Source organism: Erythrolamprus reginae, chromosome 2 (genome assembly GCF_031021105.1).
Source record: "Erythrolamprus reginae isolate rEryReg1 chromosome 2, rEryReg1.hap1, whole genome shotgun sequence".
NCBI classification, from domain to species: domain Eukaryota; kingdom Metazoa; phylum Chordata; class Lepidosauria; order Squamata; family Dipsadidae; genus Erythrolamprus; species Erythrolamprus reginae.
Window position 1 is genome coordinate 138,451,209 of NC_091951.1, and position 70,300 is coordinate 138,521,508.

The 70,300-nt window shown below is 43.1% G+C and overlaps 1 protein-coding gene across 2 annotated transcripts; it reads right to left on the reverse strand.

The window, feature by feature from the left end:
- Positions 1 to 3,792: 3,792 nt before the first annotated feature.
- Positions 3,793 to 59,332, reverse strand: GIPC1 (GIPC PDZ domain containing family member 1). 2 transcript variants are annotated; one of them, XM_070739604.1, is made up of 8 exons: positions 59,082 to 59,332; positions 46,933 to 47,255; positions 46,234 to 46,419; positions 35,658 to 35,838; positions 8,032 to 8,144; positions 6,492 to 6,573; positions 5,032 to 5,911; positions 3,793 to 4,898 (listed from the first exon to the last, which is right to left on the reverse strand). In XM_070739604.1, the coding sequence occupies exons 2-7, from the start codon at positions 47,203 to 47,205 to the stop codon at positions 5,760 to 5,762; spliced, it is 987 nt and encodes a 328-aa protein (XP_070595705.1). In that variant the 5' UTR covers positions 47,206 to 47,255; positions 59,082 to 59,332; the 3' UTR covers positions 3,793 to 4,898; positions 5,032 to 5,759. The 2 variants fall into 2 exon arrangements, with proteins under 2 accessions (XP_070595705.1, XP_070595706.1); XM_070739605.1 differs by lacking the exon at positions 59,082 to 59,332 and adding an exon at positions 58,812 to 59,050.
- Between the last annotated feature and the right edge of the window lie 10,968 nt (positions 59,333 to 70,300).

Genomic DNA, 70,300 nt, shown 5'->3' on the forward strand with positions numbered 1-70,300 from the left:
AGCTGCTAGACGGGGTGGGGAAGGCCTGGTTTTTGCTTTCCGCAAGCTCCAGAGCCTTTCTAGGAGCCTGGGGTGGGCAAAAGCAGGCCCTCTGGAGGCCAGAAATGGCCCGTTTCCTAACTTGAAACAATCCATTTCTGGCCTCCAGGGGGCCTCTGGGGAGGAGGAGAAGGCTATTTTCGCCCTCCCCAGGCTCCTAGAAAGGCTCTGGAGCCTGGGGAGAGGGAAAAGCAGCTATGCCATTGTGTGCTGGGAGGGGTCACACATGCATGTCTATGTGGGTGCATGGAATTGTGGGTGTGGGTATGCATGCACATGACCCCTCTGTGCTCCCTTCTTTTTGGCATGCAAACCAAAAAAGGTTCGCCATCACTAGTCTAAACCATCAGGCTACCTATTTCACATGATAGGTGCATATCGCTCAGCTCTGCAAGAACAGATGATATTCATAGAAGTGCTGACAAGAGGGAATGGCGATAATAAAAATCGGAAGTGAGCTAGGATCCAAAAAGATTTACTGCACATGATAATCAGTGATGGTGAACCTAGGGCACGTGGAGCCATATTTGTTGGCACGTGATCTGTTGCCTTAGCTCAGCTCCAATGTGCATGTGTGCCGGCCAGCTGATTTTTGGTTCACACAGAGGCTCTGGGAGGGCATTTTTGGCTTCCAGAGAGCCTGCAGGGGGATCGGGAAGGGTGTTTTTACCCTCCCCCAGCTCCAGGGAAGCCTTTGGAGCCTGGGAAAAACAAACCCACTGGGCCCACCAGAAGTTGGGAAACAGGCCATCTCCGGCCTCTGGGAGGGCAGGGAAAGCTGTTTTCACCCTCCCCAGGCATTGAATTATGGATGTGGGCGCTCACACATGCACAATAGCATGAGCACACGCTCTTCCAGCATCCGAAGGGAAAAAAGATCTATAAAAAGATAAAAAATCATCACTGATCTATAACATATTAAAGTGGCACTAAACTTTTTTTCACATAACAGACTAAAACGGTTGCTCTTCCTGAAAAGATTGTGGCCATTGAAGAATCTCACACCATTAGATCTTTTCCACTACCAATTTTGTAATTCTCGCCTGGCATACTGAAGGTAACAGGAATTGTACTACAATCAAATTCCTACGGAGAGGCTGTTCAGCAGTGGTTCTAGACTAAAAGCTGCTCTCAAACACTTGTCTGCTCTGGGCTCCTGCAAATGGATGGTTTTCATTTCTGTGAAATCCACTGGAACGACTGGTACCCACATACCACCTGGCTACGTATCAACCAAGAGAATGGTGTGAAGTGTGACAAGGAGTGTTCATGAGGATTACGTCCATCTCAAGAGTGAGCTACATAGCTGGAGCAAGACTATTTTTACAGCCATGCAGCTACGCAAGGACCTTGTGGTGTTGGAGTGAAGAAAGTAGGTTGATTTTAACGCAACAGTTGGCAATCCCACCACTTTCTATTAGTCTTCCAATTTGGTCTTTGTAGATAAATTTAAATGGATCCAAATACAGTGTTCCCTCACTTTTCGTGGGGGATGCATTCTGAGACCGCCTGCGAAAGTCGAATTTCCGCGAAGTAGAGATGCGGAAGTAAATACACTATTTTTGGCTATGGACAGTATCACAAACTTTCCCTTAACACTTTAAACCCCTAAATTGCAATTTTCCATTCCCTTAGCAACCATTTAGATTATTACTCACCATGTTTATTTATTAAAGTTTATTAAAAAAATATTTATTAAAGGCAGATGAAAGTTTGGCGATGACATATGACGTCATCGGGTGGGAAAAACCATGGTATAGGGGAAAAACCCGCAAAGTATTTTTTAATTAATATTTTTGAAAAACCGTGGTATAGACTTTTCGCGAAGTTCGAACCCGCGAAAATCGAGGGGACACTGTAAATGGCAAATAAAGCAAAATCAGGATGTTTCAGAGAAGTTGGGTAAACACCATCTCAAATGCTTGGGACATGTTTTGGAGGCTGGTGACCTTAAATGAAAGGCAGGGGTTCCCCCACCCCAGTGCTTTCAGAAGCAGACCAGGAGCTACGGTGTTCCCAGCCTTTCTCTCCTGTGTTAACCTCTTGACAGATGGAAAAATATTCCGTCCGGCACACGAACCTAATGAATCTCAGATTAGAGCTGAATGCCATCTCATCTTGTGCATCCTGAAACAAATGAACAGACTCTTCCTACCTCATTGTTTGCTCTTGGTCTCCCATGGGGGGAAGTATCCCATTTCCCAGCCCAGACTTAATTAGCAGCGTAGTGTGTTTATTCCTGCTCTGGGCTTCTCAAAGATATAGCTGATAGTCCCACACAAATGCTGGCAGAAGCTTAACATCCATCTGCTCTATAGCCTCTGCAGGACAGTGACTAGCTATAATAGATAAGCTGCAAAATAAAAAATACCCTCTAACAGAAGCCACTTTAAAAGGATGCAGAAAAGAGGGAGAAGCAGTATTATTTTTTCCTTTAGATTGGTGTGTGTGTGCACGCGCGCATACCTGCCTGCCTGCCTGCCTGCCTGCCTGTGTTTCTGTCGATTTGGGCCATCCCCATTAACATTTTCACCACTCTCCTTCACGTTGGTAGACGCAGGGGAGCCAACATCTGCTGTTTGCCTCTTACCTATCCTTTTTACGCAAGTGTCATGATTTTCATGACAAAGCCTGTGGTCAAAGATCGTGATGCTATTGATCGTTGCAAAGCAGTTTTGGAAATGAATGCTTTGATGCTTTTAGCATGTCTATTTAAAGACAAACGACGTTCTAAAAGATAAGATCTTTAAAAGATTGTTCAGAACATCTTCAATAACTCTAATGTTTGACTCATATTATGTAGAATTACTATGAAAGGAAGGCTGTAAAAAAATAGCTTTAGACACCCCAGGCCCATTGCATAGGTCTAGACCAGTGATGGTGAACCTATGGCATGGGTGCCACAGGTGGCACGCGGAGCCATATCTGCTGGCAAGCAAGCTGTTGCCCTACCTCAGCTCCAGCGTACATGTGTGTGCTGATCAGCTGATTTTTGGCTCACATAGAGGCTCTGGGAGGGCATTTTTGGCTTCCAAAGAACCTTTGGGGGGATGGGGAGGGCGAAACATGAGCCTACTGGGCCCACCAGAAGTTGGGGAATAGGCCGTTTCTGGCCTCCAGAGGGCCTCCAGAGGGCGGGGGAAGAGGTTTTCGCCCACCCCAGACATTGAATTATGGGTATGGGCACTCGCACATGCATGGTAGCGCATGCCCACACTTTTCTGGTACCCAAGGAAAAAAAGGTTCGCCATGACTGGTCTAGACATCCAGTTTAGCAGTCACTGCAGAATCCCAGAGGGCCTATTATTAAAATGCAACTGTTGGCTGCGTGCAACAGATCCTCTAGTTCTGCTTTACCTGTAGAAGAATCCTTTTCGGTGATCTACAGACTGGAAAAGACTGGACCATATGAGGAGGATACATGCAAACTCAAAGAGACGGACAACTGCTGCCCATCACGTGCACATCCTTTTCAAACTGCAGCTGACGGGGCAAGAGGGGGATTTCCAAAGCTTGAGTAAATAACAGTCGGTAAATTTCTCAAGGGAAGAGTGCAAAGAAAGCTAAAATAAAATAAGACAAAATTCTGTGGGCTGCAGCGGGTTTCTTCTTCTGCATGGCTCTGGAGACGTTTCTTTTCCAAATATGTAAGGCAGATTCTCCAACCCCTTCCATGGGTTCAGTGTCTTCTTTCCAGTCGTACCGGTTCCTTAATTGTAATTAACCCTTCTAAACACACCACCATGCACACAGTTTAATAGTATTGGTATATTTTATCTTAAAGACAATTTACTGGCAGAATACAAAAAAAATAGGCCCAAGGAGGACATGGTGCCTGTTTTCCCTAAGAGGTTTCCAGTGCCAGGACACAAGAAACAGCAAGGCTTAGCAGAAGCCTCACCTGCTCTGCGCTTGAGGTATGATCCAGAGGCCTGAAAGCTCCCAATCTCACCTGGAATTAGTGTTTGAGAGGAACAGTAGGTGGGCTGAGGCTGTAAGGTGTATGTGAAGAAGGTGTTATTAATTATAGGATAATTACAATAATGGGTTGTGGCACAGGGGAGTGGCCCAGGATTTGAGAATGAACACATGGGTGAAAGAATATAAATAACAAGAAACGAACTGGGCCAACCCTAGGAGGTAGGTCAGCAGGACAAAATTAGTTCAGACAGACATGAAAGGTATGCCCATACCTAGACAACAAGGGACTTCTGCTGCTGCCCTTCCTCCTGAAAAAAAGTCCCCCAAATTTTGAAAAAAACAAACCAAACCAACCCCCAAACCCTTACTTCAAAAAGAGGAGTTTCCTATAGCCAGCTTAGAAAAGGAATGTTCTAGAATCAGCAGAGTGGAAGGGAAAACGCCACTGAATTAATTATTCAATGCAGTTCCATCCCCTGAAAGAGAGAACACGCACAATAGCCTTTGTATTATCCACATATCATGAGCTGGCAGGGATTAAAAGCCCAAACGTAGGGGGAAGGTTGATGAGGCTGGAACCTGCACGTGGTTCTGAGAGAGCAACGTTCAAACCTCAGAATGGCCAGACCCATCCGTAAGGACCAGGACTTGGGGGTTAGATGGATGCTGTATGTGCTTTCTGCAGCAACTGACTGCGTGAGAGTTCTCTTCCAGCCACAATATTTGAGGCCTCTGCTCAAAAACAGATCAAGTTCAGCAACGAACGCCTAGCAGAAATCAGCAGTTATGCTTCATCTCTTTTAACAACTGACTGCTACTTGTACACATCCAATACCTGTCGGTAATGGGATGGGACGAAAGTTACTTCTTAACCTAGTTTGTGCTAACCTGGGAGCAGAAGCATCACCGTTGCATCTTCTAGGCCAGTGTTTCCCAACCTTGGTAACTTGAAGATATTTGGACTTCAACTCCCAGAATTCCCCAGCCAGCGAATGCTGGCTGGGGAATTCTGGGAGTTGAAGTCCAGATATCTTCAAGTTGCCAAGGTTGGGAAACACTGTTCTAGCCAACGTCTAAGTAATTCACCAGGATCAAGGGGACAGTGAGGTGAGATGTTGCCAAATTGGGGAGGGGGCGGGGGGGGTTGATTTTTATGTGCCTCGTACCAACACAGATGACAAGTGAACTGGGGAAGGGTGATCAATCTTTCAGAAGAACTAGGAGTTGTGTGTCTCCTTAGGCACCACCTGCTCAGAGCCAATATGCAGAGCAAGGAGCTAGGACCTCTCCTCCAGTTTTATTAGAGCTGAAAAATCCAACTCCGTCCATCCCTCCTTTCATTCAGCTCCCATGGAAAATGTCCAATTCTCAAAACAAAAACAGCTCGGCCACCCATCTAAATCTGAATGGCTACTTCAGTTACACTCGCTCCCAAACCAGAATAAGCTTAGAAATCCAACATGCAGCAGCCATTCCTCTCTAAGAAACAGCAAACGGTATGAAGCAACTGGCAGCACCTAGCTCAGACTAGAACACAGAGCAAACAGAATGGCTTGGTTGTACCCAGGGCCGAGGGAATTTCCATCAAGAGGGGAGGGGTCTGGAGGCAAGCAGCAGCAATTCTGCCCCCAGTTCACATTACACTCCAGTCAATAATGCAAGATTACTTATTGCTCTAGGATTCCTTCCAATCAGTGCGCCCAGCATCAAAGCGAAGGGCGCTGTAGTGTTCCAGAATCACCACTGGTCTGTTCAGAGTTTCTGTGGGAGGAGAGGGGGGGAATAGTGTGTTTACAGTCCTAGTAGCGCCCAACCTTGGCATCTCCAATGCTTCCCCAGACATCAAAGACGAACTCATCCGGGAAGGCAAAATCACCCAGCTGCTCATCCAACGCTTCTGCAAATTCATCAGGATTCTGTTTGTCCTTGCCCAACTCCACCATGGTAGCAGCTGTGGAGGAAGAGGGGGGGGGGAGAAACCCCAGAAATAAGTATTAATTCTATCCCCAAACACTTTTATAGGACTATATGCATATAATTTATAGCAGTGATTTTCAACTTTTTTTGAGCCGCGGCACATTTTTTACATTTACAAAATCCTGGGGCACACCACCAACCAAAATGACACAAAATGACACTCTAACACAGTACATATTATACATATAGTTAATAATATAGTTTCCAAATGTATTTATACTCACTTAGTGTGAATCCTGTACCTGTTTTGATGAACACAAAAGGGATATCCTAGCAGAAATGGTAGTTTGTGGACCCATGTTTAATTTCCCCATGGCACACCTGACCATGTCTCACGGCACACTAGTGTGCCGTGGCACACTGGTTGAAAAACACTGATTTATAGAACTAAACATAAATCGAAGGAAGGACACAAGGAAGCCTTTACAAGTTACATTTATTTTTGTTCCTAAGCACAGGAGTAAAAACAGGCAGGAGTAGGCTGCAGATCAGCCACAACTCACTGCCTGCCATCTCTTAGCAGCTCAGCATCCAGATTTTAAAAACAAGCTTACCTAGTTCTGTGTCACGGATACCCATGTAGCTCTCCAAAAGATCATCAACCTTCTCAATGGCCTTTTCCTCAAATGCAGAGGGCTATGGGAGCAAAACAAACAAACCACACTCACCAAAATAACAACAATATTCCCCTTCTGCTAATTGAAAAAAACAATCTACACAACTCTACCCAGTAAGACAAAACTGATGGGGATTACAGTGCAGCAAAATACCTTGGTAGAGATAGGGAAAAATAAATTAAAAGAAACAATATGAAAGGAGTTCGGGGGAAGGGGGGGAGAAGCTACTGATCCAACATCTCAAATGTAAGCTTGGTAGAGCAGCTGATAGAAACATAGAAGACTGATGGCAGAAAAAGACCTCATGGTCCATCTAGTCTGCCCTTATACTATTTCCTGTATTTCATCTTACAATGGATATATGTTTATCCCAGGCATGTTTAAATTCAGTTACTGTGGATTTACCAACCATGTCTGCTGGAAGTTTGTTCCAAGGATCTACTACTCTTTCAGTGAAATAATATTTTCTCACGTTGCTTTTGATCATTCCCCCAACTAACTTCAGATTGTGTCCCCTTGTTCTTGTGTTCACTTTCCTACTAAAAACATTTCCCTCCTGAACCTTATTTAACCCTTTAACATATTTAAATGTTTCGATCATGTCCCCCCCTTTCCCTTCTGTCCTCCAGACTATACAGATTAAGTTCATTAAGTCTTTCCTGATACGTTTTATGTTTAAGACCTTCCACCATTCTTGTGGCCCGTCTTTGGACCCGTTCAATTTTGTCAATATCTTTTTGTAGGTGAGGTCTCCAGAACTGAACACAGTATTCCAAATGTGGTCTCACCAGCGCTCTATATAAGGGGATCACAATCTCCCTCTTCCTGCTTGTTATACCTCTAGCTATGCAGCCAAGCATCCTACTTGCTTTTCCTACTGCCCGACCACACTGCTCACCCATTTTGAGACTGTCAGAAATCACTACCCCTAAATCCTTCTCTTCTGAAGTTTTTGTTAACACAGAACTGCCAATGCAATACTCAGATTGAGGATTCCTTTTCCCCAAGTGCATTATTTTACATTTGGAAACATTAAACTGCAGTTTCCATTGCTTTGACCATTTATCTAGTAAAGCTAAATCATTTACCATATTACAGACCCCTCCAGGAATATCAACCCTATTGCACACTTTAGAGTCATCGGCAAATAGGCTTCCCTACCAGACCTTCCCCTATGTCACTCACAAACATATTAAAAAGAATAGGACCCAGAACAGACCCTTGTGGTGATCTTTATAATTGCTTACTGCTGCTTACTGCTGCTGATTCAGTCATTCCTTCCTCTCACTTTTCTTTTTTTTTTGGCCACACAGAATGAGGAAGGAAGGTGAGGCATAGAAAGATGAGGCAGCAGAAATGATGCATGGTGTGTTGTAGGACATCCTTTTCAACAGGGCTATCTGCTCTGCTTTTATCCTTGGCTGGAAGAAAGGGTTCCACTTTCTGACCAATGGAGTTGGGACCATAGAATACACACCTGTTCTTCCACGGTGGCTGGTCCCTTGGCCCGTAGACGCAGTGTGCCCTTTCCTGTGCCAAGCTGGGCAGATCCACTGTTTTTGCCTCCTTTGGACCTTTGACTGATCATGTCTATAAGAGAATGAGACAATGTTTGATGAGGCTTTGCTTGATTTGCACAGCAGAAACCCCAGTTTAAACACCAACATAGGAAAGAGCTTAGTTTCATCTCCCCAAGCAAGAAATTCACGAAAAATGCTTAGTTATCATTAGTCAGTATTATGTGTTCATAATCAAGTGTTATTTTTAAGTTTTGGGGTGTGCCACTGCTGACCCACATTTATTAGGCTTTCAGTAACTTGTAAAAATCATACAAATACCATGATGTACATACTCTGATCCAAACAGATAAGTTTTTACATTATTGGCATTATGAAATGTTTATGAATTTAAACTCAAATGAAGAATATCAGGAATTCAAATCCTCAGCAAAAAACATTGAATCCTTTGATATCAGTGACTTCTAGTAAAAATGCATCTTCAAAAATGTTAATTATAATTGTCTGGAAAGAGCATTATAAAATCGTATTTCAAAAATGTAAGTGCACACGTAGGAAATAGATTATCGGAATTGGGAAGGCTACTTGGGGTAAAATATATGAGACAACAAAAACGCATCAAAAGAGAAAAGAAGATCTGCAAAACATAAAAAAGAATCTGAATTGCAATAGCAATCATGGAACAATATACCCACAATTGGAAGAGTGGAATGTCAGAGAACTGAATTTTTAAGTGATACTTCTAACAAATGATTATCTAATGCAGATTTTTCACATTCGTTCCTCACTCACTCCAAATTAGGAAATGATAATAATAATCAAGTTTACTTACTCCAATAGTAACTTTCATACATGTAGTTATACAATTCTTTCTGACATGGCCTATTATATACAGTGATAACTTGTCTTACAAACTTAATTGGTTCTGGGACGTGGTTCTTAAGGTGAAAAGTTTGTAAGAGCGATTAATGCGTGCAAGCCCAAAATTCACCCCTTTTGCCAGCCGAAGCACCCATTTTTGCGCTGCTGTGATTGCCCTGAGGCTCCCCTCCATGGGAAACCCCACCTCCTGACTTCTGTGCTTTTGTGATGCTGCAGGGGAATCCCAGCACCGCAAAAACGAGCGCTTCACTAGCAACGGAAGTCTGGAGGTGGGGTTTTCCAGCGAAGGGAGCAACAGTGAAATCGCAGCATCGCAAAAACACCGAAGTCGTCAAAACCTCACCTTCAGACCTCTGTGTTTTTGCGATGTTGCGATTTCACTGAGGTTCCCCTTGCTGGGAAACCCCACCTCCGGACTTCCGTTGCCAGCGAAGCGCCCGTTTTTGTGCTGCTGGGATTCCCCTGCTGGGATCCCCCTGCAGCATCACAAAAACACTGAAGTCCGGAGGTGGGGTTTCCCATGGAGGGGAGCCTCAGGAGAATCCCAGCAGTGCAAAAACAGGTGTTTCGCTGGCAATGGAAGTCCGGAGGCGGGGTATCCCAGCGGCGGTGGTGGGTTTGTAAGGTGAAAATAGTTTGTAAGAAGAGGCAAAAAATTCTTAAACCCCGGGTTTGTATCTCGAAAAGTTTGTATGATGAGGCGTTTGTAAGACGAGGTATCACTGTATTTGAATGTACTTAAGAATGGAACTTCACCTTGAGGACAAATTGGAGGGATGATGATTTGGCAACCCGGCTAAAAAGTGACTTTTGTGATCCCATGGTTCCTTTGCCTTTATGTACCCCTCCTTCCATTAAAAATTGTATTAAAATTATATTTTATATGATTTCAATGTTTTCTTCATATATGTCAAAAAATAAGGAATCTAATAATCTAAATATTATTTTGTAATAATAATAATCGCGAATTGCAAATTAATAATCTCTATCGCACATCATCATTGCTAAATTTTAGAATTCCCATTTTTGTGGGCTTTAGGCACTGGGCCTCTTGTACCTAACAGGTAAGTTATTTCTAGGAGTACCCATGGTAAATTAGAACAGAGTTGTTGCATCTTTCAGCAGAACAAAAAGGAAATCTGTAATTTGCCAACGGAGCCGCATCTCTTCAGAAAGGAAAAAGCCCAAAATCCAGCTCTATGATTAACCAAAGGAAGCATGACCAAAAAAGTTAAGTAGATGCAATACATGGAAATGTTTGCATATTTAAAGAAAGCCGTCACAAAGACTTTGCACAAGTTACTTGTCATGGTTCCAGGTATCATTGCGTATCTTCTATGAAAAGAATGTGTATTCTTTGACAAATTGCAGTCCCCATTTCCTTTGGATAGCTTTAGCAAACTTTCCAACTTTAGGGCACATTTAGAAGGATCCTTCAGTTAAGTATAACTTTACCACTGCCAAGCTTTGCTGGAGAGGAATAAAACTGGCACTAAAATGTGTCCTCGCTCATTTCCTATAAACAAGATTTGAAGTGGTGAAAACTATGAGCCATAAAAGTCCTAATCTCTTTGCTATTTCCCTTGTTCTGCAATCTTTTGTATCTCCACTGCCATTGCTATTTTGCACTCAATCTAGTAGCAATTAAGGGCCTTCCCTTTGCATGTAGCTGTCTAAAAATGGTCCTGTTGACTGAACATTAAAAAAAATAAAAATAAAACTGAAACAACTTGTTTCAAAGCGATTCCTGTTGGGGTACTTGTAGAATTTATTTTCTGGCTTCCAAATATATTATAATAGATTTTTTTTTTTTTAAAGGAAAAGGATTGACCCCAAAACATTTTGTATTTTAAAGAGAACATCTCATTTCAAGGGGTATAATAATACCCTTTGACCTTGGAATCCTTGGAGAGGGGTGGCATATAAATCCAATCAATCAATCATATCAGATATTGTCCTGCAATTCTATTTAGCATGCTTGATGAGAATATTCCATTTACAGTCATTCCGATTTAACTTGTATTTCAATGTTTTTGCTTTCCCCTCTCTCCATTCATCAGCTGTTTTGAAACCAACAAAAGGACTGTTCTTCCTTAATTGTACATGTAATATTTAGTCACTTGTTTTCAAAAACTTAAACTAGTCTCTGGCAAATTGCTGCTATTTGTAACTGCCTTATGGAGAATGCCTTCACAACTTAATACAAATGATAAAGGCAAAACATGTCTGTATATTCTTAAGGCTGAGGTATGTTCTACTTCTGGCATTTTTCATTTCTATCCTAATTAAATTACTGTAAAAGTTATCTAGATACAAGATTTAAACAAAGTAAAAACATCTTTCTTCTGAGTCAGATTTTAAAAATCAGCCAGACAAGGTGGCTTCTGAATATAAACCTTGAGCATGCTGGAATTTTTCATATTCCTGAGGGGAAGAATGTCAGCTCCCCAAAGAGAATTTTTTTACCATTACTTGCAGTTTTTGCTTACTGTCTGCCTCCCTAAAATGGGTTGTTCTGTCCTTTCCTTAATTTCTCTCGGGTTAGCAGAAAGTATAACTTTTGATAGGTCAACACCTCCCACCCCCCAGTTACCCTTAAAAGAAAATACCTGGACAGACTGAAAAACTGAAATTAAAATTAGATGTAATGCAGATTATGTTAGTTTATTATAAGAGATAATATAAACGTATGGACCGATATTGAAGATACAGTAATACCTCAACTTACGAATTTAATTGGTGACGGGAGGAGGCTCGTAAGTCGAAAAGCTCGTAAGACGAAACATTGTTTCCCATAGGAATCAATGGAAAAGCGATTAATGCGTGCAAGGCCAAAAATCAAAAACCGACCGCCACCACCGAAGGAGGCTTGAGCCTCCCGATCCTCTCCCCCCCCCAGCCAAAAACACAAAGGCGGTCTGCCAGGCGGCTCCCCCCGCTCCGTGCCTCCTTTCTGTTTGTTTTGTCTCTGGGTCTGCGGAGGGAGGGAAGCAGAGCGGCAGGCGAAGCGACCACCTCTCCGTTCACCAAGCACCACGGGGAAGGAGGGAGAGAGAAGCAGGCGGGCAGCAGCCGCGGCAGAGGCCAAGTCTCGCTCCGGGGTGTGCCCCCTCCGAGCGCTTACCGCCTGTCCCTGTCAGCGGCCCAGCCACCTTCACCCGCTCGGACAACTGCCTCTTTCTCCCTTCCCCGTGGGAGCACCGCATCTCTTGTCTGCCCGGCCCGAGAGGCACGAAACCGCCGCTCATGCCGGGCGGCCCGCCTAGAACGCCAGCATTGCCGCCAGGCCGATTGTCGAGCGGGGGCAGGGCGCGGGAGGAGGCAGCGCCGCACCGGCCCCCTCAGGCCGCTCCGTCCGGGATGGGGCTCCCGTGCCCTGCCCCCGCTCGGCAATCGGCCCGGCGGCAATGCTGGCGTTCCAGGCGGGCCGCCCGGCATGAGCGGTGGTTTCGTGCCTCTCGGGCCGGGCAGACAAGAGATGCGGTGCTCCCACGGGGAAGGGAGAAGACGGCGGCTCAAGCCCTTCCCCGTGCGCCACTCCGGAGGAGCCCCATCCCGGGCGGAGCGGCCTGAGGGGGCCGGTGCGGCGCTGCCTCCTCCCGCGCCCCGCCCCCACTCGGCAATCGGCCCGGCGGCAATGCTGGCGTTCCAGGCGGGCCGCCCAGCATGAGCGGCGGTTTCGTGCCTCTCGGGCCGGGCAGACAAGAGGTGCGGTGCTCCCACGGGGAAGGGAGGAGGCGGTTGTCCGGGCGGGTGAAGGTGGCTGGGCCGCTGACAGGGACAGGCGGTGAGCGCTCGGAGGGGGCACAGCCCGGAGCGAAGACTTGGCCTCGGCTCGTATCTCGAATTTGAGCTCGGGAGTCAAACAGAAATATCTCTCCCCTCCTAGCTCGTATCTCGAAATGCTCGTATATAGAGCAGCTCGTATGTCGAGGTTCTACTGTATATGTATTGCTATGTATGTTTTTTAATGTGGAGGAGGAAAAAAATTAATTTTTTAAAAAAAGGAAATATTGTGAAGCCAGGCTCCAAGTTTAACAAAAAATGGGCAAGAGAAGGACAGATACAGAAGGGATTTCAAACCTATCAAGTAAAACATTTTCCCCCGGCAACCACTGATGTAAACTAAAAATGGAGAACAAATTAAGAAATATATTGTAGCATTAGTAGTTCTCAAATCTAGTGCTTGATATCAGTTATCCAGTGAAACAATAAAGTGCTCACAAAAAAAGGAGAAAAAGTTGGACAATTATTTCTATTATATCTGTGGGGTACTCATTTAGTTGCATCAAACTTTTACATAAATACTTTTCCCTGAAAAGCTAAATAATCTTCATATGAATTCAAACCACCACTTTAAAAGAAACTGGTTTGCAGGTACAGTAGTTTAGCCCTGTTCTTGCCACAGCTGCTAAATGAACTACTGTAGTTGTTGAATCACAAGGTTGTTAAAGTGAATCTGGTTTCCCCACTGACTTTGCTTGTCAGGTGGTTACAAAAAAATTATCACATGACCTCCATGGATACAGAAACAATAATAAATATGAATCAATCGCCAAGTGACCATATTTTGAACATGTGACTACGGCAATGCTGCAACAGTCATAAGTATGAAAAATGGTCACTAGTCACTTTTTCAGCGCCATTGTATTTTTATTTATTTTATTTTTATTTATTCATTTGTCCAATACACAAATATATAGGGGGGGGGAAATAGACATGTAGTATATATAAGGGTAAAGTGAACTTAGAGGAGAGGATATATGAAAGAAAGAAAATATATATGATAAGTGAGAGAAAGGAAAGACAATTGGACAGGGGACGAAAGGCACACCAGTGCACTTATGTACGCCCCTTACTGGCCTCTTAGGAACCTGGAGAGGTCAATCGTGGAGAGTCTAAGGGGGAAATGTTGGGGGTTAGGGGTTGACACTATTGAGTTCCACACTTCGATAACTCGATTGTTGAAATCATATTTTTTTACAGTCAAGTTTGGAGCGGTTCGTATTAAGTTTGAATCTGTTGCATGCTCTTGTGTTGTTGCGGTTGAAGCTGAAGTAGTCATTGACCGGTAGGACGTTGCAGCATATGATCTTGTGGGCAATACTCAAATCGTGTTTTAGGCGCCGTAGTTCTAGGCTTTCTAGGCCCAGGATTGTTAGTCTATTTTCGTAGGATATTCTGTTTTGAGTGGAGGAGTAACTTCGAACGGTCACTGAACAAACGGTTGTAAGTTGAATACTACCTGTGCTGTAATGACTCTAAAAGCAGCTTTAGGAAGCGAGTGAAAGGAATGCTGAAGCTTTCAAATTATTATTATTATTATTATTATTATTATTATTATTATTATTATTATTATTATTATTTATTAGATTTGTATGCTGCCCCTCTCCGTAGACTCGTATCTAAAGAAAGCATTAAAGCTCATTTTAAATTTGGGAGGTAGCACCATGTGTGGTCTTGGAAGAAGAACAGGCAGGTTAAAGTTCCAATTCGGATTGGAAGGAAACGCTACTCTAGGAATGGAGCTGGATGAGACATAAATTCTTTGCCACGATGTTTCAAGAATAGTTCACGGTTGTTGGATTGCAAAATAAACACCATAAACTAGATGTGAGGATTACAGCAATCTCTGGGTAAGTATGTTTATCAAGGGCCAAACAGATTTAAAAATCATATCCGGAGCCACATCTGGAACAAGCAATTTATTTTATTTAAATTGTTTTGTTTTATTCAATTTATATGCTGCCCAACGTCCGAAGGACTCATGGGTTGGGCTGGGGAGTAGTTTTTCATGTCCCCCCACCGCAGAACTGGTAGACTAGAGAAATGCTAGTCAAAGATGGAGTAAATGTTGAAGAAACTGCTGAGAGATATACCTGAAGTCCTCAACTTACAACCACAAGGTGAGCCAAACATTTCCGTTAAGCGAGACATTTGCTAAGTGAGTTTTACCCCCTTTTGTGACCTATCTTGCCACAGTTGTTAAGTGAATCACTGAAGTCGACAAGTTGGTAACCAAGTTGTTAAATGAACCTATGGGCTTCCCCATAGATTTTGCTTGCCAGAAGGTCGCAATATAAAGCCCTTCATGGCACCGGACCAGATTATCTCAGGGACCGTCTTCTGCTGCACGAATCCCAGCGACCAGTTAGGTCCCACAGAGTGGGCCTTCTCCGGGTCCCATCAACTAAACAATGTTGTTTGGCGGGACCCAGGGGAAGAGCCTTCTCTGTGTCGGCCCCGGCCCTTTGAAACCAACTCCTCCCAGAGATTAGAATAGGCGTTGATTGCTTACCTGAACGCCTCTTCTCGTACGGTGAGCGGGTACAGCAGTCACATGGGTTGCTCATGTCCAATCCGGTGGAACTGAGCCTAGTGTTAAAAAAGCTTGCTGGATCCGCCCCTTCCCCAGAATTCGCGAATCCATAGACTAGGCTCAGCTGTGAAGCTCTGTAGTGTTCAACTCTCATTGTTAGAGGAAGAAAGGTTATAGGAAGGTAAAGAAGACACATACAAGGGTGGGAAGTGACTGCTGTACCCGCTCACCGTACGAGAAGAGGCGTTCAGGTAAGCAATCAACGCCTATTCTCCGTACTGAAGGAGCGGGTCCAGCAGTCACATGGGACATACCCAATAGATGGTCCCTAGGGTGGGATTAGATTGCTATCGTGTGAGATAACGGATTGGAGTACCCTTCTGCCGAAGGCAGCGTCCGCTGAAGCGTAAGAGTCAATCTTGTAGTGCCTGATGAAGGAATTTGGCGAGGCCCAAGTGGCTGCTTTGCAGACCTCCTCCAACGGGGCTTGAGTCGCCCAAGCGGCCGAGGTGGCTGCGCTCCTGGTGGAATGCGCTGTGATGTTCCTTGGAACTGAGAGGGAGGCCGACTCGTAGGCCTTAGATATAGTCCCTCTGATCCAACGGCCTATTACTGTTGAAGACACTTTGGCACCCATGACTCTGGGGTGATAGGCTATAAAAAGTGCTTCTGACCTCCGAAAGGGTCCTGTGCGTTGGATATAGATTCTCAGCGCTCTAATGAGATCCAGGGTGTGCCATCTAATTGCCAAGGGATGGTCTCGTTGGAGGCAGAAGGAAGGTAGGACAATATCCTGAGTTCTGTGGAACATGGAACTGACCTTGGGTAAGAAGGTGGGGTCCAATCGCAAGACTACCTTGTCCTGATGAAATTGACAAAGGTCCTGCCTGATTGAGAGGGCAGCCAGCTCCGAAATGCGTCGGGCAGAGGTAATAGCCACCAGGAATGCTACTTTAAAGGATAGGTACCTGAGGGACGCCGATTTTAGGGGTTCGTATGGTGCCTGCGTGAGGGAATGGAGAACCCGTGGCAAATCCCAGGATGGATACCTGTGGACCTTGGAAGGTCTGAGGTTGGCTATGCCCTTGAGGAATTCCTGAACTTCTGGAAAGGAGCGGAGAGGCTGTCTGCGGGGCCCCGCTAGGACAGAGGAAATGGCCGCCAGATGACGCCGGAGGGTGCTGGTGGAAAGTCCCTGATGGAAACCTTGCATAAGGAAGGAAATGATTCTGTGTATGGGGATGCACAGGGGAGAGAGGCCTTCCTGTAGACACCACTGGTGAAACTTGGACCACGTGTGGTCGTAGATTCGATTGGTCGAACCCCTTCTGGCCTTTAAAATGACCTCCACTGTATCGGGGTCGTGGCCACGCAGTTCTAAGTCTCTCCTGATAACAGCCAGGCGGTGAGGTGGAACCACTCCGGGTCTGGATGGAATGAGGCCCCCTGCCGCAGCATATCCCCCGAAACGGGGAGTCGCCAAGGGTCCTGGACGGACAACTGTTGGAGATCCGCGAACCAGGGCCGGCGGGGCCAATGAGGGGCGATTAGGATTACTCGGGCCCTCTCGGTGAGGACCTTGTGAATCACGTCCGGGAGAATTGGAATTGGAGGGAATGCGTAAAGTAGGCCTGGAGGCCATGGGCTCCGGAGGGCATTGATTGCTTCCGCTCCCGGGGATGGAAATCTGGAAAAAAAGCGAGGGAGTTGGGCGTTCGCATTGGTCGCGAAGAGATCCAGAACTGGTAGGCCGAATCTGAGGCTGATTTGATGGAACAGGTCTTGATGGAGGTTCCACTCTCCTGGGTCTATCGTTGCTCGAGATAGCCAATCCGCCTGGACGTTGAGGCTCCCCGAGATGTGGTCGGCTAGGAGCGACCGAAGATGTTTTTCCGCCCAAAGGCCTAACTTGAGGGCCTCCCTCATGAGGGCCTTGGATCTCGTGCCCCCCTGTCTGCAGATATGGCTTTTTGTGGCAATGTTGTCGGTGAGAATGAGAACGTGCCGGTTGGGAATGCGAGGAGAGAACTGCTTCAGAGCCAGGGAAACGGCTCTTAACTCTAGCCAATTGATTGGCTTGGAAGCTTCCTCCGGGGACCACGTGCCCTGGGCTATCATCCCCTGGGCGTGGGCGCCCCATCCCGATAGACTGGCATCTGTGGTGATGACAAATTGATCCGGGCACCTGAACGGGGATCCTTTGTCCATGGCCGGAGACTTCCACCACTTGAAGGATCTGCGAACAATTGGTGGGATGACAATGCGACGACTTGAGTTGCTGTGCCCCGATCTCTGAAAGGGTAATAGGAGCCACTGTAGTTCCCTAGCATGAAGGCGAGCCCAGGGAATGATGCCTATGCATGACACCATCTTCCCCAAAAGGGAAGACAGGGTTACTATGGATACTGAAGGTTGAGATAAAATGCAAGAAATTAACTCCCCTATACTGAATTTTCTCTCAGGAGAGAGAAAGACCTGGGAGGATTCTGAATTAATAACGGATCCCAGGTGTAAGATGGATGTGGAAGGTTGGAGATGACTTTTGTCAAAGTTGATGGAAAATCCATGGTCCTGAAGAACTGACATGGTGACAGAAAGGTCTGTTTTCACTTTCTCTAGGGAGTTCCCATGAATCAAAATATCATCAAGATAACATAAAATGTGAATGGGAGACGCCCGGATATAGGCCGCCAGGGACCCCAAGAGCTTTGTAAAGACCCGAGGGGCCGAGGAAAGGCCAAATGGCATCGCCCTATACTGGAAATGCCTGCCCTGAAAGGAGAAACGTAAAAATTTTCTGTGGCATTTGGCTATAGGAATGTGGAGGTAGGCCTCAGTGAGGTCTAAAGAGACCATGAAATCTCCCGGGTGGATGGCGGCCAAAATGGATGATAAGGAGTGCATCTTAAACTTCCTATATTTGATGAATAGGTTCAGCTTCTTTAAATCCAAAATAGCTCTCCAACCTCCGGAGGATTTTGGAACCATAAATAGGATGGAATAAAAACCTAGACCCTTCTGACCGGGGGGAACCGGTTGAATGGCTCTGATGGACAATAAGTGGGAAATGGCCTCCTCCATACGGTTACAATCTGAGGAGGACCTGGGAGAAGGGCAGGAAATAAAACGTTTCGGGGGGGGAGAGATAAATTCTAAAAGAAGGCCTGTTTGAACAGTGTCAATGACCCAGGGGTCCTTGGAGGTGAGACACCAATTAGAGGCGAAATGGGCTAGGCGACCACCTATGGGAATCGAGGAAAAACTACCATCTAGGTTTTTTTGAAGCCCTGTTAGAGGACGCTCCCCTTTGGAAGCGAAAACCTCTGCCCCTGGAGTTCCTACCTTGGGAACGAAAGCGGGGGGAATACTGACCTGGAGATCTCTGATAGGAAGCCGCTTGATCTTGCTGACGCCCTGGGCGACGAAAGGACTGCGTTTTGGTAGCCTTTTTGGTGGTTGGACCCAATACTTTCTTCTTGTCCGTGGTTTCCGTGAGGAGTGGATCCAGAAGATCCCCGAAAAGAAGGTCGCGCTTTAAGGGTCCCAGAGATAACTGCCACTTCTGACGTACTCCTGCTTGCCAAGGGCGAAGCCATAGGAGTCTTCTAGCCGTTGTAGAAGCTGCAATAGACTTAGCAGAAAATCTAGTAGATTGTAAAGTGGCATCAGCCACGTACTGAGCAGCTGCAAAGACCTTGTTGAAGTCTTGTTGACCTCTCAAGTCATCGGGAGGAATATGCTGTTGAAGTTGGCGAAGCCACAGAAGCATGGCTCTGGAGAAAAAGGAAGCCGCTGCAGAACTTTTAATGGCCCAGGAATCTGCGGTGAATCCTCTTTTGAGCATTTGTTCAATCCGCTTGTCCTCTGGGCGGAGGACTTCCTCTGCTTCGCCTGGCACAGCAGCCGCCGAGTGAAGGATCTTGACAGGTTCATCCGGTTTAGGAAAGGATAGGAGCTCCTCATAGGAAGAGGAGAGTTTGTACAACTTTTTGTCCTTGGTTGAGGGATTAAGCCCAGAGGCTGGGAAATCCCACTGCTTAAGTAAGGCATCTTTAAACAATTTAGGCATAGGAATTACCTCGTTATCCTCCTGTTCCTCTGTGAAGTAAGGTAAATTCTCCTCCGGGGGATCAGTGGATGTGGAGGCCTGTTTCTCCTGGGCCGCCAATCCCGTAGAAATTCTAGCTTTGAGGAGGAGAGATTTGAACAATTGAGAAGGAAAAATAGTAATTGGAGAAGGAACCTTTATTTGGGATTCCTCATCATCTGAGAGGCCTTGAAAGGGATCCTCATCCTCCTCCATATCCTCATATTCGTCCTGAGAGGAATCTGATTCATCCTGAATAGGAGCTCTAACCGCTGGGGAAGAACCCAAGGGGCGGGAGGGACGAGGAGGTGGAGGAGGTAAGGGAAGCGCATTGATGGTAGAGAGTTTAGCATCAATGGCCTTGGATAACACAGAAAAAATAGATTGGAATTCAGGAGGTAAACTAGAAATATCAGCAGGAATGGCAGAAGAATCCCTGAAGGCCTGGGAGGATCCTGGCTGGGGGGAATCTTCAATAATATCTGGTTCCTCTGGACCTATTCCCCATAGGTTAGGTTGGGGTCTGTCTAGGTTTGGCTCATCCAGAGATAACACAGTGACCCCAGAAGAAGGCAGATTAGAAGCCTCTGGGGGGTCATGACTACTGAGTACTTGGGCCTGTACTTTCAAACGCTTTGCTGATTTGTCATGGATTTTTTGTAGGGCTAGGTCCCTTCTCTTCTCAGCCCTGGTGACCTTGGTCGAGGGGCGGGCCCCTGAAGAAGAGGAGGTCGAGGCCTGGGGGATACTGGTAATCTCATCGCCTGTAGGCCTGGCCTCTCTGGGACCTTGAGTGGTGCCTCTCTTGGGAAAAGTAGCCATAGTCTGACAATTAACAGAAGACAAGGCTGAGCCAAATAACTGAATAATTAGGGAGAAGAGTTTCAAAGACTTCCCAAGAGGAATGGATCCTGCTCCGAGGCCTCGGAGCTGCTGAGACTTGAGGGCAATCTGGGCAAACCCAGAGTTCGTGTCCCCAAATACAGCGTGGCCAGCCTCCCTAAACTTTAATTAAAGTAACCAAGGCACTCTGGTTGGAGGCTTAGCCAGTGGAGAATTAAGCCTGAGCGTCCCAAAGCCCACTCCGGGATCCAAGCGGTGGACTGAGGCCTACGCGGCTGGCAGAAGGCCAACACGAGAGGCCTAAATTTAAAAAGGGCGCGAAGGCCTTCGCGCCGAAAAATCGCTCCGTAATAGAATTCTTAAAGGGGAAGCGATCGACTAAGTCCAGGAGACTAGAAACAAGCGTCTCACTCCGCAGGAGGTATTTCTTAAGCCCTTTAACAACAATACTATAATAAATCAATGAAGCAATACTTGCACCAAGACCTCCAGGCCAAAGGATTAAAGGAATCCACAAGCGGCAGCGGGGATCGTAAACGGCAAAACAGCCGGGGGAAAACGAAACCGCAACTTCTCCCAAGGAAAAAAGCCGAGCCACAAACGGCTGGCGCTATTAGTGCAAGTAAACCAAATAAGGATAAACAATTCTTACTACTTTTGAAGGAAAGATCGAAGGGAAGGTGTTAGAATGTTGAACGAGCTATCACAATACAACCGCAGGATATGCGAACTGAGCGAATTCTGGGGAAGGGGCGGATCCAGCAAGCTTTTTTAACACTAGGCTCAGTTCCACCGGATTGGACATGAGCAACCCATGTGACTGCTGGACCCGCTCCTTCAGTACGGAGAATTGCCCCCACCCTCCTTGCCTTTCGTAAACTTCTTAAAACCCACCTCTGCCGTCAGGCATGGGGGAACTAAGATATTCTTTCCCCCTAGGCCTTTACAATTTACGCATGGTATGTCTGTATGTATGTTTGGTTTTTATAATAAGGGTCTTTTTAGTTATTTTAGTATAGGATTGGATTGTTACATGCTATTTGTATCATTGTTGTTAGCTGCCCCGAGTCTACAGAGAGGGGCGGCATACAAATCCAATAAATAAATAAATAAAATAAATAAATAAATAGATGATCACGTGGTCTGGGGACACAGCACGGTTGTAAGTATGAACCAGTTGTCAAGCATCTGGATTTTGATCACATGATCATAGGGATGCTGGAAAGGTCATAACTATGGAAAATGGTCATAAGTCACATTTTTCAGTGCAGTTGTAACTTTGAATAGTCACTAAGCGAACTGTGGTAAGTTGAGGACTATCTCTAATACCAAAATAGTTACAAACCGAAATGGTAAGAAAAGGTAATAGAATATTCCAGCGTGAAAGCTTTGTATTTATTATTTTGCCTCTAGATCTTCCTTTGTAAAATGAAAACTATGGTGCATAACTTTACTTATCATGATCCTGAAGTTTTGTCACATTTTTGTATCAGATAACATCATTATCCCAAACTTAGAAAACAGTAACAGGCCTAGTCTTTTTACACACCAAAATGCTTCCTTTGTCTTTACTTATTTTCAAAAGTACCAATTCAGTTTATTGGTTTACCTGCTCTGGCCTTACCTACAGTCACTCCCAACAAGTCTTTAGCATTTCAAATAGGTTTCTTTCCAAACCTTATTTAAAAATGCCAATGACCGAGCTGGCAAAGTGACAAACAAATGCTACATTCCTTCCCTATAAGGCCTCTTCCTGTATCTTAGGTGTGTTAGGCGTACTAACTAATCATGCACTTGAATAGGCTACTTCTGAGGAATTGAAAGCAAAGCCCACATACGCTCTTTGCTTGTTTAGGCATACGCAATTGTAATAGATAGTATTTTATCTGTGTGTCCACAGGGTATCTTATAACACGAAGTACCAGGAGATGATTATGCATTTTCTTATTGCCACAGTCAGTGATCATAAAATAATAATGATTTTTTTTTAATGTCAAAGGGAAAATCTCACAAGTGAAACAAGTTAATAACAATTTTGTGAAACTATCTTAATAGTGTTAACTACACCGACTGAGGATTTGCAGAACCTAATTATTTGGAGAAAGAGTATTGCTTGCTTACAGCTCCTTGGCACCACCTTCAAATGGCAACTGTCTGGCTCTCTTCCTCTTCAATTCATACACACCCTGGGAGGCTTCCAGCATTCCATTATCCACCAAGTGCAGACCAATATATTATTTAAGAGCAAGAAAGTCATTGATTGGGAGGGGGGGTCACCATCTAGACATGGTGGAATCAGTTTAGTTTAATCATCAAACATAATTCGCCAAGTGATAATTGGATACTATAATAAGACACACTTGAACCAAGGTTATCCCTCGGGAATCAGCACATTCTTGGCAAATACATATAGGATGCACATTTAACAAGCAAGCCCTCCATGTCCTGTCTCTTTGCTTATTACTATGCTAATGGAAATTCACAAACTGTACTCATCAAACAATACTGCAGGCTCTTACGATGGATACATATTTCTTTGTAGTCGTGATTCCTGCCATTTTCCCTTTTCTAACATACATAAAAGCAAAAAATTAAGCTATTTCACTCCAGAAGAACAGAATTGAACCTAGGCCAGAGATCGGCAACCTTAAAAACTCAAAGAGCAATAACGTTCCTAACAGAAGGCCCCCCCCCCAAATTCAATTCTGAACCAGAAGTCCGGATCCCCCACCATAGAGTCTCCTCCTAGCGCAGCATCCTTTTTCCGAAGTGGAGTAGCATTTCCTCTACTAGCGGAGTGGAGTGGCATTGTGGAGCAGACCAGAAAACCTGCTCCTTGCCATAGTCTCCTCCTGGCACACCCTGCTTCCCCCCCGGAAGCTCCTTTCAAGCCTTTTTCTCCCACTAAGACTGTAAGACTGTAACTTGTTGCTTGTATCGTAAAATTTTTATTAATATTGATTTTTTCTTCATTGCTTATTTGACTCCTATGACAATCATTAAATGTTGTACCACATGATTCTTGACAAATGTATCTTTTTCTTTTTATGAACACTGAGAGCATCTGCACCAAGGCAAATTCCTTTTGTGTCCAATCACACTTGGCCAATAAAGAATTCTATTCTATTCTACTGTGGTGCCGACAGGTGACAGGGAGCCACAGTAGGGGGATGAAAGAGCCACATGCAGCTCCAGAGCCAAAGGTTGCTGCCCCCTGACCTAGGCAGAGGCATTTCGTGATCACTAACTTATATATGAAAGATCCTAAGTATAAACAGAAATTGAGGTGGAGGGAAAAATTATTCAGCTAAGTCCGACTCAGCAACTAACACTGCAAACTTAAAGGACACCCTAAAAACGCCTCTTCTTTGCAGAGTTGGGAATGCAGAGACATAAAAGCTAATAAAATGTTTGGTTAGGGTTAGTAGCAAAACATATACAGTGGTCCCTCTCATAGTTCCCTCTAAGCTGAGCAGTGAGCAATCGCTCACTTAAAAATCATCATCAACTCAGAGTTTTCCAAACCTGCCCAGGAGCCAAGAGGGAAAGAGTGAGAGGGAAGGAGAGAGAGAGGAAGAGAGGAAGAGAGAGAAACAGATAGAAAAAAGAGAGGAAGGAAAAGAGAAAGAAAAAGAATGGGAGTAAGGAAGAGAGAAAGAAAATCAAAATCTAGTTTGAAACTAGCTCAACTATTTAAGTGGCATTTTGATATTGATAGAGTTGCCCTATTATGAGCTCACTGTTATAGACACACAGTACAGTATTTTATTTTGAAATTATCTGAGACAAAACAGGGTGGGTTTTTTGTTTGTTTGTTTGTTTGTTTGTTTGTTTGTTTACTTACTTACTTACTTACTTACTTACTTACTTACTTATTATTTCTGTGCTGCCCAGTCCCGAAGGGACTGCCGCTCAGACACTATACTTTTCCGCCCACCCGAAAAAAAAATTAGAGGGAACACTGGTCCCTCTACTTAAGAACTTAATTTGTTCTGTCACCAGGTTCTTAAGTAGAAAAGTTTGTAAGTGGAAGCAATTGTTCCCACAGGAATAAATGTAAAAGCAAATAATGCGTGCAAACCCATTAGGAAAGAAATAGAAGCTCGGAATTTGGGTGGGAGGATGAGGAAGAAGATGAGGAGGACAGTCACTGCCGAAGGAAGAAGGTGAGGAGAGGGGAATCAAAGAAATCCAAAACTTTAAGGCTTAAAAAAAGAGATGGAACTCTGAGGCGGCGAGGAGGAGCATGCACTCTCATACACCCGGCGCGAGACTGTCTCCCATACACTGCGCCAGAGAGAGAAACCCTGGCAGGCGAGAGGGGGGGAAACCACCCACTCCTTTGACCGAAAGGCAGCAGCTGCTGCTACTACCTGCTACCTCTTCCTTCCCATGCTGAAGCTGCTACTACCTGCTACCTCTTCCTTCCCATGCTGAAGCTGCTACTACCTGCTACCTCTTCCTTTCCATGCTGAAGGGCTGCCCTCTCCTCTCGCTCGCTTGTTTTGTAGCTGGCGCCTTTCTTTCACTGTGGTGACTCCTCGGTTTGGCTGAAGCCAAGGTGATCTGGCCGGGGTGAAGCGCCCCCTTTTGCCTTTCTGCACCCAGACGCTCCAGGAGGCAGGCTCGGGCCGGGTGTATGGGAGGCAGCGTGAGGGAGTCACCACAGCGAAGTAGTTTATTCCCTCTGCAAGCGCCCAGAGAAAGGAAAATGCTTCATTCGCTCTGGACTGCCAAAGCCTCCTTAAGCGCCACCGAAAGGCTCCTCTGGCAGCCCAGAAAAGCCCGGTGTTAAAGGACGAATATCAGGAAACTGGCCGGGCCTTTGTGCCCCTCTCAAATTTCCTGGGAAATTTTTCCGGGCTCAGGTTCTTAAGTAGAAAATGGTTCTTAAGAAGAGGCAAAAAAATCTTGAACACCCGGTTCTTATCTGAAATTTTTTTAAGTAGAGGTGTTCTTAGGTAGAGGTACCACTGTATAGTGAAGCAGACTGTGAGGAAATATATTGATTCCTGGGCAAGTCGGAAACTGGGCATGCTGGAATCCAAAATTAATTCATTTAGGGAAAATTCTAATATTTGTCCTCTAATGCTAACATATTTATGTAATCCATGATGAGAACTTTATACTCAAAAACCTGCTACTGATAAAAATAAAGTGCTTTAATAACCCATTGTTGGTTCAAAAGGCATTGGTGCAATAATCTGAATAGAAGGCATATTTTTCTGTTACTTCTACTAAAGGTTTAGGGGCTAAATGAAAGGAAAGTCAAGAAGAATTTTAATAGAAACATAGAAACATAGAAGACTGACGGCAGAAAAAGACCTCATGGTCCATCTAGTCTGCCCTTATACTATTTCCTGTATTTTATCTTACAATAGATATATGTTTATCAAAGGCATGTTTAAATTCAGTTACTGTGGATTTACCAACCACGTCTGCTGGAAGTTTGTTCCAAGGATCTACTACTCTTTCAGTGAAATAATATTTTCTCACGTTGCTTTTGATCTAACTAACTTCAGATTGTGTCCCCTTGTTCTTGTGTTCACTTTCCTATTAAAAACACTTCCCTCCTGGACCTTATTTAACCCTTTAACATATTTAAATGTTTCGATCATGTCCCCCCTTTCCCTTCTGTCCTCTAGACTATACAGATTGAGTTCATTAAGTCCCCCCTTTCCCTTCTGTCCTCTAGACCAGAGGTCCCCAACCTTTTTTGCACCAGGGACAGGCTTTAAGCTAGACCAGTTTTCCATGGCCCGGGGGGGGGGGGGGGGGCTTTGGTCATATGGGGGTGTGGTTATGGAGGGGTGGAGCCAGGGCCGCCATCAGGAATTTTGGGGCCCCATACAGCCTAAGTGTCTGGGGGGGCCCCTCCCCGCCATTTTAAAACTACTTTATTTTGCGACATACCAATTATGTATGAAATTTACCTTCTTTGGGGAGGGGTGAAAGGGGAGAGTAAGAGAGGAAAGACTGAAGGAAGGGAGGGAGGGAAGAAGGTAGGAAGGAGAAAGAAAAGAAGAAATAGAGGAAGGGAAGGTAAAAGAGAGAAAGAGAGCAAGAAAGAAAGCAAGAAAGAGAGAAAGAAAATGAAAGAGAAATAAAAATAGAGAGGGGGAATGAAAGAAATGGAAGGAGGGAAGGAAGGAAGGAGAGAAAGCAAGAGAAAGAAAGAAAGCAAGAGAGAGAAAAAAGAATGAAAGAGCAAGAGAGCAAGAGAGCAAAAGAAAGAGAGAAAGAAAGAAAGAAAGAAAGAAAGAAAGGCAACTTCAAAGAAAGGCTCACTGAGCATCTCTCACTCTCTTTCTATCCCTCTTTCTTTCTCTCTCTTCCTTTCTATCTCTCCTCTTCCTTTATCTCCTCTCTCTCTCTCCCTCTCTCTTTCTCTCCCCCCTCTCTCCTCCCTCTTTCCCTCTCTTGCTATCTCTCCCCCCTCTCCCTCTCTCTTTCTCTCTCTCCCTCTATCTCTTTCTCCCCCTCTCTCCCTCTCTCTTTCTCCCTCTCCCTCTCTCTCTCTCCCCCCTCTCTCCCTCTCTCTTTCTCTCTCTCCCTCTCTTGCTATCTCTTTCTCTCTCTTTCTCCCCCCTCTCTCCCTCTCTCTTTCTCCCTCTCCCTCTCTTTCTCTCTCTCTCCCCCTCTCTCTTTCTCCCTCTCCCTCTCTTTCTCTCTCTCTCTCCCCTCTCTCCCTCTCTCTTTCTCTCTCTCCCTCTCTTGCTATCTCTTTCTCTCCCCCCTCTCTCCCTATCTCTTTCTCTCTCTCCCTCTCTTGCTATCTCTTTCTCTCTCTTTCTCCCCCCTCTCTCCCTCTCTCTTTCTCCCTCTCCCTCCACTCACCCATCCCGGGGGTCTTTTTCGGACTTCCCAATCCAAGTCACGCAGCCTTGCGGAGCTCCTGGTGGTCTCTCATCCCCGAATCAGCCAGGTAAACACGGCCCCCTCTTCCCTGGCCCGAAACCAGCGAAGATTGGGGGAATTTCTGCGCAACCCCGGCCACTTTCGGGGTTAAATTCCTCTCCCCGCCCTCTCCGCACCTCCGAAGGGAGCAGGGCAGCGTTGCTGGGCTGGCCAATTCTGGACAGGGGGCGAATTCCTCCCGGGGGGGTGGAGGTGTGGATGTGTGCGTGCGCCCGGAAGGCGTCCGAACTTTGCCCGGCGGAGCTCTGCAAACACGAGGCAGGGAGGGAGGGAGGCCGTTGCCCGGCCAGCGGGCACCAAACAGGGCAGGGCTCCATGGGAGGGGAGGGGGCACCTTGCGGCTGGGGGCTGCCTGGCTTTGTGATTTTGGCTGGGGGGGGAGTTAGGAAGGTCCTACTTCTCCCCCCCCCAGCCAAAAATTCAAAGCCTATCTGCTGGATACGGGCGATGAGTGGGACAGAGCGGCGCGGAAGCCTCTTGCAGCAGCTGCCACAGCCACCGGCTTCGGCGCCGCTCATCCCGCTCATCGCCCGTATCCAGCAGATAGGCTTTGAGTTTTTGGCTGGGGGGGGAGAAGTAGGACCTTCCTAACTCCCCCCCAGCCAAAATCACAAAGCCAGGCAGCCCCCAGCCGCCAAAGGAGCCTCCTGATTCTCCCCGCCCTGCCCGACGCCCCACCCTGTCCTGCATAATGTCCTCTGCCGGGAGGGCAGCGGCGCCGCGGACCGGCTGGAAAACCCCAACGGCCCGGTCCCGGTCCGCGGACCGGCGGTTGGGGACTTCTGCTCTAGACTATACAGATTGAGTTCATTAAGTCTTTCCTGATATGTTTTATGCTTAAGACCTTCCACCATTCTTGTAGCCCGTCTTTGGACCCGTTCAATTTTGGCAATATCTTTTTGTAGGTGAGATCTCCAGAACTGAACACAGTATTCCAAATGTGGTCTCACCCGCGCTCTATACAGCGGGATCACATCCTCCCTCTTCCTGCTTGTTATACCTGCAGAACAATGACTGTTGCAAGAAAACCAAGACCATAGAAAGCTCTGCCACAGAATGAACATGAGGACTACTGGGGCCATATTATATTCCACAGATACATTAAGCACATGTGATCCCTCTGACAGGTAGCATCTGTGATTCTCCTAAAACTTAAGAAAAATCTCTCCTTGATTAATTTTATCCTGCCCCAATTCAGACTGTAGCTATCGGTTTATTTTTTACCGCATTGTTAGTCATCAGCTTTTCATTTACTATCAATTACCAAATTCAGAATGAGCACATCTCGGAATATGGGAAAGGAAAAGGAGAGAGGAAAGAGGATTAAAGGTTAAAAAACGTTAAAATACAAGATGCAGAGAGAATCTATTAAAACAATTAAGGCATTTATTGAACCGTAGAAACAATCCTGGAATTTGGTTTATGCTTATGAACTGTTGCAAACATATTCAGGCAGAGATATTTAAATATGGTTGTATGTATACAGATACTTGCCTTGCCCACAACATATTAAGTCAAATATTTAGATGACTTGAAGAGAAACCAATATATAATTTTAATGTTTTAAATTAATGTTCATTATGATATATTATTGTAATTCAATGTTGTGGTCCAAGTCTTTTACTCTGATCATGGATCAAATACATTTGTGTAAGTTTAATAATTTACAAAAAAAATATTGAAAGAGGGCTATGGTCTATTCTATTTTGGACAACAAAAACTAACAGCATATATTATATTACAATCAAGAACAGTTTTTTGAGAACACAAGAAATATTGTCTGAAACCAAGGTATCCATTTCATAGCTCAATTCTCTTTACAGTCAAAAATACTTGCATGGAAGTGATTTTGGGCTGAATTGGTTAGTTTAGAAAAACCTCAAACCATAAAAGAGGTTCCATTTGAAAAGATATCCATTCTATTCCTTGCTAATGCCAGAGTAACAGATGATGAAGCAATAAACGCAATGTTCCTGCAGACTAGCAAATATTAATTCAGCAGTAGAAATACAAGCACAGTGAAAAACTGATCCATATACAGCACAATAGCTTCAGCCAATGAGGAATTAAAGTGAATAGCTGAAAATCCTCTTATTTCCCAGAACCATCCAATGAGTCATTCAAGTAGGAAGGAATCAGCAATAATAGAGACGGGCTGAATTGATGGATGAGTTGAAGAGTAAATACGGAATCTGATGTGTTTAGACATTTGAACATTTACTGAAAATCGTGGAAGGAAGCCTTATAAATATTATGTAAACCAGAAATACACAGCTTCCTAGATTCCGTAGCTAATCTAGAAGTAATCATATAGCAGGGCTATTAAATGGAACAGATCAAGTTCTAAAACAGTGATGGCGAACCTTTTTTTGCTCAGGTGCCGAAAGCACGTGTGCGTTTACTCTCGTGCATGCGCAAGTGACCACACCACACCCATAATTCAATGCCTGGGGATGGCAAACAATGCCTTCCCCGGCCCCAGGAAGCTCCCTGGAGGCCTGAAACAGCCCATTTCCCAAACTCTGGTGGGTCCAGTAGGCCCGTCTGTCACCATCTCCAGGCTCCAGAGACAAATATGCCCTCCCCCATCCCCGCAGAGACTCTCTGGAAGCCAAAAATGACCTCCCAGAGCCTCCACGTGAGCTGAAAATCAGATGGCTGGCACACACATGCACTTTGGAGCTGAGCTCGAGTAACAGCTGGCGTGCCAGCTCCATGTGCCATTGCTTTTCTAGAAAATACTCAGGACCAAATACTTGCTGTAATAACTACTCTAACAGAACCAGGACAGCGAAATTAAATGACAGCAAATACTAATAACCAAAGAGGGGCCAGATCCTCTGAGAATAATCAATGAACCTGTACAAATACACACATGTTTATGTATGGTATGTTGTGTGTATGTTTTTTAAATTATGGGTTTTTAGTGTTTTAAATATTAGATTTGTATTGTACATTGTTTTCTACTGTTGCTGTGAGCCGCCTCGAGTCTCCGGAGAGGGGCATCATACAAATTTTAATAATAATAATAATAATAATCATCATCATCATCATCATCATCATCACCATCATCTTCATCATCCTCGCCAAGGTTCCCCTGGTCTGGCCTTACCTACAGTGACTCCCAGCAAGTCTTTAGTATTTCAAATAGGATTCTTTCCAAACCTTATTTAAAAATGCCAATGACCGAGCTGGCAAAGTGACAAACACACGTTACATTCTACATTCCTTCCTGTATCTTAGCAAAAGCATGAGTTTTAGGTGTGTTAGGTGTACTAACTAATCATGCAGTTGAACATGCTACTTTTGAGGAATTGAAAGCAAAGCCCACATATGCTCTTTGCTTGTTTAGAACCCCATGCCATAGGTTCGCCATCACTATTCTAGAAAATACTCAGGACCAAATAATTGGTGTAATAACTACTCTAATAGAACCAGGACAGCGAAATTAAATGACAGCAAATACTAATAATCAAAGAGGGGCCAGATCCTCTGAGAATAATCAATGAATCTATACAAATACACAGATCCTTGCAAAGTTTCACCTGGTCTAGCCTTACCTACAGTGACTCCCAGCCAGTCTTTAGTGTGCACAAATACAGTGTTCCCTCGATTTCCGCGGGGGATGCGTTCCGAGACCGCCCGCGAAAGTCGAATTTCCGCGAAGTAGAGATGCAGAAGTAAATACACTATTTTTGGCTATGAACAGTATCACAAGCCTTCCCTTAACACTTTAAACCCCTAAAGTGCAATTTCTCATTCCCTTAGCAACCATTTAGATTATTACTCACCATGTTTATTTATTAAAGTTTATTAAAAACAATATTTATTAAAGGCGGACGAAAGTTTGGCGATGACGTATGACGTCATCGGGCGGGAAAAACTGTGGTATAGGGGAAAAAACGTAACGTATTTTTTAATTAATATTTTTGAAAAACCGTGGTATAGCCGTTTCGCGAAGTTCGAGCCCGTGAAAATCGAGGGAACACTGTACACAGATCCTCGCCAAGGAGCTTCCTGCATGTTTCATCCCAAAGCTCGAATGCTCCTCCTTCATACTTAGCTGATGTGAAATTCTTCCCAGAATTCTGCTGGACATGCTACTGCCCCATCCTTCTTCCCTCTGGGTAACCACTATTTCTCTTTCCTAACCATGGTATCCTTTCCCCGGGGAGGTTAACAAAAGCTCCAGATTGAGAAGCAGAGGCCCACAGGTTTTTTCACTGGCTCTCAAATGTGGCACAGCATGGCACAAAGAAAAGCGTGTGCATGCATGTATTAGTATATGTTGCTGAGTAAGAGAAAGGCAGCCAAATGTAGGTTTAAGAAAATGCAAATTCTTTTTTTCACCCTTGATATTTTTTTCCCCATCTGAGAGAAAAGGGGTCTAAGACAAGAAGTGGGTTGTCTCAAAAATATTGTCTCGAGACACTCATTTTCAAAACTGTGCAGGATCCAATCTGGGTCGGTCACCGGTCTTCCAAGCTTTCGGACAACTTCTGCTAGCAGAATGTGTCGTTAAAAAGAAGCTTTCTCCCAAAGCTTTCTTCTTTAAAAATGTACAGGGCACATCCATCAGCGATAGCCCTATATCGCTAAGATAATCACTCAAGACTATTCCTATTTGTACCTGATCCATCCAATTGCCTAAAACAGGGTATGTCGTTCTGTTACTACGGGGGCAAGGCTGATCATGTTAGAGTAAACACCTCTTTCCATTGCAGAATATGTGTGTGTGGGGGGGGGAATGATACAAGTTCTTACTGGATGATGCCATCCTGACCTCTGCTGGTGAGGAAATGGTGCTGCACTATAATTCTAAATGAGGCAGATGTACTGTAGGATTTCTTGACTGTGCTTAAGGGGAAAATATCCTTCCTTCCTGTCTTTTATCAAGTACCAAAAATGTCTTTCCACCACAGTGGTTCTCAACCTGGGGATAAGGACCCCTTTGGGGTGTCGAATGACTGTTTCACAGGGGTCACCTAAGACCACGGGGAAAGACAAATTTCCCATGGTGCTAAGAACTAAAGCTTCTATTCTGGTGCCTTGGAACATATTTTTACAATCCGACCAATCAGGCATTTATAATGGGGGTGTCCCTCTGACCTTCCTGCCAATCAGCTTAAAGCCCTGTGGGGAAAACTGGTGCTAGACTTATGGTTGGGGGTCCCCACAACTTGAGGAACTGTACAGTTCAGGAACTGTATTAAGGGGTCGCAGCATTAGAAAGGTTGAGAACCACTGAGTCCTAGTGCTTCAGATAGTAGCATTATTTACATATTGTTTCATCATTTTTAGCAAGCAGGACTGTTTCTCCTTTGAATTCTTTTTACCATGGGTGGTAAGAACCAAGCAATACTTGTGCCTTAAGTCATATAGGAAGATCACCAAGAACAATCCTGGTCTTCCTCTTCCACTTTTCCCTCCCAGCTTTAAATCTGTATGACCCACTGACAGCTTAATTTGGGAAAATATTCTCAAAGAATGGCTTATTGAAGGTTAAAATAGAGGGAATATGTTCCCAGAGCAAAGGCAGATCCCTACATATCCCTGTATGTTTTATAGGGATATACTTGGAAAAGAGATCCTTAAAAGATGAGACAGCTGACAATCTTGTGCAAGTCAGAAAATTTTAAACTACATGAAAAGTACCAAAAGTGGGGGGTTTTCCTCCAAAAGGCAACTGGATTTTTAAAAAAATGTTTCACTTCTCATCCAAGAAGCTTCTTCAGTTCAGAACTTCTTGGATCAGAAGCAAAACTTTTTCAAAGGGAAAAAAAATCCCAAGAAAGTCCAGTTGCTTTCTGGGGGGGAAAATTGCATCTTTGGGACAACCATGATGTAGAAGACTGAGAATCTCCACAGACATTGTGTAAAAAAACAAACAAATAAATAAAGATACATCCAGTCCCAAGCTGGACACAGCAAAATTGGTTCTTATGGAACCCTTCCTTCAGTCTGGTTTCTTGAGTTCTTTGTACTGTATTGGCATCAAGGGAAAACAGCGTTCTTTTTTCTATATGCATTCTTTTTAAACAGGTTGGTTGCTTATTGCATTTGGTCAACCGAGGAAGTGTAAATCCTGAAACTCGCCAACCCATGCCAAGCTTAACACAAGCATTTAAAAGTGTAATTAAGGGACTCCGTTCCCATACCTTTGTGGCTGGGCATACCTGTTCCAGTGACTGTTGTTCCCGGGAAAGCCCCAGCTTCTTTGCGTATTCCTACAATTAAATTCAAGGTGGGGCAAGAGGCTGTGCGGGGCACCAGTGCCGCCACCACAAGGCAGGGGATAGTGGAGCTGCCCCATGCACCCCACACTGTCTGTCTGTCTGTCTGTCTGTCTGTCTGTCTGTCTGTCTGTCTGTCTGTCTATCTATCTATTAGATTTGTATGCTACCCCTCTCCGAGGACTCAGAGCGGCTCACAACAATAATAAAAACAATGTACAACAAATCTAATATTTAAAATATCTAAAAACCCCTTATTGAAAAAGCAAGACATACACACAAACATACCATGCATAGACTATATAGGTCCGGGGGAGATGTCTCAATTCCCCCATGCCTGACGACAGAGGTGGGTTTTGAGGAGTTTACGAAAGGCAAGGAGGGTGGGGGCAATCCTAATCTCCGGGGGAGGGAACTGGTTCCAGAGGGTCGGGGCCGCCACAGAGAAGGCTCTTCCCCTGGGTCCCGCCAGACGGCATTGTTTAGTTGACGGGACCCGGAGAAGGCCAACTCTGTGGGACGTAACTGATCGCTGGGATTCGTGCGGCAGAAGGCGGTCTGGAGGTATTCTGGTCCAATGCCATGAAGGGCTTTATAGGTCATAACCAACACTTTGAATTGTGACCGGCAACTGATCGGCAACCAATGCAGACTGTGGAGTGTTGGCTTACCTCAGGGCCCGTTTTAGCCAGGCCACCCATGCCTCAACACCTGCCTCACTCGTGGCAGCAGCTTTCGCAACCCCATCCAGCAGGACCCTGTGTGGACTCTGGCCCATTTGTTCTGCTTGCTCGTGGCCACAATGGAGCAGGAGGCTGAGCGATGCACCAGTGTCATGACCACAAGGCAAGGGGGGGGGGGGCAGACCTGCCACATGCACCTTATACTGGCTTATCTCAGGGCCCTGCAGTCAGACCATCCACAGCTGTAGTACCAATACACCACTCAGCCTCCTGTTCTGTTCTGGCAGTGAGCAAGCAGAAGTGGGCCAGTGGCCATTTGGGCTCCTGCTGCATTCACACATCGCAAGTCAAAGTATGATTTTACAACAGATGTGTCCAGATTTGAGAAGGATGCTTTAAAAAATGTCTTGAACAAACAGCATAATGAGCTAACTTTTTTTGTTTTTATATCAATTCCGTATATTTGAAAATCAAGTCATAATGAGAACCAGCAGCATAATGGGATAAAATGTCTGTGTTAATACCTATTCTATATTTTTAAAAATCAAATCATAATGAGAAATTTAGTTAGAAAAGTCTTGAGGAACTCCAGTAATTGTACTCAAGTTCTTTCTATGCTGGTGAAATAATGAAGGACTAAATACTTTAATATAATCAGGAAGCTACTTCATTGCTACATCCGTATCTCTCACCTTATTTTAAGCTTTATATCACACATTGTCATTTTGCTCCTACATGGATATAACATAGATGACTAGAGAGAAATTATGTAACTTTGTGGCTGGAACAGAGAAGCAACTGTACTCATCAGAATACAGAGCATAGATAAATTAAGGGGACACATCTACAATGAAACGATTTTTTAAAAACAAACAAAAAACCTGGGGCTCCCTAGATTGTGCTGCTAAAATTTGCCAACAATTCAAATTACTTACATATTACAAACAAATTACTGCCAGTTTCAGAACAATCCAAAACTAAACATTCTGCATTCTTCTGCATTTCTGTTACTGTTCTTTTATATAGATCTTAAACTAGAAAGTCTTGAATTTTCTTGGCAACAATGCCAACAATGGTTTGCCACTATATATCCTTCTGCTTCTTACCCAACTATCTCCATATGGTTTACCTACTAAAGATTAACAAGGGTGGCTTAAATTCTCAAGATCAGCCAAGGAAATGATCAGTTTTGCTCTTAAAAATATTACATACTTGATTTAAAACATTTTGTCAATTTTCTCATAACCAAAACTTACTATCAGTCAAGTTTATTTTCCTCATTTCCAACCAGTGGAAACTCCAACTCTGAAAAGAAGAGCCCAGCCATCACAACATTTCTGACAATATAGTTCATATTGAACAAAATTGTAACTTTAATAAACAATGCCAATGAGAAAATATATTTATTGCCAATTTGCTTTTCTCTGACTTGCCTGTTTTTTTTTCAACCCAGTCAATTTAGAGCTAATAGGTTAAATAGGTCATACTGCTTCTTATATAAAATCATCTCAAAGCAATTTAAACTAAAAGTGCACAATAACCTATTGCATTAGAAATATAGCTGCATATTTTCACTTCTCAACAACCAGTAGAATAGCAGCATTATTAAAAGGGTACATACCAAAAGCCTTTCGGGGTTCAGTCAGCTTCAGAGTAAAAGTGCGACCTTTGGGCAAATCCTTGAGCATTTTTGCAACCTCATAATGCCGGCAGCCAATGAGACTTTGACCATTGATGGACTCAATCATATCCCCAACATTAATAATTTGGATTCGGTCAATAACACTCCCTTCCTTGATTCTCTGCCAAAAGAAGTGAACAATCACTGAGCAAACACAAACCAAATAAATTTTTGATGCTAGATAATTTGAAAAACTTAGAATTGTAATGCAACCAAAAAAATAAAACAAACAAATGAAAGTAGGATTCCCAACAATCCTAGTTCCCCAAACAAGAGACATACTCCTGACTGAGTGACAAACAGAGCAGTTCACTTAATCAGAACTACTGTAATGGCAGAGGAACTCTTCTCTTGAATACCTATTTTCATCTGGGTTACTTTTTGATAAATACTTTGCCAAGACTCTAGTTATGGAGCCATTTGCTTTATCCACAATCTGGCATTTCTTTGAATTGAATATATCAGGCCTTCAAGTTGTCAAATATATTTGGGTAGAAAGAAATCAAGCTCACTAGTAAAAGTGTTAACCTTGCAATCCAAGAAGTAATGGTTTTGCATTTCTCTAATCCAGGGCTGGATCTACAACTTCTACTCGAGAAACATGATTCATAATTACACTTATAACTGATTCATTGGGGAGATGAGCAGTGGCCCAACCAGTCTGCTTTACTCATTTCTTCTTTAAAAAAAAAAAAACCAAACCCAGAATAATCCACACCTTGAAAGGAGGACATGCTACTAATATTATGCCCTTAGACACAGTCTTGGGAAAAAAACATATCTCATGAATTAGATGAATGTACAGTATATTAATCCCAAGGAATGCATGGCAGCAGATCTACTAAAGAGATGTTTTTCTTGCTATCTGGTAAAGCAGGATAGTATCATTCCTCTACAAACTAGAAATGAATGAGAAGATTGTCCATATTCTGTTAATATACTGTACTTACTGCATGTATCAGTGTATCACAATATATTTTTGTGGATCAAGCATATAAAGTCAATGCAAATAATTCCTATCATTAGAAACTCATTAGGAAGTTAGTTACCTGAAAAGAAGTAGAAAGGGAAAGAAAGACTAAAACCAGACATAATAGAGCTTCATTGTAGCTGATGCAAAACAAATAGGAAATATTAGCTTAAAGGGATTCTGAAACCTGTTTGTCAGAGCTGGTTGTCCTAACAGTGAAATCTAGAAGTACTCCTTATTTTAAGAAGTAAAATGACAAAAACTGATAATTAATAGAAACAGTAGTTCTGGGCAGGGTGAAATTCTAAATTTTCCTCTATCGATTCTGTGGGTGTGATTTGGTGGGCATGACAGGAGAAGGATATTGCAAAATCTTCATTCCCACCCCACTCTTGGGCCAAGCAGAGGTGATATTTGCCAGTTCCCTGAACAACTCAAAATTTCTGCTACCGGTTCTCCAGAACCTGTCAGAACCTGCTGAATTTCATTCCTGGTTCTGGGTCATTTTGAAAAGGATTAGATCGTTCCCCTTAGAGCACAGAATTATAATACTTTCTGTAGGATCAAAATACTGAAAAATACATGGTGGAGTGCAGCATATTGTTTATGAATTTCATAGGAGGTATCACAATACAGGTGAAACTTGAAAAATTAGAAACTTGTGCAAACATTTATTTCTTTTAGTAAGGCACTCATAACATGCAAGGCAAGATAATTCAAGCCATGATTCGTCATAACTGTGATGATTATGGGGTGCAGCTCATGAAAACCCCAAATCCAGCATCTCAGAAAATTAGAATATTATACGCAATCAATAAAACAAGGATTGTACATAGAATAGGCGTTGATTGCTTACCTGAACGCCTCTTCTCGTACGGTGAGCGGGTACAGCAGTCACATGGGTTGCTCATGTCCAATCCGGTGGAACTGAGCCTAGTATTAAAAAAGCTTGCCGGATCCGCCCCTTCCCCAGAATTCGCGAATCCATAGACTAGGCTCAGTTGTGAAGCTCTTTAGTGTTCAACTCTCATTGTTAGAGGAAGAAAGATATAGAAAGGTAAAGAAGACACATATAAGGGCGGGAAGTGACTGCTGTACCCGCTCACCGTACGAGAAGAGGCGTTCAGGTAAGCAATCAACGCCTATTCTCCGTACTGAAGGAGCGGGTCCAGCAGTCACATGGGACATACCCAATAGATGGTCCCTAGGGTGGGATTAGCTTGCTATCGTGTGAGATAACGGATTGGAGTACCCTTCTGCCGAAGGCAGCGTCCGCTGAAGCGTAAGAATCAATTTTGTAGTGCCTGATGAAGGAATTTGGCGAGGCCCAAGTGGCTGCTTTGCAGACCTCCTCCAACGGGGCTTGAGTCGCCCAAGCGGCCGAGGTGGCTGCGCTCCTGGTGGAATGCGCTGTGATGTTCCTTGGAACTGAGAGGGAGGCCGACTCATAGGCCTTAGATATAGTCCCTCTGATCCAACGGCCTATTACTGTTGAAGACACTTTGGCCCCCATGACTCTGGGATGATAGGCTACAAAGAGTGCTTCTGACCTCCGAAAGGGTCCTGTGCGTTGGATATATATTCTCAGCGCTCTGGTGAGATCCAGGGTGTGCCATCTAATTGCCAAGGGATGGTCTCGTTGGAGGCAGAAGGAAGGTAGGACAATATCCTGAGATCTGTGGAACATGGAACTGACCTTGGGTAAGAAGGTGGGGTCCAGTCGCAAGACTACCTTGTCCTGATGGAATTGACAAAGGTCCTGCCTGATTGAGAGGGCAGCCAGCTCCGAAATGCGTCGGACAGAGGTAATAGCCACCAGGAATGCTACCTTAAAGGATAGGTACCTGAGGGACGCCGATTTTAGGGGTTCGTATGGTGCCTGCGTGAGGGAATGGAGAACCCGTGGCAAATCCCAGGAAGGATACCTGTGGACCTTGGAAGGTCTGAGATTGGCTATGCCCTTGAGGAATTCCTGAACTTCAGGGAAGGATCGGAGAGGCTGTCTGCGGGGACCCCCTAGGACAGATGAAATGGCTGCCAGATGACGCCGGAGGGTGCTGGTGGAAAGTCCTTTATGGAAGCCTTGCATAAGGAAGGAAATAATTCTGTGTATGGGGATGCACAGAGGGGAGAGACCTTCCTGTAGACACCACTGGTGAAACTTGGACCACGTGTGGTCGTAGATTCGATTGGTCGAACCCCTTCTGGCCTTTAAAATGACCTCCACTGAATCGGGGTCATGACCACGCAGTTCTAGATCTCTCCTGATAACAGCCAGGCGGTGAGGTGGAACCACTCCGGGTCTGGATGGAAAGAGGCCCCCTGCCGCAGCATATCCCCCGAAACGGGGAGTCGCCAAGGGTCCTGGACGGACAGCTGTTGGAGATCCGCGAACCAGGGTCGGCGGGGCCAATGAGGGGCGATTATGATTACTCGGGCCCTCTCGGTGAGGACCTTGTGAATCACGTCCGGGAGGATTGGAATTGGAGGAAATGCGTAGAGTAGGCCTGGAGGCCATGGACTCCGGAGGGCATTGATTGCTTCCGCTCCCGGGGATGGAAATCTGGAATAGAAGCGAGGGAGTTGGGCGTTCGCATTGGTCGCGAAGAGATCCAGGATTGGTAGGCCGAATCTGAGGGTGATTTGATGGAACAGGTCTTGATGGAGGTTCCACTCTCCTGGGTCTATCGTTGCTCGGGATAGCCAATCCGCCTGGACGTTGAGACTCCCCGAGATGTGATCGGCTAGGAGCGACTGCAGATGTTTTTCCGCCCAAAGGCCCAACTTGAGGGCCTCCCTCATGAGAGCCTTGGATCTCGTGCCTCCCTGTCTGCAGATATGGCTTTTTGTGGCAATGTTGTCGGTGAGAATGAGAACGTGCCGGTTGGGGATGCGAGGAGAGAAATGCTTCAGAGCCAGGGAAACGGCTCTTAACTCTAGCCAATTGATTGGCCTGGAAGCTTCCTCCGGGGACCACGTGCCCTGGGCTATCATCCCCTGGGCGTGGGCGCCCCATCCCGATAGACTGGCATCTGTGGTGATGACAAATTGATCCGGGCACCTGAACGGGGATCCTTTGTCCATGGCCGGAGACTTCCACCACTTGAAGGATCTGCGAACACTCAGTGGGATGACAATGCGTCGATTTGAGTTGCTGTGCCCCGATCTCTGAAAAGGCAACAGGAGCCACTGGAGTTCCCTAGCATGAAGGCGAGCCCAGGGAATGATGCCTATGCATGACACCATCTTCCCCAAAAGGGAAGATAGAGTAACTATGGATACTGAAGCATTAGATAAAATGTTAGAAATTAACTCCACTATACTGAGTTTTCTCTCGGGAGAGAGAAAAACCTGGGAGGATTCTGAATCAATAATGGATCCCAGGTGAGAAATGGATGTGGAAGGTTGGAGGTGACTTTTATCAAAGTTGATGGAAAATCCATGGTCCTGAAGGACTGACATGGTGACCGAAAGGTCTGTTTTCACTCTCTCTAGGGAGTTCCCATGAATCAAAATATCATCAAGATAACATAAAATGTGGATGGGAGACGCCCGGATATAGGCCGCCAGGGACCCCAAGAGCTTTGTAAAGACTCGAGGGGCCGAGGAAAGGCCAAATGGCATCGCCCTATACTGGAAATGCCTGCCTTGAAAGGAAAAACGTAAAAATTTTCTGTGGCATTTGGCTATAGGAATGTGAAGGTAGGCCTCAGTGAGGTCTAAGGAGACCATGAAATCTCCCGAATGAATGGCGGCCAAAATAGAAGACAAGGAGTGCATCTTAAACTTCCTATATTTGATGAATAGGTTTAGTTTCTTTAAATCCAAAATAGCTCTCCAACCTCCGGAGGACTTTGGAACCATAAATAGGATGGAGTAAAAACCTAGGCCCTTCTGATCGGAAGGGACCGGTTGAATGGCTCTGATGGACAATAGATGAGAAATGGCCTCCTCCATACGGTTACAATCTGAGGATGACCTGGGAGAAGGGCAGGAAATAAAACGTTTAGGGGGAGGAGAAATAAATTCTAAAAGAAGGCCTGATTGAACAGTGTCAATGACCCAAGGGTCCTTGGAGGTGAGACGCCAATTAGAGGCGAAATGAGCTAGGCGACCCCCTATGGGAATGGAGGTAAGATTACCATCTAGGTTTTTTTGAAGCCCTGTTAGAGGAAGCTCCCCTTTGGAAGCGAAACCCTCTACCCCTGGAGTTCCTACCTTGGGAACGAAAGCGGGGGGAATACTGACCTGGAGATCTCTGATAGGAAGCCGCTTGATCTTGCTGGCGCCCTGGGCGACGAAAGGACTGCGTTTTGGTAGCCTTTTTTGTGGTTGGACCCAAAACTTTCTTCTTGTCCGTGGTCTCCGTGAGGAGTGGATCCAGAAGATCACCGAAGAGAAGGTCGCGCTTTAAGGGGCCCTGGGATAACTGCCACTTTTGGCGAACTCCCGCTTGCCAAGGGCGAATCCATAGGAGTCTTCTTGCCGTTGTAGAAGCTGCAATAGACTTAGCAGAAAATCTAGTAGATTGCAAGGTGGCATCAGCCACGTACTGGGCAGCTGCAAAGACCTTGTTGAAGTCTTGTTGACCTCTCAAGTCATCGGGAGGAATATGCTGTTGAAGTTGGCGAAGCCACAGCAGCGTGGCTCTGGAGAAAAAGGAAGCCGCTGCAGAACTTTTAATGGCCCAGGAATCAGCGGTGAATCCTCTTTTGAGCATTTGCTCAATGCGCTTGTCCTCTGGGCGGAGGACTTCCTCCGCCTCGCCTGGCACAGCCGCTGCCGAGTGAAGAATCTTGACAGGTTCATCTGGTTTGGGAAAGGATAGAAGCTCTTCATAGGAAGAGGAAAGTTTGTACAACTTTCTATCCTTGGTGGAGGGATTAAGGCCAGATGCTGGAAATTCCCACTGTTTGAGTAAGGCATCTTTAAACAATTTAGGCATAGGAATTACCTCGTTATCCTCCTGTTCCTCTGTGAAGTAAGGTAAATTCTCCTCTGGGGGATCAGTGGAAGTGGAGGATTGTTTCTCCTGGTCCGCTAATCCCGTAGAAATTCTAGCTTTGAGGAGGAGAGATTTGAATAATTGAGAGGGAAAAATAGTAATTGGAGGAGGAACCTTTATTTGGGATTCCTCATCATCTGATAAGCCTTGAAAAGCATCCTCATCATCCTCTATATCCTCATATTCATCCTGGGAGGAATCTGAATCATCCTGAATAGGAGCTCTGACCGCTGGGGAAGAACCCAAGGGGCGGGAGGAGCGAGAAGGAGGAAGAGGTAAGGGAGGCTCATTGATGGTGGAGAGTTTGGCATCAATGGCTTTGGACAGCACAGCAAATATAGACTGGAACTCAGGAGGTAAACTGGAAATATCAGCAGAAATGGCAGAAGAATTCCTAAAGGCCTGGGAAGATCCTGGCTGGGGGGAATCTTCAATAATATCTGGTTCCTCTGGACCTATGCCCCATAGGTTAGGTTGGGGTCTGTCTAGGTTTGGCTCATCCAGAGATAACACAGGGACCCCAGAAGGAGGTAGACTAGAAGCCTCTGGGGGGTCTTGACTACTGATTACTTGGGCCTGCACTTTCAAACGTTTTGCTGATTTGTCATGGATTTTTTGTAGGGCTAGGTCCCTTCTCTTCTCGGCCCTGGTGACCTTGGTCGAGGGGCGGGCCCCTGGAGAAGAGGAGGAAGAGGCCTGGGGGATACTAGTAATTTCATCGCCTGTAGGCCTGGCCTCTCTGGGACCTTTAGTTGTGCCTCTCTTGGGAAAAGTAGCCATAGTCTGACAATTAACAGAAGACAAGGCTGAGCCAATAACTGAATAATAAGGAGAAGAATTTCAAGGACTTCCCAAGAGGAATGGATCCTGCTTCGAGGCCTCGAAGCTGCTGAAACTTGAGGACAATCTGGGCAAACCCAGAGTTCGTGCCCCCAAATCCAGCGGGGCCAGCCTCCCTAAACTTTGTAATTAAGTAAACCAAGGCACTCTGGTTGGAGGCTTAGCCGGTGGAGAATTTAGCCTGGGACCCCCAAGGCCCGCTCCGGGATCCACGCGGTGGACTGAGGCCTACGGGGCTGGCAGGAGGCCAACACGAGAGGCCTAGATTTAAAAAGGGCGCGAAGGCCTTCGCGCCGAAAAAATCGCCCCGTAAATACTTAAAGGGGAAGCGATCGACTAAGTCCAGGAGACTAGAAGGCGTCTCACTCCGCAGGAGGTATTTCTTAAGCCCTTAAATATTTTGTATACAATAAATAATCAATAATTCAATATATAAATACTTGCACCAGGACCTCCAGGCCAAAGGATTAGAAGAATCCACAAGCGGCCGCAGGAATCGTAACCGGCAAAAACCGCCGGGGGAAAACGAAACCGCAACTTCTCCCAAGGAAAAAAGCCGAGCCGCTTTATTTTTTTATTTTTTTCTTTTAAACGGCTGGCGCAATTAGTGCAAGTAAATGAATAAAGACAATAAATCTTACTACTTTTTGAAGGAAAGATCGAAGGGAAGGTGTTAGAATGTTGAACGAGCTATCACAATACAACCGCAGGATATGCGAACTGAGCGAATTCTGGGGAAGGGGCGGATCCGGCAAGCTTTTTTAATACTAGGCTCAGTTCCACCGGATTGGACATGAGCAACCCATGTGACTGCTGGACCCGCTCCTTCAGTACGGAGAATAATATTGGACCTCTGAAAAGTATAAACATGCATATGTACTCAGTACTTAGTTTGGGCCCCTTTTGCAGCAATTGCTGCCTCAATGTAGTGTGGCATGGAGGCTATCAGCCTGTGGCACTGCTGAGATGTTATGGAAGACCAGGATGCTTCAATAGTGGCCTTCAGCTCTTCTGCATTGTTCCATCTCATGTCTCTCATCTTTCTCTTAGCAATGCCTAGATTCTCTATGGGGTTCAGATCAGGCGAGTCTGCTGGCCAATCAAGAAAACTAATTCCACAGTCATGAACCAGGTTTTGTGGGCAGGTGCCAAGTCCTGCTGGAAAATTTAAATCCCCATCCACATAAAGCTCGTATGCGGATGGAAGCATGGAGTGCTCCAAAATCTCCTGGTAGACAGCTGTGTTGATCTGAACTTAATAAAGTATAGTGGACCAGCACCAGCAGATGACATGGCTCCCCAAATTTTTCACAAACTGTAGAAACGTTTGGATCTCATTTGGAAACTGTTCTGTCAGGCTCTCTGGTAGAATCCTCCCGAAAATTCACAGGTACAAATTTCAGACACACACACGTTTGAAAATTCAAAACAATGTTCTTTATAATGAAAATTCACTTAAACCAAGCCCTCTTTTGGTATAGCAAAGAGCACTCATCTCCAAACAAACTGGTAATTGGTACAAGTTCCTTATCAGTTCTGAGATACTTAGCTTGCAGCTGTGAGGCAATTCACAGTCCTTCTTCTTTCACAAAGTGAAACACCCTTTGCTCTGCTTTAATTTCAAAGCGGGGAAAAAGCAACAGACCAAGGTCGAAGTCAGCAAGGCAGGCACGAAACACAACGATCAGATAATCTTCCACAATGGCCAAACCCACACGCTGCTCTTTATAGCAGCCTCACTAATTACCACATCCCCACCCAACCACAGGTGGCCTCATTTTCTTTGATAATAATCTCAGTTGTTGCTGCCTATGCATCGCCCTCCGCATGAGTGGCTGTATCATTAACTCTTGTTCCGAATCCAAGGAGGAGAGAGATAATTGATCTCCTTCTGAGCTGTCTGCCACACTCTCCTCCTCTCTGTCACTCATGTCTTCTTGGTCAGAGGAGCCTTCATCAGCAGATTCCACCGGGAGCAAAACAGGCCTGCGGAATGTGGTTGTCTCCCCCACATCCACAGTCCTTGGGGCAGGAGCTAGGCCAGAGCTAACCACAACAGAAACCAAGGACCCAGAATATGGAAGAAGAATGGAGAGGCACACACTACAAGATGCTTGAAGTCCAGAGTGAAGTTTCCACAGTCTCTGTTGATTTCGGGAGTCATGTCATCTGCTGATGTTGGTCCACCAAATTAAACTAGAATGGTTAAGGCATGTGTCCAACCTAACCTGAAATCCATTGTTAAGGTTCGATATTGGATATAATGGGATTGACCTCTTTGTATTTTTGTATGGCAAAAAGGAAATTGTGTTCAGAATATGCATTACAAAATTGTGCTCTTGCATGTGTCCCCCTCCTCACCCCAAAAGAAAAGAAAGTCAGTAAGGCTCCAAACAGAATTAAGGCTTTAGCAAGCAAACTTCCTTGAAGGCATGCCATAGCCCTATGAACGCTATTCAGGAAATGGTGGGGGGATCTTTGTTCTAGCAAAAGCTGCAGACTCTCAAAGGCCATTTGCCAGGAACTTTATGCTGATGGTGGGCAAGATCAGAATCCAAAATGGACAGGGAGTCATCCCTTTCCTTTCTTTCTCTGATCTGTGGTAGAACACACACACACACACACACACACATGGTGGCAGAAAACTATTGTTCCTGCAAAATGTTTCACTGACCAATTTTCACAGGATTAATCTCATCTACTTTCAATATAGGACCATGTGTGCAGGATCTGACAATCAGACAAATTGTCAGATGTATACAGGAAATTTTTCCCCCTGAAAATGGAAAAAGAAATTTATTCTTCATAGTTGATTTTAATAATAAAAATTTAACAAGAAAAGGGCAAAAAGGATTAATGGCATCTAGCCTTGCATCCCTCTGGGTCATTCATCTTAATTATCATAACCCTACGAGCAACTTTTATAGGCTGTGTATCCTATGAGCCTGCATAACAGATATATCTACAGTTATCTTCTGGCATCTATCAAAATTATAGATAAGCCTTTCTTTTAAAAAAGGATATTTGTTGTTCTCAGTTATGCTCATAAGGTTAAATGTATGATTCAGTTTTCAATGCCAAGCAAATCATGTTTTGGAAATCTAATCTTCAATCTATTTTTTCCATAAATAGAATAAAAATCCATCCCACTTTATAAAGCTATTACACCATACAAAGTACAGGGAGGCCAACACCCATTATATCCTATGTTTAATATTTTTTCCTTAAAGTAAACAAACCCACACTTTTCAGCCCAGTATTTCACAAGGGGATCGCATTTAGGAGCTGCTATTTGGAATTCTGGAATGAAATCTCAAAGGCCACAAGATTGAAAAAGCTGCTTTAAACTTTTAGGATCCACTTATCTCTGTTTAGCATTGAAAAAAAATAGGAGCAGATAATTTCACATGCCTTTAGTAAATACATCATATATGAAAGGTCGTGTTATGACATCACATCATTTTTTATTCATTTGGGGGGGAAAATAGCATTTTCTTGGAAAGATGAAAAAGAAGGGGGGGGAAAGATAAGATTGGATTTCTAGGTGCCACCAAAATATAAGCATTTGAAGACCTTTGCCTTTCAGAGCTGATAGTTTTTGGCGGACAGAACAAAAAAAAGAGGAATAATCTAGAACCTTACCACCCCAAAGAGCAAAGCAATAATGCAGTAGGAGACTATATGTCACCCCTCAAAGATACCTTGATGAATGCATAGCCAGCACCATTGTCTGTGATAGTCAGGCCCAGGGCCTCCTCAGATTTGAACACTTCCACTTCTTTCCTCTGGCCCTTTATGTGGGCGAAGATAAAGTCTTCCAGACCAATCTGACCACCCAATAATTTGTCCATGTCCACTTTGTGGGTATTTAAAGTGCAGAACATCACCTAGAAAGATATGAAGGAAGTACAATAAGAATCTGATACCTTTGGAGATAATGAGGGTACAGGCAATAGCTGTTCCCTCAATCCCAGCAATAACGGGCCAAGAGACCTTTGATTGCCAACAATCATCTAGATTCCAAGATGTGTATCTGGATACAAGCAGATCAGGGGTGGGTTCTGATTAACTTCGCTGCGGGTTCTCGCTTCCTCCTGCAACCCGTGGACACGTGTGCGTTGCACACCTGCGCAGTACTGAAAACTCAGCACAGAAGCGAAAAACAAGATGGTGGCACCTATGGAGCCGCTAAGAGAGCTGGTTCGGGTGCGTGGCCAGCCGGCCATTGCTCGTGGTTCGGCGAGCGGGGAGAAATTCCCACTACCGGTTCTCCGAACCAGGAGGAACTCACACCTGAAGCATATATATTAACACCTCAGTTCACCCAAAATATTTCCTCACAGATCTGGTCTTATATAAAACCTACCTGAGTGTGCGGGTAATACAAAAGCTGTGCTTACCTCAGTTGAGGATATATTAAAGGCCTCTGCAATTTTGTTGTACAGTTCCTTGACATTAGTGAAGCCTTCAATCCGACCAGTGGGACTTCCATGGGCTAGCTGGGTGTGGAACACAAGTCGAGGACGGAGGCTGGCCGGTGGAGGGGGAAGCCCAGGCTGAAGTGCTGCCATCCCACCCACCCCCATCCCACCCAGGCTACTGCGGATGGGCTCCGCCTCCTCATTTTCCACCAAAGGGGGGGCCTTCTTCCGGCGGCCTAGTCCAAGCGGCATGAGGGAAATGCGTCCAAATACTAGCAAGAATTAGCTGCCAAGATATGGATCTAAAGAGAAATAGATAAGATTAATTACAGTCGATATTTTTAAAAAAGTTATTACTTTAGTATATTTAAATTAAATATATCTGATATTTATATTTATTTATTTAAAGGCTTTTAAAATTTAATATGTAAAGCCATCTATCTTACCTAAATGACTGGACGGCTCACAGCAATTATAATACCAAAAACAATTTTAAAAATGCAAAGAAAAAAAATACAGCCATGGTAAAACTATTAAAATCAGTACAATAATCAGCCAAGGTACAAAACATTCTGCAGGAGATGACCAGGCTGAGCCTGAGGGAGGGGTAAAATGTGCCATCAGCCTTGTCCCTTTGTGCCCACAAGAGATCTAAATCCAGCCCACCTTGGAATTCTGTTGACTCTTAACTACTGCCAATTTTCTTTGAGTGTTAGTAGTTCAGGTTCTTGTAGAGAGCATTGTACTGCCTGGACATGTGATTTCCTGTGCTTGACACATTCACAGCATTCAATATAACCACCGACCAGGGCCCGCACTTTATCTCCAAACACAATCTCTTTGTGGCCTTTAAAAAAACCAGTAGGACCAGGCTAATCTAATCTCTGGAGTACAATGTTTCAAAGATGAGTATCATTTTGTATTTGTATTTGTATTTATTAGATTTGTATGCCGCCCCTCTCCGAAGACTCGGGGCGGCTAACAACAATTAAAAAAGACAATGTGAACAAATCTAATATTAAAAATAATCTAAAAATCATGACAGAAAAGGCTCTCTTCCTGACATTCCTTTATAGACAGGACTCAGTGTATGCCTCTTCCATCAGATCTAATGGGACGGGTAAATATATCCAGTGAAAAGTGATTCCACAAATAACCTGGTCCAAGCCATATATGGTTTTATAGGCTATTACCAGCACTTTGAATCGCACCTGCATTGCCACCAATACAGTTTGCACACAACAGAGGTGTGATGGGTGCTAAACAAGGAGCACACGTAATCACTTACACACCAACTGCAGCTTCCAGATGCTCTTCAAGGGCAGCTCTTATGTAGAGAGTATTAGAGTAATCCATTCAGAAGTTGACCTAAGCATTAGTGATCAACAATAGAAATGGTCCAGCAATAGGCATAATTGGCGCACAACACAAAATTGCACAAAAGCTCTCTTGGCTGTGACTTCCACATGCTCCTGGAATGAGTCATGAGTCCAGATGGACTCCCAGATTGCGCAAAGAGTCTATCTGGGACTGTGACACCCCTTCAAAACAAAGAGATCATAAATTCCAGGAATCAGATGGTCCTAAATGCCAAAGTCTAGACATTCTGGACATTAAGACAGAAAATTTAATTCAACGGGTGTGGAGATGAATAGCTGGGTATCATCAGCATATCCCCGGGTCTGCGGAGAGGGACAGCATACAAATCTAATATATTATTATTATTATTATTATTATTATTATTGTTGTTGTTGTTGTTGTTGTTATTGTTATTGTTATTATTATTATTATTATTATTATATTTATTTATATTTATTTTAATATTGTTCCTAGGATACTTTTTGCAACCTGAATCAGGAAGGCAGAAAGTTGAACATGAAGAACTTAAAGATTTATATTATTATTATCAAGTAAGGCCAAGTAAATTCACAGGTGATCCATGCAACAGACTTGTATGTCAATTCACAGCAAAATTTTGCCAGTCAATACTCCAGAAGGGAGGACATAATCAAGAGAGAAAAGAACAAATATTCTTCTATTCTTCTTCAGAAGCTTCTCATCATGATCAATGAAAACTATTCTTACCAAAAAATAACATACAACTGGTCACAGGATTAATTGTTTTCTACGATACACGCAGTGGTGGGCTGCTAGTCAGAATGGAGGCACAGAGCAAAAAACCTCACCGGAACACAGCCGCACCTGCGTCTCCGTGCGCGATTTTGCTACCTGCACAGGCGCAGAAGCATAATTCTGCTCGAACTCACAGTACCTCCAGAGCCGCGGAGATGAGCCCAATTAGGCGTTCCAGGTAGCAGCCCACCACTGCACACACGGAATTATAAATTCATCCTGGTGCCCAGTGGACATATGCCCAAACATGTCTTTCCAAAAGGAAACTCAGTGGGGAAACCAGCAGGAAGTCTGAAATCACTCCTGCTTCCCACTGCTTTTTTGTCCACATGTGGTCATTCTATTTCTCTGTTTAGGTAAGAAGTATCTTTGAAACAATGTCCCAGTGGGGCTTGAACTGTGCACTATTTAGTGAGAGGCCATATAGGCATTTTTGTTCCATAGTTCTATGGCAAAGGAATGGTTTACACTTAAAATATGTTTAACATTGAAAAATACAAAACTCTACCAGCCAAGGTGTCAGAAGATGATTTCTCTTTACAAGTTACATTCAGTACAAATATGAAAGAACTACATTTCACTTATAGAAAACTACAATACCATAATTGAAAAACAGAAATGCTTTGAAGGAAAGCACATTGAAGTTGGACATTAAGTAATAAAGTTTCCTCATTTGTAGAATACAAGCAAAATACCCGAGATGAGGACTTTAGAAACATCTCAATTACAATATATGGATGAAACTCACAGGGAGGAGTTCTCAGAGTGATATATAATGGTAGGTCAGAGTATTTATTACCCTACACAGCATCTTCTGTGATTGGCAGTAGCCCTCTGGGATTTGAGGCAAAGAAATCCCACTATTTGCTGAGCCTTTTTATTGGCATCTCCTGGAGCTTAATCTGGGACTTGTTACATATAACACATGTATTTTTCTGCGAATTACAGTTCCTCCTTTGGATAATTAATCACAAGATAATTTGCCTGCTTCTTGTAGCCTGGACTGGTTCCCACATGAATGCTGATCACCTAATAAAAATGACATCTTGTAATTATTCTCACGCAGGGATAGATCAACCTGGACCTAATGCCATAAAGTCTTCACCTCACTCATTGTCAAAGGTTACATTTCCTTAAGTGAGGGATGTCAAGCCAGTTGTGGGTGTGTCCAAGTTTTTTCAGTCTTATTCATACATATATTGTGCAATTCACACCCTATTGTTCTTCCATCTATACCATACAACAAATGAAATATTTTGCAATAGTTCATTCACACATTCAGTTGCTAGTTACCATGAACAATCAAATACAAACCCCAAAAGGATATACCTGAACTACGATATTGATTGCATCTTGTTAGATTTATTTTCTATAGCCACCCATCTCAAACCAGTGACTCTGAGAAAAAAATAAAATACCAGATTGAACATGGAGACCTATTCTTATGCACTAATACCTTTATCTCTTCCCGCACCACAACCTAGGATCCTTAGAACAATGGAAAAATTCAACAGACTAGCAATGCAGAACTACATTTTCACTTTTAAGTAGCCGCTTTAATTCTATACTCGCTATATAAGAAGCCATTGCTTGAAATCTTAGTTTGGGATTATATTTAATATTACTCTCTGTTCCAAACCGTGTACATTTACATACATACGTAGCCATCACATTTTCCCCTTCCATAGTAATATTATAAGAAAAGAAAAGGAGTAGCAATTGAAAGACATGAGATAAAAGTGAAATATGGCTCAAACTGGTTCATGCCAAACTCAATTGCTAATGCCACATAACTTTTTACTGTTGCTTCTATCATTTCTATACATAGATCACTTTTTTATTCTTTAAAATTACCAACACTCCCTCTAGATAACAGCACTTCTTTTTTCATATATTATTTGCTTTTAACCCAGTGCTATTCAACCTCTCTGTATGAATACTTCAAAGCACTTCCTCCTTTTTAGCCATACACTTTCGTATTCAGTCCACATTCCTCCTTTCATCCCTCATTCTTGACCGCATCTCGTCTAAATTTATACACATTCCATCCCGCATTCAGTTTAGTAATGTTTCTTCTGAATACCCAACTTCAAGAGCACATTCCCAGAGACAGACACTTTTCTTCCCTGACAAGCATTCATTCCTCACAACGGATCACATACTTCGACAATCTTTCTGCCAGTATTTGCATGTCTTACACAGGGCATGCAAATTAATCCATGGTATTTGTTTGTTTTACCATTCAGGTATTACCAGTACTGTACTTGCATTTATTCACTCAGTCTTCCTTTGAGAAAAGATTACCGTGATTTTGATATACAGTGGTACCTTGTCTTACGAACTTATTTCGTTCCGTGAGGTTCGTAAGAAGAAAAGTTCGTAAGATGAAACAATGTTTCCCATAGGAATTATCTCCGGGACCGCCTTCTGCCGCACGAATCCCAGCGACCAGTTAGGTCCCACAGAGTGGGCCTTCTCCGGGTGCCGTCAACTAAACAATGTCGTTTGGTGGGACCCAGGGGAAGAGCCTTCTCTGTGGCAGCCCCGGCCCTCTGGAACCAACTGCCCCCAGAGATTACAATAGCCCCCACCCTTCTTGCCTTTCGTAAGCTTCTTAAAACCCACCTCTGTCATCAGGCATGGGGGAACTGAGATATTCTTTCCCCCTAGGCTTTTACAATTTATGCATGGTATGTTTGTATGTATGATTGGTTTTAAAATAAGGGTTTTTAGCTGTTTTAGTATTGGATTGTTGCATGTTGTTTTTACCACTGTTGTTAGCCGCCCCGAGTCTAGGGAGAGGGGCGGCATACAAATCCAATAAATAAATAAATAAATAAAATCAATGTAAAAGTGAATAATGTGTGCAAGCCCATTAGGAAAATCCAAAACATTAAGGCTTTAAAAAAAAAAAGCAGCGGGCAGACGAAGCTGAGGCGAATGAAGTGGAGGGAGGGACAGTGAGAGGTGGCAAGAGGTGGCAGTCCCAACGAAGCAAGGCAAAAAGAGCCTTTCTTGAGCTCCATGAGTCTTTGCCTCTTGTTTTTGTCCACCCCACTGTGCTCAATTTCCCCACACCTTTCTCCTCTCTTGAGCTCCATGAGTCTTTGCCTCCCGTTTCTGTCCACCTCACTCTGCTCATTTCCCCCACACCTTTCTCATCTCTTGGGCTGGGAAGGTGATCGCTCTTCCCTGGTTGTCTTCTGGAGCGCTGTAGAGCAGCATTGCCATAGCTTGGGGGGGGGGAGGAAGAAAGGAAGGAAGGAAGGGGCTTTAGGAGGGGGTACAGGGGTTGGTTACGGGATTCTTTTCCTCCTCTTCCTCCCCCTCCTCCTTTCTTTCTCTTCCTCCCTCACCAGCATCCAAATGACCGCCCCCCCCCCTGTCCTCCTGGATCTGTCCCTTTTGCTTGCCTTAAATCCTGCTATTATAGTGCCTCCGAAGCCAAGGAAGGGGGGAAAAAGAGACTTGGCCATGCAGTTTGGAAGGGAGGAGTTTGTCGCTGGGATTCAAAGCAGCGCCGGCAAAAATGAAGGGAATCCCAGCGAGGGGAACCTGAAGGAAATCCCAGCAATGCAAGAATGGGCGCTTCAGCTGGCAACGGAAGTCCAGAGGCGGGGATTCCCAGCACTTTGGGGCATCCCAGCAGGTTCGTAAGGTGAAAATAGTTCGGAAGAAGAGGCAAAAAAATCTTAAACACCGGGTTCGTATGACGAAAATTTCATATGAAGAGAGGTTCGTAAGACGAGGTATCACTGTATTGATTTTCAGCTGTATATTTCTATTCCTCATTGGAACGTACAAGATGACAGTTGCTGCAAGCATTTATTTGTATTGTGTTGTGTTGTGTTGTGTTGTATTGTACTGTACTGTGTTTATATGCCACCCCTTTCCAAGGACTCGGGGTGTCTCACAATATATAAAAAGAACACTGCAGTACAATCCTAAATCCAATTAATAAATCCACGAATCTAATCTAAAATCCCCATTATTAAAAATCAATCATACCCAGTCAATAACAACGTACATATCATTTGTTGGCTAGGGGGCTAGAATCTAATGGCCCCAAACCTGATAGCATAGATGAGCATACGGAAGGTAAGGAGGGTTGGGGCAGTACGAATCTCTGGGGGGAGCTGATACCAGAAGGCCGGAGCTCCCACAGAGAAGGCTCTTCCCCTAGGGCCCGCCAAATGACATTGTCTAGTAGATGAGACTTGGGGAAGGCCAATTCTGTGAGATCTAACCGGTCGCTGGGATTCATGCCGCAGGAGGTGGTCCCGCAAGTAATCTAGTCCAATGCCATGAAGGGTTTTATAGGTCATAACCAACACTTTGAATTGTGTCTGGAAACCAATTGGCAGCCAGTGCAGTCCACAGAGTGTTGGAGAAACATGGGCATACCTGGGAAGGCCCATGACCGCTCATGTGGCTGCATTTTGCACAATTTGTAGTTTCTGAACACTCTTCAAAGGTAGCCCCATGTAAAAGTAACTTGAGTTCTCAGCCAAAACTTTTATTTTGCATACAAAAAGTATATGCTCATTCACAGCCTCAACCAGCACCCCTCGAATATCATTATAAACTTTCTTTAAAGGCTTATCCATTAAGCCTTTAAAATAGTCAAGGAAGCTTCACATAGCTCTATTTTACTCTGTAAAACGTTTCTTGAGAATTTTTAGAGCATTCATTTTAATATCATTATTTGCTGTATCACTATCATTCCCATAACACAAATTTCTAAAATAAGTTTTCCAGCATTCCCTGATTTCACCAGATTCCTTTAATGACTGCCTTTCAAAAATTCCTAAGGAATAATTGAGGACTCCAGATCTCTACTCTTTAGTTTGAGAAAAGACCAACTAAATCCACCCCCAGACAGCTCGTAAGTAAATACCCCCAGATACAATAAGCCAGTGTTTAAAACAATGTCAGACACAGTCAAAGTTTTGTGTTGGCAGTTGTAAATAGAAAACAAATTATACCTTAGTATACTGTAGAATCAAAGTCAACCATAATAGAGGCAAACCGCATTTTTGTTCCAAATATATGACTTCTTCCTTAAAAGGCAGTTACTGTTGTTGAGAAATTACCAGGACACCAGAAATAGCAAGGCTGCAAGCTTTGGGGGCCCCATTAGTGAGAATTGCAAGTGCCACAATAGGCCCCACTCCAATCTCTCTATTCTTGAATCAGGGTGGAGAACACCTTTGCAAGTTGATTCAAAGCAGAGAAACTGGCTTCAGGGAGTTCCTTAGAGGGTGGGACAGCAAAGAAACATAGCTAAACTATGTTCCACATAAAGAACTCGGCCAAGTTACAAGGCAAAGCAGTGCACAGTCTAAGCACTGCTTTTTTTACCCCAAAATAACATCACCCTTATCCAATAAAATTTGGTCTTATTTCATATTTCCTGTTCCACTATATTGTAACACATCCAACCATTTTCAGGTCCTAGATATAATTACAGTATTTCGTATTTACAGTATTCTTGACTGCCTTCCTATACTCAGGTATATACTGTAAACCAAATTATTATCTTAAGCCCATTTTATCCAAGATCCTCTCCCCAAATTTAAATCTTTGCTTCAATTTCTAAAAACTGTCCATAACATCTATCCTCTGAAATGAATCCAACAGAACTATGGGAATTTATGCATTTTTTAAATTAACTCGAAATACTATTTTCTTGTCACATTTCCAAAAATGCTGAATTAATTGGTGTAGACAGCAGACATAGTGTGTTGACATATCCCCCCCTCCTCCCATAATGCAGACATTTACGCTTCCAGCCTTCAACTTCTGTACAGCAGTCCTGAATTTCAAGATTTAGGCTGCCTGGAGCAGATGTAATTCTGGGAAATCAAAGAAATTAAGAACTCTTTCATGAACTACTTGTAAAGCTGTTCATTCAGACTTGTTGACATTCCATACTGCAGAAATTTATCTGTAATGAACAAATTAGGATAAGCACTCAAATTCTAAGTTCTGACTAAATTAAAGCCTCAAATAAATCCATCTGGCAAATACTGTTGTCCTGAAATAGGAATTACCTTACATATATTAACAACTGAAAGGAAGTTTGCCAAGCCCCTGCTTATTTTATTTATTTATTTATTTATTTATTTAATTAGTTTATTCATTTTTCCAATACACAAATACATAGGAAGAAAAATAGACATGTAGTAATATATATAAGGGTAAAGTGAACTTAGAGGAGAGGATATATGAAAGAAAGAAAATATATATGATAAGTGAGAGAAAGGAAAGACAATTGGACAGGGGACAATTGGACAGGGGACGAAAGGCACACCAGTGCACTTATGTATGCTTAAAATCACTAGATAATGCCCGTCACTTTTTTAAACAACTAATGCATATTTTAGATATTAAATAAAAATGTTGTTTTCTCCTCTTAAAAACACTCTGCTTCAATACGCGTTTCTCAATTCAATTTGATGTTAAAACATTCATTCTGCTGCCATCTCCGTCTATTGGTCATAGATACCTTTGGATTTTGTCTGCCCCCAGCATTCTTTTCCTGCATCTTTACCTACATGGAGATGTCTCACTAAATTCAAGAGCCTTTCCTTCTAGGTTAGGAGGGCCTTTTAAGTTCTTGAACATATATTTTCTTTGAAATATGATATTTTATTATGCTTATTTTAGAAACTTGGTAACTTTGCTATCTGTTGTGACCAGTGTTACTACTAACATTTAGATTTTATAAACAAGGTTTTAGGACTTTAGGACTTATATTTGAATTAACCCTTAAGGAATAAAGAGAAATAACCGAGCTTAATAAAACTGCATCAATATAAATGCATATTTATATTCATATGCATATTAATAAACACAAAATAGAGAAATTACCATTTTGTATTAATATGCAGGAATTGTAAATGTGCAATAATATTAGCAGTAATATATCATTTTAAAAATTAACTTCTATGTATTAAGTACAAAATAAAAAAATAGTAATATTTTAAACTATTTAGGCAGAATATTTAAGGAAATACAAAAATCTTTTTTTCTTTATTATATTCAGTCTCTTCTATAATTACTATTCAACTCCTTATCAGGAGAACTGCAGCCTAGTTAGCCTTGTCATTCTCTCTAATACGATAAGAACATTATGGCTGTGACTTTATCCTACCCGGGTCATTAATACATATGTGAGCAAAGGTCTTAGCTATGGCAACATATTATGATGCAAAATACCAAAAAAACCAAACCCCTTTCGGGATTTCAACTATTTTTATTTTACTTAAAAACAAATATTAAAAATGATGGCTAAATCTCAACTGAGCTCATGCCAAACTGTTGCTCCATGAATTATCAGAGAAAAGATAACACACAATATCCCTGGCTAGAGTAGCTATACTTTTTTGACTCAGAGGGACTAATAGTGAATGACCTCCTCATGACAAGCAAATAGACATTGCATGGGAAAATAAAGAAAAGATGGGCTACCTTGTACACATTTGCATTGCACAGAGAGCTCATTAGGAGCATTATAGCTATAATACATGCTATAAAGTAATATACAGCATATAATATATTTATTACTTAGATTATTTATTTATTACTTAGATTTGTATGCCGCCCCTCTCCGAAGACTCGGGGCGGCTCACAACACGTGGAAACAAATCATAAATAATTTGACAAATTTAAAAATATTTAAAGATTTAAAACAGACCCCATATACTAACAGACATACACACAAGCATACCATATATAAATTAAACATGCCCAGGGGGAGATGTTTCAGTTCCCCCATGCCTGACGGCAAAGGTGGGTTTTAAGTTTACGGAAGGCAGGAAGAGTAGGGGCAGTTCTAATCTCTGGGGGGAGTTGGTTCCAGAGGGCCGGTGCCGCCACAGAGAAGGCTCTTACCCTGGGGCCCGCCAACCGACATTGTTTAGTTGACGGGACCCAGAGAAGGCCCACTCTGTGGGACCTAATCGGTCGCTGGGATTCGTGCGGCAGGATGCGGTCTCGGAGATATTCTGGTCCATGAAGGGCTTTAAAGGTCATAACCTTTAAATGTGTTATAAAAGACTCACATTTATTAGAATGTTATTAATATGATAGACACATCTTTGATAAATATTCTGCTGACTTCAAAGTCTTGGAAATTTCAAAGAATTTGGAATGATGACAAATAGAAAAGAACATTAAAGATATAGTTAAAAACTGATGACAGGAGAAGGGAAGGGAAAAAAAAGAAGCATTTGGCAGAATGCTGCCAAGGTTACCCCATAACTACTGGAAGCCTTATCAAATCTTTATTGGAAATCTTCCAGAAATAATTTTGGATATTTGCATGATTTTCTGGCAAACAGATAATGAACTTGGTATTTTAAAAGCCAAGTGATTGTTCAAGATGTAGAAGGCTAATCCTTTCATATTCAATTGTTAGTTTCCCTTTACTGTATTGGTGTATTTATTTACTTACTAAGTCTTACATCCTGCTCCAGTCAGAAAGGATTCTGAAACACCGACATATTCCTCTACAGTCTACAGGCAGAGTTTAAAAACATGGAATCACAACTCAATTCCCAGCTAATGTGTAGTTTTGCCTACAGGCTGGATCTGACCACTGTTGGGTCAGATCCAAATCCAGCAAGATACTGGCCAAACTATACCTACGGAAATCTGAAGTCACAACTATGGGGCTAGTACCTTGGTAACATAATAGTTAGCTTGCCTTAATTTCATGAAATGAAATGTAAAATAAAAGCATGGACTCCTGATTAATGGCTACTAGGTTACATGCATTATTCAAGTTCCCAAAACAACATAATTATAAGAAAGAGGGAATCCTTGTTATGATCAGCAAGTCACCTTAACACAGTGTTTCCCAACCTTGGCAACTTGAAGATATCTGGCCTTCATCTCCCAGAATTCCCCAGGCAGCATTTGCTGGCTGGGGAATTCTGGGAGTTGAAGTCCAAATATCTTCAAATTGCTAAGGTTGGGAAACACTGCCTTAACAAATACAACCCAAATTCAGTGAAAGGAGGATAACCCATAAATAAGAGAAATGGACATTTTCAACAATTTGGAAAGCTGTTGCAGAACAACACATGAGAAAAATTAACCCAAATCACACAACGTTTGTTTTTTTCTGTTCCCGGTTTCTTAGGGAGGACAGGAAAGTCAGTTTCCTCCTCTACTCAGCGTTTGGGTGTAGCGAGCAAGTTACCTCTTATACTTACACTACAATTAAAGGAACAACGAAGGTCAATCCCAAAGCTAATCCTCCCATCAGTGAGGACAGAGAGGTTACTCGCCAGTGCCCAAAAGTATGAGGAAGAGCAAAAGCTGAACAGACCCATTCCCTAACATTTAAAGCAGCCCCAATTAAGGGTTAATACAGATTAATTAATTCATCTTAATTAAGAGACACCCCCCCCCTTTTAACTCGATGCTTGTAATCCGAGGGCAGTAAACATCTGCTCGGAATTTACACCTCGGGCTCCCACTTTATTTATACGGAAGTCACAGATAGGGATAAAATACAGTGAGAGCCCGGGGTGTAAATTCACACGTTTTAAAAGTGTGAGAAAAAGAAACTTTTAAAAGTGCAGGGGAAAAAACACCCGACAACCTTTCTAACAACTTCCATTCAAGCGGATCTCCGAATTCCCGGGTTTTTCTCGCCTCCCCCCCCCCCCCCGACAAGTTTGTCCCAACAAGATTCGCCGGCGGGCGTATCGCACCTCAATCGGATTCTGTATCCAAGCAACCCCGGCCGGGTTTTCGACCTGTGCAAACACGCAGGAAGCTTGCGGCGCGGGCTGGGGGGGGGGTGGAGTGGGAGGAGGACGGGGAGGTTATAGGGAAAGAGCCAAGGATGCTCGCGGACGCTCGGTTCCTTCTCCCGGCTTTTGCCCCCCCCCCCTCCCCCAGCCTACTTTCGTGCCTCGAAACCCCTCCCGCTCTCGAAGTTCTCCGCGGAACCATCCGCCTCCCTTCCCCTTTTTTCTTACCCCCCCGTCCGTTTCTTCCACGGGCCCGTCCCTCGGCCGAACTACAGCCCGACACCGCCTTGCCTGTCCCTCAAGAGGGGGCGGGACTTAAACCACCGCCTCCCAACCAATTGAGGAGCGCATCGCTTTTTTCCCTTGGCTAATCAACGAGCTCGCTCTCATAGAGAGCCGGAACATTCCTGGGTTTTTTATGGCAGCTTCCCCCCCTCCTTCCCTCCTCCTCCTCCAACAAGCCTCTTCCCTCCCCCTTCGTCAAGGTGCTGTGAATGGAGCGGATTAAGGCGTGGGGACAGAGAACGGGATGTACCACCTTGGAAAAAAGGGGACGACGGAAAGTACTATTTAGGGAAAAACCATAGGGGGTGGTGGTGATGTCTCGCCCTAGGGAAATATCGTCACGAGGTCCAGTTTGCGGTTTGTGCTAGCGTAGCTTTTCGGTGGCTTAATTACAGCCAACACAGAGCACTCATGACAGAGCAGAAGGGCGAGCCGGGGAAAAGCAGGTAGCCAAAGGAGGACGCCTGGTCGGTACCTGGTTCTATAGGTTGTGGTGGGACGGGAAAGCTGCGTAAATGCAGCAATTTCATGTCACTTTCTGTAGGAGCCCAGTTTTTTTGAACTGTTGAACTGTGTTTTTTAGGGTCTCTCGTGACGCAGAACGCAACACAAGAAACATCACGCCTTTCCCTCTTCTATTTTTTTTAGGTTTAAATTTCATACATAGGCCGTCCCATCTTCTAGATCGTGAGCAGTTTACAAAATAGCGAGAAAAATAATACGAAAAGACGACAAACTAAAACAGTCGGGGGGGGGATAATCAGCGCTCATTTATGTAATTTTTAAAATAATTTTTATTAAGTTTATGCCTTAAAAATTGAAATACAGACAAACATATAAACACTTAAACAACAAAATATAACTCCAAGTCAATCAAACTTCTGTGAAATCAAACTGTTCACTTAGGAAGCATCACTGATTGACAGTCAATTTCACATGCTGTTGTGCAAGTGGAATAGTTGTGCAAATGAAATACTGTATTCAATGAGAATACAGTATTTCATTCATTCAGATCTAGGCTGGGTTATTTGAGTGTCCCCTTTATTTTTTGAGCAGTATACATATCAACCTCTGTTTACGTGTCTACAGTAAATTGTCTTAACATTAAATTTTCATTTACATGTCATTCATATAAACTGTACTTCCCTTAACATTAAATTTTCATGCATATAACATTTATATAAACTGTATTTCCTTTACAATATTTATTTATTAGTAAATATATGTATCCTTTACAATCAAACTTACAAAATCCTATGTTCATTCTTTAACTATATACACACACACACATTTATATATCATCTTTCTTCTTTTTATTCTTCCTTTCCAACCACAGAACATATATAGAACAAATTCCAAACTTCAAAGTATTCTGAATCCTCTTTCTGGTTTACAGTAATTGTATTGTCAGTTTATCTAAGTCTGAGCATTCTAAGATTTTCCTAATGATTACATTATCAGTTGGTACTTCACCATGTTTCCAATGTTGTGCCAGGTCATCGCCCAGTTTTCCGCATCTGTAAGGAGTTGGCCTTGAGCAGGGTTCTTATTACTGGGAAACTATTGAATTAAAGAGTGTAATAAAAATGCTCCAAATGAAGAAATACATATGTGTAATGGACAGAAAGAATAACATTGAGGAACAGGAGAAAGCCGCAACCAAGACAACAATCAGGTATAAGAAATCTGAGTCCTGGGCAGGAATGTAGTGTGCTGTAATTTGAGAAAGCATCTGGGAGCATCTCCCAAGTTCATATGAAGATATTGGGGTGGGAGGGAGGAAAGTACGTATATTCAGAGTTGCAAGTTTCTATGTTCTAATCTTTTAAAACAAAATTAGTAGTAACTTGTACATCTTTGGCTTTCCACTCTGGTGTACTTTGTAGAATGGACATATGTCGAGGTCCTAATTGGTACTAAATTTGGGGAGACAAATGAAAAACCAGTGAAATCAATACGTATACCTTTAAACCTGAAGGAGAAGGGGCAGCAGAACCAGAGGGTGGAGCGAAAAGGGGGATCAGTCTAGAATCGCTACATAGCCATAAGAGAACTAACTTTAACTGGCCTTGAGTGCCGTTGACCTTTAGCTAACTCTAGGCAGGTATCCAGTGTGAGTTGAAAAGATTCCTATGCATAGGTTTTTAGAAATAAATTAGTTGAACCTTCATGATGGAGCTGGTCAATGGCACTCTGAGTTTGTTTGTTTGTTTGTTTATTAAACTTGTATGTCACCCAATTCCTGGAGGACTCTGGCAGCTCACAACAAAGATAAAAACATCATAAATATCGAAACCATCAAAAACATCTATTAAAAACAATTAAGAAACATATACATCATTCATTTCTGGCTGGATCTTATAAGGATATAATGGTGACATCAATGGCCCTAGGCCTGCCAGAAGAGCCAGGTCTTTGCAGAAGGCCAATAGGGTAGGGGTAGTTCAGCTGTCAGAGAGCAAGGAATTCCAGAGGGTTGGGGCAGTGACAGAGAAGGCCCTGCCCTGTAGGTCTGCCAGTTGACATTGCTTAGTCTAGTGTTTTTCAACCAGTGTGCCACGAGACATGGTCAGGTGTGCCGTGGGGAAATTAAACATGGATCCCCAAACTACTATTCCTGCCAGGATATCCCATTTGTGTTCATTGAAACAGGCCCAGGTTTCACACTAAGTGAGTATAAATATATTTAGAAACTATATTATTAACTGTATGTATAATATGTACTGTGTTAGAGTGTCATTTTGTGTTATTTTGGTTGGTGGTGTGCCCCAAGATTTTGTAAATGTAAAAAAATGTGCCGTTGCTCAAAAAGGGTTGAAAATCACTGGCTTAGTCGACAGAACCTGACGGAGGCTGACTCTGGGATCTTATTGGTCATTGGGAGCTATGTAGTAGGAGGTGATCCCAAAGATAACCTGGTCCTAAGTCATATAAGGCTTTAAATGAAATAACCAATATCTTGAAATGTGTCTGGAGACTAACCAGAAGCCAGTGCAGCTCGCGGAGGATTGGTGTAATGTAGGTGTACCCAGGTGATCCTATGACAGCTCGGGCAGCTGCATTCTTGACCAACTGCAGTCTCCGAGCACTCCTCAAGGGTAGTCCCATGTAGAGCGCGTTGCAGTAGTCTAACCATGAGGTGACAAGGGGAGAGCCTTGCAATCCCAATAGGGTCGCAATTGGTGTACCAGGCGAACCTATAAAATGTCCCCCTGGCTATAGCTGTTAGATGTTGGTCTAATTTAAACTGTGAGTCCAGAAGGACACCCAGATTGCTAACCTCTTGTTGTCCTCCCCCCTCCCCCCCCCCGCCGCCCGAACCAAAGATGTATACTTGGTATAATCTTTTGGGGGCAAAACCCACAGCCACTCGGTCTTCTCAGGGTTGAGTCTAAGCCTGTTTTTCTCCCATCCAGACCCTCACAGCTTCTAGGGATCGGCACATCACAACCACTGCTTCACTAAACTGACAGGGTAGAGATATACAACTGGGTATCATCAGCATATTGCTGGTACCTCTCCCTGTGTCATCAGATGACCTCAACCAGCGGTTTCATATAGATGTTAAATAGGAGGGGAGAGAGAACTGATCCCTGAGGGACCCCACAAACAAGGGGTCTAGGGGTTGATCTCTGTCCTGCCAACACTGACCGCGACTGGCCAGAGAGATAGGAGGAGAACCACAGTAGCATGGTGCCACCCACTCCCAGCCCCATCAGTCATCCAAGGGTACCATGGTCAATGGTGTTGAAGGCTGCTGAAAGGTAAAGTAGCACCAGGATAGAGCAGCAATTTGGTGATTTCCCACCCATAATTCTGGATGGAGTTGCACTATTCCAGAAAGTAGCAATAACACTTAGACTTATATACCACCTCAAAGTACTTTACAGCCCTCTCTAAGCAGTTTACAGAATCAGCATATTGCCCCCAACAATTAGGATGGATTTGCAAGCATAGGAACATTGTCCTGGAAATAGATTCTTTAACAATACGTACATAGTTTCTATGAATACATAGTTTCTAATTCCAAGAATTTCAGCAATTTATACCGTACAGTACTGTATATCTATCAGCCTCTTAAATTCATATTTGATAAACTAGGTTAGGTTGAAGAGTGAAATTGGTTTGACACAGGGGTGAAATGCTCCTGGTTTGCTTGTACCTGTTGGTCATCAGATACAATCCCCCCACCCGCCCGGATGCCGCCATATGTGTTCTTTTACCCTCTGCGCATGTGCAGAGGGTAAAAGAATCCAAATGGTGGCATTCAGGTGGGTAGAGGCCTCACGCTGCCTTCATGACCAGCGCTCCGATGACCGACAGGCACGAGTGAACTGGGAGGATTTCACCCCTGGTTTGACAATAACGTTGCTTCATTGGACTAGCGATATGCCGTTTGTCCGAACATAATTCCATGAGCTTTGCTCTTAGTTTTATTCCATTATGGAGCTACAGATAGTTCTTGATTAACAGCGATCCATACAGCAATCCTGAAATGTTGTGATGGCAGTGAATAAATTATACTTCTGGTCCTTCAAATTGCAGCTGTTGCAGTACCACCATACTTGTGTGATTGAAATTTAGGCACTTGACAACCAGGTTGCACGAACTGTACTTGCATCTTATGGTCAGGCGATCATCGTTTGCAATTTTCTCTGCTAGCATCCCGCAAGCGAAGTCAAATGGGGAAGCCAGCTAGGAAGATCAGAAGTTACTCCTATAAATTGCTCCTGCCATATTTTCTCCTGAAGAGCTCACTATGGATTATGAGATCACTGCACCCCTGCTCACTCTCTGCCCCACTGAGATTACATTGCAGCACTCTTTCCCCTACTGCCCTTCTTTGGTGCTGCAACACCTTCGCCACCTGTCTGGACTTGCGCTGCAGCACCTCTTCCTCCCTTTGTGGCTGTATGTTATGGATACTGAAAGAACCGATTTCTTAAATTATTGTGGGGATTCTATGTGGCGCCCATTCTTCCCATATTGTTCTGTGCACGGCCCTCGGAGCAACCCACCGACTCAGAAATCCCTTATTTTATGATAAAATCAGACTCTTGATTTGAGAAAAGCACACGTAACAAAAAGCAGATTTCAAACAGCAAGGAAAGGAGTTATCTTTCTCTTCAGAGCTAAACGTAAACTATGTCCGGGAAAGGCGCCAAAACATGGCCTAATCTGCATTCCTTAGATCAGTGTTTCCCAACCTTGGCATCTTGAAGAGATCTGGACTGCAACTCCCAGAATTCCCCAGCCAGTGAATGCTGGCTGGGGAATTCTGGGAGTTGAAGTTCAGATCTCTTCAAGTTGCCAAGGTTGGGAAGCACTGCCTTAGATAACCAGTCCATTCATTATTGAAGCATATGAATTTGCTCATCAAAATTTATTTATTTATTTATTAGATTTGTATGCCGCCCCTCTCCGTAGACCCCCCAAGCAATCGGCATCCAACAGAGAATGTCTTTTATTGTAGCAGAAATCATGGCTTTTAAGCCTTGTTCAATTCCACCACCACCCCCAGCCTCACATCTCTTTCATTGAACGATGTTGAATTGCCACAAAACATTTCCCACAATCCTTTGCCTTTATACTGCCTGGAAGTGACATCACACCCCGAAGAGGCTCAGGCTGTAAGCTAATACCTTTTACTACGTAACTCCTCCCGCCTTCTCAACAATCTCCTATAGCAAGGATCTATCCACTGACTTTCCACTCTAATGTCTTCCTCATCCTTTGACTGGGACTTCTCCCCCATTGTCATATCAGCCCCCTCTAGTGGTTCATCAGGCTCACTCAGGTCACTTTCTCCCTCACTCTCCCTTTCTGACTCAACTGGCAACTCCCCCGGCCCAGGGCATCCAGAGGGACCTGGCTTATCCTTTTCAGAATCTGATATGACCTCAGGTGGACAAGGAGCACTCATAATACACCCAAATCATAATAGAGCCACCTGCATTCTTAAATGTTGGCAAAGGAGTTTTTATTCAAATATTTTCTTTTTGTCTGCTGACATACCACAAGTAATGTTAATGGGGAAGCCAGCTAGGAAGATCACAAGTTACTCCTATAAATTGCTGCTGTCATATTTGCTTGGTGTTTGCCACTTACAGTTGAGATATTCTTTCCCCCTAGGCCTCTACAATTTATGCATGGTATGTTTGTATGTATGTTTGGTTTTATAATAAGTTTTTTTTTAGTTGTTTTAGTATTGGATTGTTACATGCTATTTTTATCACTGTTGTTAGCCGCCCCGAGTCCACGGAGAGGGGCGGCATACAAATCCAATAAATAAATAAATAAATAAAATAAATAAATATAACATATTTTTGCTGATAATGAAAAGGAAGGGGGGCTAGTATAGATCTATTTCAAGCTCTTTTGCTTTCTTCAGCTAGCCATATCCATACTGGGATCTATTTATTCTCTGAAGAGAGCAAAATAGCTCAAAATAGATCTATACTAGTCTGCCTTTCTTTTCATTATTAGCAAAAATATGCTACATATAGAATAGTTTGTTGGCTATAAAAATGTGTCTGCCTTGTATATGGCCCCTGGAGGTGCTGATAGACAAAATGGGAACTGTATGTTCCCTCCCATATTTGGGTATACCAGGGTGACTCGACAGAGCACATGGTTGCTTATACACTTACAAATCTATCTATCTATCTATCTATCTATCTATCTATCTATCTATCTATCTATCTATCTTAGCAATCATGTGCTGAGGACGTGTGGATAACCATTCCTCTTCAGGTAAACTTTTAAACAGATCATTTCCAGTGCTCTGTGGATTCCGTTTCATAGATCTGACCATCTGCACATCTAGCACAAATGTGCTTTGATCTTCAAGTTTTCAAATAAAATAAATAAAACAAGATTGAACGCGACTACGGGAAATGTTTGGAAGCTGTTATTTCAAGCAAAGGAAATGCTTCAAAAAAACTGGTAGAGGATGTCCAAATCTTTACATCTGCCATATTGTTTTTGAATCTGTAAACAATGGCATGTCAATAGGCATGCATTGAAATTTGCAGAAATATGTCATTTATTTATTTATTTATTGCACAATTTTGTACCAAGCTTATTCCTAGTTTAGTTTCTTTGGGATCAGTTGAAACACGCCATTTGATTGAGTGCCCAAATATTCATGTTCAGTTGGTATGTACAAGAAATTAGTCATTTTTATTTAAAGTGAATTGAATGCAACACTGACATTTCCACATTTACGGTTTTAGCTTGCTATAAATGGAAAGCATTTTGAAACAGTGTTGAAGTCTAATCTAGAATTATAACCCTACAGAAACAATAGTTGTCTTAAATTCATGAAAGTTAGAATACAGCTAATGGGGATAATATACATCTAGACATCTATAATGCTATTGTTTTATTTTATGTAGTATGTTACATTTTGGAATACTCCTTGCCTTTCTATTGTATAGACATATGATTTTATACCAACTTGTAGTCCTGAACTTATAACCATATACAGTATTTAGTGACTGTTTAGTTACAATGGTGTTGAAAAAACACATTGATTTTTCACTTATGACCTTTGCAACATCTTCATGGTCATGTGATCAAAATTTGGGGCAACTGGGAACTATTTATGACAGTTACATGTGATCATGTGATCACCATTTGTAATCTTTCCAGCAGACTTCTGATATGCAAATCCAAATTCGCTTAATGACCTCATGATAGCAATAACAATTGCTTTATAATGCTTTACAGCAGTCTACAATCAGCATATTGCCCCAAAAATCTGGGTCCTCATTTACCGACCTCGGAAGAATTGAAGGCTGAGTCAACTTTGATCACTTAACTGCAGTGATTCACTTAACTGTGGCAAAAAAGGTAATAAAATAGAGCAAAATTCACTTAACTGCCTTGCTTGGCAATAGACATTTTGGGCTCAATAATGTTGAGGACTAAGTGTAATATTAAACATTGATAGTTAATATCTATTACTGCATTCTTTTCCATAGTAAGCCAGGGGCATTGAGTTGTTTGCTTTACTACATCATAACATAGCAAATATTTACTTCACTTTGCAAGTACAAAAAGAATCATAATATAAATATATAATTTTATATCTAAAAGTAAGTAACAGAAAGCTAATATTTTAAATAATATTTAAAATGCTAAAAAGCTCGGGGAAATGAAATATTTCAGTAGGCCTGAACTGCCACTCTTTGAAGGGACAAAAGAACTCCTGTACCATTTAAAAGCTCGCTCTAGTAGCCATTTTTAAAAAATTGATAGATGAACTGAGATTTCAGATTTCAGTAGCCAATCAAAGAAACTTATTCTCTAGTTCAGTGGATTAGTTCAAAAGGATAGTTCAGTGGATTTGCAGCTAGCTGAAGCGTAGATATTAGAGGTTGTTAATGGCAAGTATTCTGAGCAGGGACTGATTACAAGCGGTGTGCCATAAGGGTCTGTTCTGGGTCCTATTCTTTTTAATATGTTTGTGAGTGACACGGGGGAAGGTTTGGTAGGGAAGGTTTGCCTATTTGCCGATGACTCTAAAGTGTGCAATAGGATTGATATTCTTGGGAGGCATCTGTAATATGGCAAATGATTTAGCTTTACTAGATAAGTGGTCAAAGCAATGGAAACTGCAGTTTAATGTTTCCAAATGTAAAATAATGCACTTGGGCAAAAGGAATCCTCAATCTGAGTATTGTATTGGCAGTTGTGTGTTAGCAAAAACTTCAAGAGTGGGATTTATGAGGTAGTAATTTCTGACAGTCTCAAAAGGGGTGAACAGTGCGGTCAGGCGGTAGGGAAAGCAAGTAGAATGCTTGGATGTATAGCTAGAGGAAGCATGAAATGGGAGATTTTTACTGAAAGAGTAGTAGATGCTTGGAACAAACTTCCAGTAGATGTGGTTGATAAATCCACAGTAACTGAATTTAAACATGCCTAGGATAAACATATATCCATCCTAAGATAAAATACAGGACATAGTATAAGGGCAGATTAGATGGACTATGAGGTCTTTTTCTGCCGTCAATCTTCTATGTTTCTATAGTGACCAGCAACCTGCTATCCAGGAAATGGAAGATTCTAAAGGTAAATTCTAGGACTTTGAATTGGGCAGGATGTTTTGGCCAGTAACTAATGATAGCCTTAACTACTTCTGAGATTGTTCAGGATGCAGAATAATATATTGCACATATACTGTACTAGAAATGAGTTGGAGTTAGCCTAACAACTTGTTGGAACCTATTATTTTGTACAGCTTTGATTTCAGATTTTTAATTCTACTTAAGTCTTTTATCCCTTTTTCATTGGGAATGTTTCCTGTAATGACAACTCACATGGAGAGTATTTTTTGTGCATAGCTGTCATATATGGTCATTGTACATACAGTAAAATCAACAGGGTAATTCAGGTACTTCAGATTCTGTGTGTGTATACCATATGCATTCAACATAAAAACAAGTCTATACACGTAGTTGAAATGTATGTTTTAACATCACCATTTACAAGTACAGTATATTTCTTTTGACATGCCCAAAATAATTTATCTAGGCTTTTAAATGCTTTTGTACACATTCTTTTCGTCCATATACTCTTTCCAGTTTATGAAGTATTAATATGCATGTATACAACCCCACCAATCTAACTCTCAAAAAACGCTGAACCAGATTTAGCAAAAGCTTCACGTTCTTTGACAATTACACACTAAATACCACTTGGGGCAAAATCATAGCTAGAAAATATCCTTTCTGTAGCTGTTTCTAGTCTAAACAAAAGCTATTGGGCAAGGTACTATAGTGGCCTTTAAAAAAAATAACAATTAGACTTGGTTTATACTTTGAGAAAAGACCACTAATAAACCATATGGCTGGTAAGCTAGACAGAAAAAAACAAACAAAAAAACCCCAGATGTTAGTGGCAATCATTTCCCTGTTGCTAAGCTACATGATCCATGTGGTCACCTGAAGTCAAATTCAAATTGGTGAATTCAGTATCTCACTAAAGAGGTGGGCATAGCAGGAAAGACTTTTGTGTAGGACCTGTTTACAGGATATGTATCACTGAAATATTGTACACCCACAGTTGATATATTTTAGATAAGTTACTATAGGTAGTTAAGTCACCCTGTTTAGTGATTAAAACTATGATAGTGCTGAAAAAGTAACTTAATGACTAGTTGCACTTATGAACGTTTTAGTATCCTGCAGTCAAATGATTGCCATTTGCATGTTTGGTTTTTTTAAAAAAAAAGTATTTTATTTATCTACTTTATTAGCATTCCTTTATTATTTTTACAAATAACTCAAAGAGGCAAACAATACCAACATATCTTCTTCCTCTTATTTTTCCATACACCACCACCCTGGGAGGTGAGTTGGGCAGAGACAATGACTGGTCAAAGATCAGCTTTCATAGCTAAGGTGGGGCCAGAAATCCCCCTTTTTAGCAGGGTGCCTTAACCAGTAGACCAAACTGGCTATTGTTATATCAACAATATCACAACCCAACCCAAGCTATGATAAATGTATTTCGCCACAAGTCTTCTCCACCCAGGTTCCACTGTACAAACTTAAATAGGAGGATGTCATGCACACTGGCACTTCACCAACTTGATGAACTCACCAACAACTTGTATGATCAAGTATTGTTGCTGTACATTCTACAGCTGGAAGACCAACATACTTTTATTCGTTAATTTCTCTCAAAGCAAGAATCTGTCATTAAACCAATTAAATATCAGAAAGTTCATGTTATATAAAAATGTATACAACCTTTACTTTGATATTGATTTCAAATAAATGACACTGAAATTTGTATTTATTAAATCCTTACATGAGGGTGTACTTTTAATATTAGAATGTTAGCTGTCTGCAAATGACAATGTTGTCCTTCTCCCAAACTAGTCAAGTCTTAGCTTACCAATAATTTAATTGGGGATATGAAAAGTGTATTTTTGAAGAACTGGCTAGATTTCTTAACTAACTCTACTGCTTTTCTGCAATAATCCTCCTGAAGTGTTTCTGTTCAAAACACTTGGCAGCAGAAACTCTGCATTCATTAGATAGCTACAGCCATATTCTAATTACAGTAAAGATTATTCCTTATCCTTGGTTATTCAATCTGAACAAAACAAATGGTGTTTAGTAATTTCCTTAAGCAAATTAAGGAAAATTAGC

Coding starts and splice junctions, on each gene's coding strand:
- GIPC1 (XM_070739604.1), bottom strand. CDS start 47,205: ATGCCGCTTGGACTAGGCCGCCGGAAGAAGGCCCCCCCTTTGGTGGAA. Junction 8,145..35,657: donor TGAACCCCGAAAGGCTTTTG/GTATGTACCCTT, acceptor ATTCTCTTATAG/ACATGATCAGTCAAAGGTCC. Junction 6,574..8,031: donor CAGCCACCGTGGAAGAACAG/GTGTGTATTCTA, acceptor TTGCTCCCATAG/CCCTCTGCATTTGAGGAAAA.